At 36.5% G+C, this 72,089-nt stretch overlaps 1 long non-coding RNA gene and 2 pseudogenes across 1 annotated transcript; 2 read left to right on the top strand and 1 right to left on the bottom strand.

The window, feature by feature from the left end:
* Nucleotides 1–7,714: 7,714 nt before the first annotated feature.
* On the bottom strand, nucleotides 7,715–17,213 carry LOC119251387 (3-ketoacyl-CoA thiolase, mitochondrial-like; annotated as a pseudogene).
* Nucleotides 17,214–28,086: 10,873 nt separating this feature from the next.
* Nucleotides 28,087–32,236, top strand: LOC119251386 (receptor of activated protein C kinase 1-like; annotated as a pseudogene).
* Nucleotides 32,237–52,729: 20,493 nt separating this feature from the next.
* Nucleotides 52,730–68,416, top strand: LOC129146328 (uncharacterized). The gene is made up of 3 exons (XR_008552891.1): nucleotides 52,730–52,790; nucleotides 64,391–64,588; nucleotides 68,396–68,416. It is a non-coding gene; the product is annotated as an uncharacterized LOC129146328 (long non-coding RNA).
* The last annotated feature ends 3,673 nt before the right edge of the window (nucleotides 68,417–72,089 follow it).

The following is a 72,089-nucleotide window of genomic DNA, read 5'->3' as shown; positions in this document are numbered from 1 at the left end:
TTGTTGTAACATTAACTATTTCCAAGTGCACTATTTGTGCTGCCATGGTTATCAACTCAATCAGTCACAAAGTTGTTGACTTATTCTTGAATGCATACTCTAACAACTACTGTACCACTTGTCACATCCAGGGGAATCAGCCCTAAACAGGAAGAATTTAGCAGGAGCCAGTTATGGAGCCTCCTGGCTTATCAGAAATTTCCTCACACTTAGAGCATAGCTTGTGGCTGCCATCCAGCTACTATCTCTAACTTCAAAGCAAAATAATTTCCTTCTCCATTATGGCCCTTGCCTCAAAAGACCCAAAAACATATCAAAAGACTTGGCCAAGGGATGTTTATAGCCTTTTGTTCCAGGAAGTTTTTCACTTGCTAATGTAAGGCCAAATGTTGAATTACTGCTTTTTGGCAGAGAATTACTGATTTTTTTAGAAAATGTATTATTTGTATTATGCAGTGCCATTTGCCATCAAATTGGTTATTCAGTAATTGATCAAACAGCATTTGTAGTTTTACTTTTAAATGCATATTTTAACAATGGTAGAAACTAGCCATAAACAAATGAGAAGAATTTAGCAGGAGTCAGCTAATGAGATTCCTGACTTTTCAGAAATCTACCCCATGCCAGGACCTTTGTCAGATGACATGAGTAGCATGGCTTGTATCATTATATTTTATATATAATACTATAATATAATATTATATTATAATCGAAACCACAATATACATATATATATATATTTTGAAGATTTATTTATTCATGCATACAAGAACCGGCGTACAGGCCAGATGTGTGGGCGGGTGAGAGGATTCAACGGAGACAGAGTGGGAAACAGAACAGGCAGATTGACTGAAATACACTGCTGAGGGGAGCGGCGGGTAAGACAGGAGAGGTCTGTGGGTATCTCTGTTGCTGGCTGGGATCGAACTCGCATTGCAGAGGCTGCGCACAGCTTCACAGTACTGTGCTCAATTGCCTGCGCCACCAGGAAGGCCCTCTCAGATATTCTTACTTAACTGTCTAGGAAGGAGGGCTGGGTGTCACATGAGTTTTATGAGTGGGTCTGTTTGAGGCCAGTACTCCCAAACAAGGTTTCTAGAGCTTTATTATATAATAAATATGAATCTTCTAGGGATATTGTTAAAATGCAGATTCTGATTCTGGGGTGGGTCCTAAGATGTGATATTTTAATAAACTCCTATTTTATAGACTGTACTTTGAGGAACAAGACTTCAGAGCTGGGTTTCTCATCCTTTGCACTATCAACATTAGTGGCAAGATAATTTTTGCTTTTGGAGACTGTCCTTTTAGGCACTATAGGATGTTTGGTGGCATCCCTGGACTCTACCAATTAGATTCCAGTGAAAATAAAAATGTCCTAAGCATTGTGAAATGGCAGAGCTCCCCTTTCAGCAGCACAAAGTGAGTTTCCCAGGAGAGTTTCTCCATGAGACAGAGTCGTTAGTTATATCTGAAATGGCAGATTTATTATGAAAAGGTAGAGTAGGAAAAGGACACTTGCACAGACACAAGTGGGCAGAAAAGGCTGCCACGAAAGGGACAGATTTGCTTAAGGAGAGGCCTGCATGGTCACAGCCTTGAGGGGAGCTGCATTTGCTGAGGGAGGTCAATGAAGAGAAGTCACTGCATGGTATAGGTCACAGGCAGGCAGGAAGGCTGCTGCCCTGCAGAGGGAGAGAGTTGGCAGGGAGGAGCTCCTGCATAGGTACAAGAGGGCAGAAGGGCCATAGCTCCAGCTGTACTAAAGAAAAAGGTTGGTGAAAAAAAAAAAAAAAAACACGAGCATAGTCACAGGTGGGCAGAAGGACTGCTGCCCAGTGCCAGTGCAGAGATTGCACTGATATAATAGAGTCTTCTTCTTTGGGAGGGTCTGACTCCTTTGTGGTGTGGTTCCAATAAGGAACTGATATCAAAGGTCTACAAAGAACTCACACAACTCAATGAAAATGAAGTAAACAACCTAGTCAACAAATGGGCAGAAGAACTTAAAAAACACTGTTCCAAAGATGAAATGCAAATGGCCAACAGGCACATGAAAAAATGCTCAACATCACTTATAATCAGGAAAATGCAAATCAAAATCACAATGAGATGCCACTTCACACCAATGAGAATGGCCCACATTAAAAAATCTAACAACAAATTCTGGTGAGGATGTGGAGAAACGGAACGCTCCTATACTGCTGGTGTGAATGCAAATTGGTCCAACCACTATGGAAAGCTGTGTGGAGGTTCCTCAAACTACTAAAAATGCAGATACCAGATGACCCATAATTCCACTCCTAGGAGTCTACCCAAAGGACACAAAAACATTAATTCAGAAGGAAATCTGCACTCCTATGTTCATTGCAGCACTATTTACAATAGCTAAAATATGGAAACAAGCTAAATGCCCCCAAACAGGTGACTGGATTGAGTAGATGTGGTATATATGCACAATGGAATACTATTCAGCAATGAAGAAAGATAAACTCATGCCATTCACAGCAACATGGGTGGAGGTGGAAGGGATTATGCTCAGTGAAATAAGTCAGAAGGAAAAAAGAAAAATAACGGATGGTTTCACTTATAGGAGGAATATATGAGGATTCAATTAAGATTGAAAACTTTGTGGCCATGATCCCGGAGGGATCACGAATGCATGCAGGAAAGGGAGAAGGGGGAGAATTGACACAGCACTGGCCGGCAACTTCATAATCCCACACATGTCTCCATATACAGATGTTACATATACAAATTTCATTAAACTGAGATGCAAATGGAATTTCACTGCCTCCATCCCTGCCTGCCACCACCACTTGGGGTTTGTCTTCTTGATGATTTTGTCTGCCAGATACAAGTGATGCTGACTCCCCTCCTTCTCCTTATTAGCTGAAATTAAAGTTTTTGTTGATATATCATGGTTTCATGTACATGTGGTTTATGCAAAGATCTGTGAGTTCCTCCTTCCTGTTCAACCACGGCCGCAGTGTAACAACGATTTCCTCTTCCCAGACATCTCCCCCTTCCTGCATATATCAAATGGGTTATTTATTTCTCTGAGACTGTCCATATAAATTTGAAATAATAGTTTAGTCTCTGGTTAATCCTTTAACAATCTTCATACGAGATGTGGAGAACGAAAGAACAAACTATGGGGATACTGAGAGTGTAGTTAATTCTTTCAATTCTGAAGGCAATTTTCAATAAGATGTTTTACTTTATAAAACATTTTCTGGGTGTATGAATCCATCACATTAGTAAATACATCGTAGAGGTTTTAGAAAAAGAAAAAAATAGCATTTGGGAACCCCCCGCCAAATAAAAAGGGAAATTGTTTGGTGTGATAATAAAGATTGTGTTCAGCTCTGGGCCAGTTAAGGTTAGGGCCACTAGCTTAATATCTGAAAAAGACTGGACTTAAATAGTGAGGGAGGACCTTATTCACCAATGACCAGATCTGTAGAGCTCACAGGAGATTCAAACCATGCTGGCAGCCAGTTTAGGATTTAGGCAACAAAAGAGCCCCCTGCTGGAGGCTAGTTCTGGAGCCCTATGCATAGGGTGGGTCATCAATAAGGACACAAGTATATTTTCTGAAACAGTGAATCTTTAGGACCTGGGAAAAATTAGGTAGCACCCTCCTCTCCACCTCACATAATAAGTAAATCTGATAAATCAGTCCTAATTTTCTCTGTATGACAGAATTTTTGAAAAGTGATAGCTGATCATTTGAGCTAAATTAGTTTATACTGAACTGACTCAAGAGCAAATGTGTAGTGGTAACTGCAGTCTAGGTTAGGGTCATGCACGACACACGAAGTTACCAGTGACAGATAATGTGTCTCACCACCCATTCACATGCCTGTTCTTTTCTAGTGCTGAATAAAGATATATACAATGTCAAGGAGTTTATAACTAGATAATTGTTACCATGAAATGGTCCTTTTTAGCTTTTGTTGGATTTTCTCTTTTATACTTGTATTTTCTCACTGAGATATCATCTAGTAAACTTGTAAATTTAGGGCCTCCCCAGTGGCGCAGTGGTTGAGCACTGGGTTGTGAAGCTGCCCGCAGCCTCTGCAGCACTGGTTCCATCCCCGGTTGCTCCCTGGCCACCAGAGGAGGGTCCCATTTGGAGCGCAGACCTCTCCTGCTGCCATAAATAAATAAATCTTTAAAAAAAAAATCATTTCTTTAAAAAAAATATGTAGTAAAGTCAATCTGCCAATATTTTAAAATGTTCTTGCCATGGCATTCCTGTGAAGAAATGCCTTCTTACCTAAGCTCATAAAAATCATCTAAATTTTCTATTAAAATTTTCTTGATCACATTTAAGCATTTATTCTGCATGGAATTGATTTTTAGTGGATGTTATGTGGTATGAATCCAAGGTTGAGTTTTCCTTCTAGTTAACCAATTCTATACCATTTCTAAGTGAATTCCAAAGTCAACTCCAACATATGTGACATTTCCATGTAGTAATAGGTTGGTTCTGGCTCCCTTGGTTTTGTTCTTTTGTCTATAATGTTTTTCCCTGCACCAATACCACTCTTATTTATATGCATTTGATAATGTGTTGGTAACTAACTGGGATAAATCTTGTCAGCATTTTTGAAATGTATAACTTGACTAGTCTTTAAAAAATATACAGTTCTTGGGCCTCCCCGGTGGCGCAGCGGTTGAGCGCTGGGTTGCGAAGCTGCCCGCGGCCTCTGCGGCGCCGGTTCAATCCCCGGCTGCTCCCCGGCCTCCGGAGGAGGGTCCCACATGGTGCGCAGACCTCTCCTGCCGCCCGCTGCTCCCCTCAGCAGTGTACTTCGGTCCTTCTGCCTGCTCTGCTCCCCGCTCTGGCTCTGGTGAATTCTCTCACCCTCCCGCGCTTCTGACTGTACCCAGTGCATATATAAACCAAAACAAAACAAAATAATAAATAAATAAATAAGACATGCCTCTAGAAAATTAAAAAAAAATATATACAGTTCTTGAAGATGTAATAGAGATATTAAAATTGTATATACTTAAGGTGAACAGTGTGGTGTGTAGATATATGTATACACTATGAAATATTACAATCAAGGTAACTAGCGTCGTCATTTCATATAGCTTACCTTTTTGTGTGTGTGTACAATGAGCACACTTAAGAACATTTAAACTTTCAGCAAGTTTCAAGTGTACAATACAGTTTTATTAGCTGTAGACCTCATACAACACATTACATCTCCAGAATTTATTCATCCTGTGTAACTGAAACTTCGTATTCTTTGACCATAGTCTCCCTTTTTCCTTCATTCTTCTGTCTTCTGGTTCTATGTGTTCAAGTTATGTCATATATATATGTGTATATATATATATATACATATGTATATATGAAAAAAACATTGTTTTTGTTTCTTTAGAACTCTAACTTAACTTTTAATTAATTAAACACTTGCATCACTTTTCAGAGCAGTGCTGGCAAGAGTATATTACAACTTTTAAAGAGTCATCAAATAATAAACAATTCAAGACCATATAATGAAATGAAAACTTTGTAGCAAGATCATAAAACTACTCTGTATTCTCTGTGGCAAGATCCCACCACCTTGCTTCACCCTTGTACACACTCAGCATCTACTCACAACCTGATTGTTTATTGTAATTGTTTATTTATTGTTTTTGTGAGGGAGACAAACACTAGTATGTCCTAGCCCTCTAACTTGATAACATCATCCCTCTTTTTTTCAGTTTTAAGTTGCAAGGTTAAATTATTGATTTTTTAAAAATATTCTTTACTATTCTTTCATTATAAAATTATCCTCTTTGTCTTTGATATTTATACTCAAAAAATTTCTTTCTAAGCACTATTTTAGCTGTATCCCATAAGTTTCATTGCATTTTGTCTTCATTTTCATTTATTTTAAAGTATTTTTTATTTTCCTTTTTATTTCTTCTTTGAATCATTGGTTAGACTCATTGGATTTTTTGGGAATATATTATTTTAGTTCTACATACATTTTCACATTTTTTTCCTATTTGAATTCGAATTTCATTCCATTGGAGTGAGAAAACATATTTTGTAATATTTCTATCCTTTTAAACTCATTAAAGTTTATTTTATTGCCTACCACATGGTCTATTCCAGTGAATGATCCTTTTATACTTGAGAAGAATGTATATTTTGTTTTTGTTGGGCAGTGTTCTATAGATGTTTGTTAGGTCTGGTTGGTTAAATGTTAGACTTATCTTCTATTCATTCTATTCCTATCCATGTTATGTATGGTTGTTCTATCTAATTCTTTTTTTTTTTTAAAGATTTATTTATTTATTTATACAAGCACTGGGTACAGTCAGAGGCGTGGGAGGTTGAGAGAATTCACCAAAGCCAGAGCGGGGAACAGAACAGGCAGACTGACAAAATACACTGCTGAGGGGAGCAGCGGGTGCAGCAGGAGAGGTCTGTCATGCCATGTGGGACCCTCTCTGGGGGCTGGGGATCGAACCGGCACTGCAGAGGCTGCGGGCAGTTTTGCAGCCCAGAGCTCAACTGCTGCACCACCAGGGGAGGCCCTGTTCTATCTAATTCTATAAGTGGAGTGTTGAAGACTCCAACTATTACTTTTGGATTATCTGTTTCTTTCACTTCATACATTTTGGTGTTCTGCTGTTAGCTTGATATACATTTGTAATTGACATACCTTTTTAGCAGTGATGCTTTCATTATAAAATTATCCTCTTTGTCTTTGATAGATTTTTTTTTAAAGTCTATTTTGTCTATTAGTATAGTCATTCCACCTTTCATGTTTTTGCTACTTCTTGCAATCCCTTTTTCTACTCTTTTACTTTCAACTTACTTGTGACTTTGTAACATATGTATGTCACAGACAACATACAGTTGGATAATTTTTATGATGTACTAATCTTTGCCTTTTGCTTGAATATTTAATGCATTCACATTTAATTTTTTTTACATAGTTGGAATTACATTAGCCAACTTAAATTTGTTTTCAGTGTGTCATCTTTTTTGTTTCTCTATTACACCTTTACTATACTTTTACAATGAATGAATATTTTCTAATGTAGCATTTTAATTTAATTATATATTAATGGTTGTTCTAGGGTTTACCATATACATAAAAGAATCAGTTACAGTATTATGCTAAGTTATCCTAGTAATATTTAGAAATGTTCCTCTACAGAGTTCTATTCCCTTTTGCCCCTTTATGTAATGATATTGTTACATGCATTAAATCTAATGTTACAGACCCAACAATACATTTTTATAGTCATTACTTTATCATCTTTCATCACTTCCTCAACTCGTTACAACTTTGCTCCTTCTCATCTCCTTTGTGCTGTTATTGAAAAATACATTATAAATGTATTTCCAAATATTATAGGTCCCAAAGAACATTATATGTATATTATTTTATAGAATTGGGTTTTTTTGAAGTTAAGACAATATTTATTCAGTCATTGTAATTATTATCTAAGACATTATAAATGTCTGATACAAATTTGGTCCTCTGGCAAGGATAAAGTTCCTTTTTTAGGCTTTCTTTAGTTGGATTTTAGTTCAGAAATACATCATATTTGGTGCAAATGAGAGAACTTATTCTGGTATGTACTATTATTCCTGGTAAGTTCATCTTTGCCTCACCATCCCTTGCTCAAACTCACTCACTTGCAATGGCAAGACCTAACCACATGAAGCCAGAGTGGGCCACAGAGGCAGTCAGTGCACACCCTGGCCACTTCCAGAACAAGCTGATCCAACAGCATGTTTTCCACATCTATGCCTTAATCCATGAACCAAAGTGTGATCCTAATCCTCCCAATGGGTCACCTAAAGCAATGACTCCTCTATTCATATTATTTTTACTTGGGTCAAGATTCAAATGTTTCATGACTGTTAAGTACTACAGAACAAAAGCTTCATTTAATCCCACCAAACCAAGCCCTTAAGACTCAGCCCTGTTTTCTTCAGTGCCCGAGTGATAGCAATGACAGGGCCAATATCCACAATAGAGATATCACATGCAGACACAAAATGGCCTGCAATTCTTGGCAGTAGTGTGAAGTTATGTCTCTCAACAGCATCTTCACTAACTATGATTCTGCTCCAGCACCATCAGATACCCCCAATGCATTCCCTGCAGTAATGGTTCCATCCTACTTGAATATAAGAGGAATTTTATTTAACTGTTCCAGGGTGGCTTGGGACTGCACATGCTCATCTACTTGCATTGTCTATTTCCCTTTCCTAGTCTTCAACTCCATTATTCCTATCTCCCATATATTTTTAAAATAGCCAGAGTCATTGGCACTTTCTCATCTCTGCTGTGCTGCAGGGCATATTTATCACAATCTTCTCTGTTTATTTTATGTTTTGCAACATGATTCTCTTCAGTAATTCCCATGGGGAATTGTCTTACTGATCTGTTAATCTTGTCCACAAAGAATGCTTCAGCTTAAGATCCGATACAAACTTGGTCCCAAAACCTAGTTTCCGATTCAGTAGTAACTGTGCCTGACTCATATTTTCTGTTCCTCCACACAAGACTGCTTCAGTATCTTTAACATAGATTTCCTGACAGCTGTTCACAATAAACTGGAAGCCAGAGCAACAAAGCCTGTTAATAGGAAGTGCTGGGGTCTCTTGGAACTCCCACGCTTACACCAAGCCAAGGATGCCGCATCTGAAGAACTCTGGATGTCATTGCGCACAAAGACACTGTCAGTAGTTTCAAGTGAGACTTTCCCAGCAGACAAAAGAGACTTGGTAGCAAATTCAGAGAAGTCAGTAGCTGTGGAGTCATCCAGAAGGTCCAGAGGGTTCACTTAGCAGCCATGACGAATCCATCTCAAGCAGGGCCTTGGTGCCAGAGTAGGAGGGGTCTGGGATTCTTTTGGGCTACAGTACAACTGATTTTTACAAAAGCTAAGAGACAGTTGGAAAAAAATGCACACTTTAATAATGCTTTAAAATAATTGCCTAATTACTTTTAGCAGTGTTTTTTTTTTGTGTGGATTAAAATTACCTCCCCTAGTCCTTACTTTACCCTCAGGAACTTCTAGTATTTCTTGTTAAGGTACAAAGATTATGGCCTAATTGGGAGACATGTATTTTTCAGCCAAAGGGTAGAGATAATTCATATCATAATTCTACATTAAGAAACAAAGAATACTAGCAATGGCCTGGTTAACTCTTCAATTACAGGGATCACAGTTACCCCAAAGATAGTTTAAACAAGCATACCTCCAACGGATGCTTGAAAAGAATTTTAAATAGACTAATAGTTTTATTAGCTACTATTGTTTTACCTCCTGATGGATTATTTTACTCTGGGCTTATTAAAAATGTTATCGTTAATTTTTATTTTTTTAATTAAATTTAATTTTTTAAAAGATTTTATTTATTTTTGTGTAGAAGAATGGGGGTATAGACCAGAGGTGCGGGGGGTGAGAGAAATCACCAGGGACAGAGTGGGGAGCAGAACAGGCAGACTGACTGAAATACCCTGCTGAGGGGAGCAGTAGGCAAGACAGGAGAGGTCTGCTGTGCCATATGTGGGTCAGCTCCCTGGCTGGGGATAAAACTCTGGCAATTGCGGTAGTAGCACTGAGACTTAATCCCTAGCCACCAGGGAGTTCCTATTCTTATTTTTTAATTGAAATCAGTTTTTAGGTCATTCTCTCCTCCTTTCTGTAATTATTTCCAGTTACTGAAATGATCAATGCCAGTGGAATACAAAATTAAATGTCTATTAATATTTATTACATTCCAGAAGCCAGTTAGTATTAAATTGGGAAACCATATAACTTTACATAATTTTAGTGGTGAAGAGATAGGAGCTTTATAGGGTAAATCTCTGGACAAGAATCCTGATTTCATAACATAGTGTATTTTCCACTCTACTCTATGCATTTGCTAACTGGTTCCAGGGTAACTCTGGTTAAGTGGAATACTACTTTTTGTAAGAATGTTGGAAGTAGAACCATTAAATAAAGATACATGAAATTCACACAATGGTCATTGACCTTTTATTGCAAGTTCGCTTCTGATTGCCGATAAAATATTTACATATCTATTTTAAGATTTATTTATTTATGCAAGCACTGGGTATAGTCAGAAGCGCGGGAGGGTGAGAGAATTCACCAGAGCCAGAGAGGGGAACAAAACAGGCAGACCAACGAAATACACTGCTGAGGGGAGCAGCGGGCACGGCAGGAGAGGTCTGCTATACCATGTGGGGCCCTCGCTGGTAGCTGGGGATCGAACCAGTGCTGCAAGGCTGCAGGCAGCTTTGCAGCCCAGCGCTCAACCACTGTGCCACCAAGGGAGGCCCAATAAAATATTTTTAATTCCTGGATTTTGGACTTAGGCAGAATTGAGTTTGGATTCTAATTCTAAAATTATTGTATCTTTTGGGCCTCCCCGGTGGCGCAGCGGTTGAGCGCTGGGTTGCGAAGCTGCCCGCGGCCTCTGCGGCACTGGTTCGATCCCCGGCTGCTCCCCGGCCCCGGAGGAGGATCCCACATTGTGCGCAGACCTCTCCTGCCACCCCGCTGCTCCCTCAGCAGTGTACTTCGGTCCTTCTGCCTGCTCTGCTCCCACTCTGGCTCTGGTGAATTCTCTCACCCTCCCGCACTTCTGACTGTACCCAGTGCATGTATAAACAAAAACAAACAAACAAATATAATAAATAAAAACATGCCTCTATAAAAAAAAAAATAAAGATCTAGAAACATTTAAAAAAAATTTATTGTATCTTTTAAAGTCACTAATTTTGGGTATACTACTAATTTTTTTTTTTAAGATTTTTTTTTAAGTTTTTTTTTTTAAGATTATTTATTTTATTTGTACAAGCACTGGGTACAGTCAGAAGCACGGGAGGGTGAGAGAATTCACCAGAGCCAGAGCGGAGAGTAGAACAGGCAGAATGATGAAGTACACTGCTGAGGGGAGCAGCGGGTGGCAGGAGGGTCTGCACGCCATGTGGGACCCTTGCCCGGCAGCTGGGGATCGAACTGGCGCTGCAGAGGCTGTGGGCAGCTTCACAACCCAATGCTCAACCACTGCGCCACCGGGGAGGCCCCTATACTACTAATTTATTCATTAACTGATCAGATATTTATTGGTTGTTAAGAATTGTTCTGGGTGCTGAAGATTCAGTTAACAACATGCAAATCTGTCATGATGATTAATTGAGAAATAACATATCTGGAAGCACTGCTTTACTAGAGCAAAATGATCATTGCATAATAATGTGATGTATACTCATTTATGACCATCAGCAGGTGGGATCCTGGACTTTTGTACAATTTCCATGTTACCCACCACAGGTACCCTTGCATCCCTAGTAGGGCGAGTGCAGCATCATAGCCATTGCCTTCTCTTTTGAAACTGAGCAGGGACTTCCCACCAAGGTATTTTAATAAAAATATTAGCTTCTATTCCTCCCTTACCTACACTAAGTGAGGTAGATGCTTACTCTCTTCTTCACAACTATAAAATGTAGTTTTTGACTCTCCACGTGACACACATTTTTCCATGAAGTAGGTAGCCAGCCATTCCTTCTATCACATGTTGGTCAGTGTCCCTTCTCCATTGTCTCTTCAAGACACAATCAGAGCAGACCTCCTTAGCAGTTACATCTGCTGGAGAGGGGTGATGCTGCCTCACTTTCTATTCTTATTGGTTGAAGAGAAAGTTCAATGAAGGGATGGAGATTTCCATGGTTTTCTTTCTTAAAATCCCTTAGTGTAAAAAGCTGGAATGCTTTCCCAAAAAGAATGAACGAAAATAAGTTAACTAATGGGCAGATTTTGGATTTGAGGGCTGTGCCTGTCGGCCTCCAGTGCCCCCCCCATGATGCAATGGGTTGAGCACAGTGCTGTGAAGCTGTCCACAGCCTCTGCAATGTTGGTTTGATCCCAGTTGGCCAGGGAGATACCCACATGGCAGGGCAGACCTCTCATGTCTTATGCACTGCTCTCCTCAGCAGTGTTTTTGGTCATCTGCCTGTTCTGTTCCCCACTCTGTCTCTGGTGAATTATCTCACCCTCTTGTGCCTCTGGCCTGTATCCCTGTTCTTGTATAAATAAATAAATCTTTTTTAAAAAAGAGAGAGAGAAGATTCATTATTTTGAAAGGACTCATCCTTTTCATTACATGATATTTCTTAGCACAGCGGCAAGAATTTTAGCACTTAATAAATCCAAACCCTCCCTCCTGTTGCTTCCTAATCTTGTAACTACACTGGAGTCAACAAAATGATTTCCTAGTCCATTTCTCTTTCTTCTTGCAGCTATACAATTCTTTGTTTTGTTGGGATGATTTCACTCCATAGCTCTCCTCCCATTCAATAAGGGCTGATGCTCTCTCACATCAGCCTCCATCAAGACTCTTCTCCATGCCTGCCTCTGTTTTCCTTGTCCCTGTATGTACTTCCTTGATATTTTCTTCACCCCTTCTGCATCCTCATCAACCCGAAACTTACTTCCTTTCCCCTTTTAATGAGTTCTGCTCTCAACATTCAAAGATAACTTATATTTATTTTTAAGGTGCTTAAAGATTTATAAAGCATTTAAACAATTTTGTCTATTTTGAAAACTAATGGCTTCACGAAGTTATGCTCTTACTGTACATTTTAAACAAATCTATTGGAGCTCTAGTCAGAGTGTATTATAGATAGACTATGTAGGCCCTGCGTGCATAGGAAACAAGACCTACAGACACCAGTCAGCCTTACAATGTATATTTTATGTAAAAAGCAATGAAATAAAATCTTTATAAGATAATATTAGAGAATATCTTTATAACTTGGAAGTAGCAAATATATTCTTAAAATAGGACATAAAATTCATTAGTAATAAGAAATAAGGAGAAAGACAAAATCCAGATTATTTCATTCATATATGGAATATTGAGAAACAAAACAAAGGAACAGACAAAACTAAACCAAAACAAAACCTAGAAATCTGATCATAGAACTGAACCTACCAAAGTAGGAGGGGTAACTAGAAAAGGGGGAAAGGATTTTGTGTGCTTTGGTATGAGCCTGTATTTCTAAGTCATATACAGTGTTACAAAGTATATTTACCTCAGTAAAAACATGAATATATTTAAAAGAAGGAAAAATATTAACGGATAGTTATGAGTATAACATTTAAATGCTATAGTAGGAAATGACTGGGCACAGCTAGTGAGTGTCATGTGATGTCCTAGGAAAATTCCTTATAAGGACATTCAACAAGCAGATCACACTGATGCTAGAAGCCTGCCACAGCTGGGCTCCTTGTCTGTAGTTAGGGTAAACAGAAATAAGAAGGATGGAAGACCACAGTGTGTGTGGTCTGCTGAAGAAAAGTGACATTTAAATTTGAGAAACAAGGTGACCTTTGGGAAGGCGATGAACTGAAATGGGCAGAGGCAAAGGGCAGGGGAGAGCTCATGGCAGAGATTACATCCTAATCATCACCTCCAAAGTCAGAGAAGGGCACATTTCCTTAATCTCCACTTTAATTTCCTCTTGATACTACAATAACTATTAAATAGCACATTTTGTCTCATTGCTTGTGAGTGTCAAATATTATGTCAAGTATCATGTGACTACAGAAGTATGGAGTATGACTGATGAAATCCAAAGAGCAAAGAGTTACTGAACATATCCTATGTTGAAAAGCGTGTGGGGGACTAGGAAGCCAAGATGGAGATCTCAAGATCAATATCTATCAGGAAAGAAACAGACATCAAACATAAAACTCATCAGTCAGAGAAGTTATGTTCTTTGTACACCATTCTCTCCTCAGTTCCCAGAGAAACTCCTGGTTTGGAGTAGGTGTTAATAGTTGTTGAATTAATAAAATGATACATTAAGGATAAATATAGGTGCTTATAAATTACAACAAAAATATAGATGGCTATAAATTCAAAGTAACCAAATTTAAAAATGGTAGAAAAAGAGCATATTTATATAGGGTGCAGTATTTAGAAGAAACATGAAAATGTAGAAGTGTGGGGAGAGAGTAGAAATTAACTTAAGAAACCCAGATTGACCATGATGAATGTCCAGATTACAGAACAGCATGGGATAAGAGCAGATATTCAGAAAGAACCTGTTACATTAAGGCCTAGGAGACTGAACACAACAGTTATTTCTTTAGGAAAGTAATTTAAAAAAATGTACAAATGCAAAGCAGCAAAATCAACTGTTGGTAAGTCAGGTATCAGGTATAGAAAGAGCACCAAGGCTAAGGAGGTTACAATAAGACTAGCAGGTTTGTATTCCTGAATACCTGTGTCTTCACACACTTACTTGTAGGAGGCACTATTATTGGATGAGAGAAAGAAAAGATAGAGCTTCTTTCTTTTGAGAAAGACAAGATAGAGCTCTTCAGAACTGTCCTTTTTCTTCTTTTTTTTTTTAATGAGTAATAGCATTGAAGAAGTCAATCGTTGAACCCCAACTTGCTTCATTCTGGATCCTAGACTCTCTCTTTTTAAAAAGATTTATTTATTTATTTATACAAGCACTGGGTACAGTCAGAAACGCAGGAGGGTGAGAGAATTCACCAGAGCCAAAGCCAGAGCAGAACACACAGACTGACAAAATACACTGCTGAGGGGAGCAGCGGATGCGGCAGGAGAGGTCTATGTGCCATGTGGGATCCTCGCCAGCGGCCAGGGATCAAACTGGCGCTGCAGAGGCTGCGGGCAGCTTCGCAGCCCAGTGCTCAATAGCTGCGCCACCGGGGAGGCCCCCTAGATTCTCTTTTATGATGAAATAAATCAACCTGCTGAACAAAGGCACTTTATGACAATTCCCATTAGTTATCTTTTTTCTTCCTGTATAACCAGTAGGTAAAGTAGCATCACTTGTCTTTACCAAGCAATGTGACTTCTAGTGTTAGTCTGGTTTCAAGATCCTGTGAGAAAGTAGAGAAGAGGCAGGTGAGTTATGTGGTGAGAAGGTCTAATACCTGGAATTCATAGGAAGAAAGAGGACATGATTATGTGGATTGCTAAGAACTGTCCCTTTTTTGGCTGTCAAACATGATTAAAATGAGTCTAGAGTGTCATAATCAGGATACATGCTCCTTTTCAGACATCATTGGAAAGCCCCTAGCCAGGGCTAAGTGGAAAGGAAATTACTATGATGTTATCATCTCATTGCCAGTAGAAAATTAATCTGTGATGGGGGAAGACTGAATTAATAGAAAGAGTCCTCTCTCCATCTGCTGGTCATCATGAGAAAGTGCAGCTATGAGGTTAAAAATGAAATCATAGTTCTAAGCCCTAATTAGACACTTTTCATTATCTCATTTAATCATTATTAGAACTTCAAAAATAAAACTTTGCATCTCTTTTGGAAGTGATAGTGGGAATATGGGGATTATATCCTAACTTCAAAAAGAAAAAAATCTCTTTGGGGAATATAAGTAAAAACGCATATTTATGTTGCAATGTGTAAAGAATTCTTCAAGGTGCTGGAATTAATACAATTATGCTGGAATTCTTTTTGTATATAGTATGACTTAGGTATCAAATTTTATTAATTTTTAAAAATAAGGATATCCAACCAATCCAGCAGTTTTTATTGACAAGGCATCCTTTCCTGAGAGCTCAACTGAAAGCAATTAGATTACAAAAGATGGGCAAAAGGGAACACACTTATGAATAAACTTACATAATGTTACTTAGCATATTTATAGATAAATATCAAGTTGTGAAGGTACATTGAAGAGCAAGGAAATGATTGGTGTAGAAGTCTGAATTGTGACTTATTTGGGTGGGGCGGGAGAGGAGTGTGGGTGGGAAGAGGCACATTATGGGCTCACAGGGTGCTGGGCCAATGTTCTGTTTCTTGATCTGGATGATGGTTCCATTGCCATGTGCATAATTAACATTATGATAGTAGATTAAATTCTACATGTAAGCTTTATGTCTATTTCGACATGTATAACACTTTATATAAGGTGTTAAAATGTAAAGTATTTAATATTTTAGCCATATCCTTTTAATAAATTTTACTGAGTACCACTAGTGATCAGCAATTTTCAGTGTGCTGGGACATAGCTGCTAACTGAAAATAGAGTGTGATACTGTGCATCTGTGGAAGAGCGTCATTCAGTGTCTGGGGTAACAGATCTCTTTCACAGTCCTCATCTCCTTTTTGACAGGAATAGAAGGAGATGTCATCATTTTTATTTGTGCTTTTTAATCATAGCCAAGGACTTCACACCTAGACGTGAAAAATCAAGCTTTATGTCCCATTTTTCTAAATGCTTAGCTCCTCCAATCCTCACTCACTCCAGATTTTGTTTCACTCTGCAAACACTTTCTTCACTAACCACCTAATCAGTTCCTAACTCATTTCCCTGAAGGAAAATTTTTAGCCTTTCTTATCAACATCCTGTCTAAGCCCCGACTTCTACCCAAGACTACAAATAAGACCTTCTGGGCAGATGTATCTGCTAGATATTAGTGACGCTGCCTCATTCTTTATCCCCATTGGTTAAAAAAAAAGAAAACAAAACAAACAAACTACAACGACAGCACAAGACAGTTATCTGAGCACGGGGATTTCCAGTAAATCCCTTTTCTTTGCCTCCCTTCCTTCCCCTTCCCCTCCTCTTTACTCTTCCTCCCTCTTCTCTTTGCTCTCCTTCCTCCTTCTCCATCTTCCCCCTCCTTTATCTCCAGAGTGTTTCACCCACAAGGAAAGAACCAACACCCAGATCAATGTGAGACTGATCCTTTGGGTGTTACCTGCAAAAGGAAAGAAAATGCATTCCTTCTAAAAGACCCCATGTTTCTCTATTCATCAAATATCAGGTTTAATGCATGCCTGGTAATCTAAAATACGCATGGGGTTCCTATAGTCCATTCCTACAGTTCATTCTTATTGTCATAACACTAATCTCTATCCCAAATTCCTCATAACTAACCTTGGAATTCTAAAAGCTTTTCTCATTAATATTTTTGTGCAACTAGTCCCATCTCTATAAAAGATGTAACCTCTTTAATAGTTTTTCAATGTCTTTCTTAGCATATAAAAGTCTGCACATTCATTTTGATCTCCCAGCATTATTTAAGGAGAAATTTCAATTTCTGTCAAACAGGACTCCTCTCTACACCTACCACCTCTGGCCACTCCCTCCACTGCACATGTGTCACGATCATCCTTGTTCCCCAACCAGTCTCTAACCAACCTGAAATAGAACCCCATCCTCTATGTTCTAAGTCTCACTTTCTCTAGAATGCTCATCTGTACAAATGCTCCAATTTTTTTAATAAATTTTTTTATAGAGGCATGTTTTATTTATTTATTTGTTTGTTTGTTTGTTTTGTTTATACATGCACTGGGTACAGTAGGAAGCGTGGGAGGGTGAGAGAATTCACCAGAGCCAGAGCAGGGAGCAGAGCAGGCAGAAGGACCGAAGTACACTGCTGAGGGGAGCAGCGGGCGGCAGGAGAGGTCTGCGCGCCATGTGGGACCCTCCTCCGCTGGCCGGGGAGCAGCCGGGGATCGAACCGGCGCGGCAGAGTCCGCGGGCAGCTTTGCAACCCAGCGCTCAACCGCTGCGCTACCAGGGAGGCCCTACAAATGCTCCATTTTTGTTGAAAATCAGTTGGTGCTTTGATTGCTTTATCTATATCTATATTTATACTTCTATCTATGTATCTATGTCTATTTATAATTGTATCTATCTTTGTATCTCCAGCATCAGAAGAATTATGTGCACACAGGAAGATCTTAATAAACTTTTAGTGACTGAATATCCCCAACTAGATTGTAGATGTGTGTACGTGAGTTCTCAGTTAAAATTTGCTGAATGGTGAGTGGTTAATATTGTAGCAACATAAAGACATGAAAGATAGATATTGAGAATATTTTTCTGTGAGATTTGGAAATGTGTGAAGCAGGAACAATTCCTTTTGAAAAATTCTCTTTTCAGCAAATTGCTGTTAACTGCTAACACCCTCCCTGTGTGGCTTTAACAATTTCTCCTATGTGGAAACAGAAAACTATTTCTTTTTAGAAAATGTGAAGATGAACTGACTAGTGAGCGAGGATCCACCATTCCCCAGGTCATGCCCCAGATGGTGCCTGACATTCCTCATTTTGTTAGAAGGTAGGGAGAGGGCACCCCAGAACCCCTAGCCTGCCTGTTCTACATAGATTCTGCCATCTGTCACATCCAGACAAAACAGATTCTAGTGTGTAAGACCTTCAATGGAAAGGAACTTTAATATAATCAGTGTGCAATACAGAAAAGGGGAAGAATGGGGAATATAGTTTCCAAATCACCTGAAGTTACCCATCCCCTCTGGGATAAATGTCCAGCCAGGCAGGGTTGACCCAAAGCAAGTCCTGAAAGCCTGCCACAAGTCTAAGGCACCTCCTGGTGAGGACCCATTGGAAAGGGGCAGAAGGAGCCAGAAAGTTTAGAAGGAAAAGAGCAAAATCAAACTCAAAATCAAAGCTGCCATTGTTAACACACCCATGGGTCCCTTGCCCACATCTGTTTCAACCAGTCCAAGACCAAAAAGCAAGCACACTTTTTTCACATGTCTCTCTGCTCCATGTGCCTCCTCCAGGTCTCCTTCTTGTTCTCCATCCTGCTTCTTTTCTTCTCCATTCTCCTCTTCAGCTTCTTCGTCTCCCTGCTCAGCTCCACCCTCCTTTAGATGGGGCAGGGAACCTAAAACCTCCTCCTTTTCCTGGGCACCACTCTGTTACATGCCGACCTGGAGCATGCTACAGCCAGACTCTAGGTCAGGTTCCAACTCACGAAGACAGAAGATGCAACAGGAGATCCTCCCAGAGATGCCTGGATACTGCAGCACAGGACCAGATAAGCAACAATCAGGACAGCAACTGTAGCAGCTCAACCACCCGACAAATGGCCACACTCACACAGCTCGGTGAGGTACCCAGCTCTGGATCTTCGCCTTCCCTTCCAGGCAGTAACAGCAGCAAAACAGGGAACAGTTTCAGTAACTCAGCTACTTGCAAAGCCTCCAAAATTTTCTCTTTAAGGTTGGCTGCTGGAGGGCTCCACCTTCAGAGGCCCACAACAGCCTTCTGGAAGATTGGCACAGTGGGGAGTGGAATCCACTGATCTGAAGTGCTGAAGATCCAAAAACCTTGAATCCTAAAGACTGACTGCCTCCATTCCCCATCTGTGGTACCTTATATTACTTATCCATCGCCCCATCCCAAAATGCAATGCTTTTTAGCATTTTCCCTGGGGCTATCTATCCTCAGCAGCAACCCCCTTCAGGGGCCACCATCTGTAACAAGTCTTTTGGCTTCAGCCACTGGTACACAAGCATGCTGAAACAGCACTGTATTCCAGGCAGGCAGATAGACAGGCACGGTGAGACAGAAAGACTGAGAGGCAGAATAGCAACTGACATTCCTAGCTGTCTTTACTCTGTTAAGAGCCCATAGCCACACACTTGATAAACAAATATAAGGCCCATCTGTTGTTTGCTAGATGTTCTGAATGGTGGAAAACATAACATTTCAAGGTATAGGCTGTCTGTTGTGTGGAAGGTGAAAAATAGCCTCATTATTATCCTTACAAAGTCTTACTGATACCAAAGATAAACAACACATAAAACTCTACACAAAGAAAACAAATAACCCAATCAAAAAATGTGCAAAAGAACTAAACAGACACTTCTCCAAAGAAGTCATGCAAATGGCCAACAGGCAATGAGAAAATATTCACAATCACTTTATTAGAGAAATGCAAATCAAGATCACAATGAGGTTCTATTTCACATCTGTGAAAATGACCCATATCAAAAAGACCAGAGGGTCTCCCCAGTGGCGCAGCGGTTGAGAGCTGGGTTGCGAAGCTGCCAGCGGACTCTGCCGCGCCGTTTCGATCCCCAGCTGCTCCCCGGCCACCGGAGGAGGGTCCCACATGGTGCGCAGACCTCTCCTGCTGCCCGCTGCTCCCCTCAGCAGTGTGCTTCAGTCCTTCTGCCTGCTCTGCTCTCCGCTCTGGCTCTGGTGAATTCTCTCACCCTCCCGCGCTTCTGACTGTACCCAGTGCATGTATAAACAAACAAACAAACAAACAAATAAATACATGCCTCTTAAAAAAAAAAAAAAAAAAGAGAGACCAGAAACAACAAATGTTTGTAAGGATGTTGAGTAAAGAGAACCATCTCACACTCCTGGAGGTGTCTGAAAATATTGAAAATGGATCTATCATTTGACTCATTCCTAAGCATCTATCCATAAAAATTAAAAAAACCTAATTCAAAAGGAAACTTTCACTCCCAAGTTTACTGTAGGACTATTTACTATAGCTAAATTATGAAAACAAACTAGGTGTCTGAGACCAGATGAGTGGATCAAGATGTGGTACGTATACACTGTGGAATATTACTGAACAATGAAAAAAGATTAACTTATGACATTTGTGGCAACATAGATGGAACTGGAAGGAATAAGTGAAATAAGTCAGAAGGGAAAAGATAAATATTGGATGGTGTCACTAGTATGTGGAATATAAAATAATTAAACTGAGTCAGATAAAAACAAGTTTAAAAATTAACCTTTAATAGCTCTCTATAGAACTGAAGCATGGGGTGGGGAGAAGAAGACAGGTGAGGAGAAATAACAAATAAAGAATGCAGCACAATGGTTTATGGTGGTAGAATATGGTTGAGTTGGTGGTGGGTGCTCTATGGTGGTAGTATCTCACTGGGTTATCCCAATATTGCCTCAATTAAAAATAAATAAATGAAATATCAAAATCTATAAAAAGAATAAAATAAAAATACAAAAAAAAAAAAACCACTGTAAATGTGAATGATCTAAATGTACCAATCAAAAGTCAGAGATTATCAGGGTAGATGAAAAAACAATGCTTTAGTGTATACTAAAACATCAAGTTTAAACTATAAAAATGAAGATAATTAGAAGTAAAAATATGGAGGATGATTGTAGTGCCAGGAAGGCACAGAGATGATTCTCTCTGATCCAAGCAGATGGGTAAAGGAGAGTCCTGGAGCCCTTGGCTTTTTCAGGCTTTTGTTGAGCTTTTACATGTAGTGAGGTAACCAGGTATACAGCAGACAGGAGTTCCGGGGGTCTGGGAGCTTGGCAGACCTCCCCGGCCCCCTGCAAATCCTCACTCTTTACTGGGCTCTCTCCCCTTTTTCAAGTTTCCCTTGGCGAATATAAATACTGCAGCCATGGCCCACAATAGTAAATAGAATACAACTAAATATAACAATGTAACAAAATCCAGGTGTACACCATCAGGCATACATTCAGGACAGCAGGGATCCATCATCAATCCTAATGGCAGGAGGGCAGAAAAGCTGACAATCATTTACCCTACAGTTATGTACAATAGTAACACTAATCAAAAAATGGTGATTTTTATTAGTTTCAGATAAAGAACAATATATAGTGATAAATGAGTTAATTTCTTTCAAAGACACAACATATTCTAAACCTGTATGTATGTATGTATGTATGTATGTATCAATAATAGAATATCAGAATACCTGAGACAAAAACTGATATAACCACACTGAGAAATAGCCAAATCAATTATTTGTGTTGATATAAGTTGGAGACTTACACACTCCTTTCCATATTATATTTCCATATTATATTATATTCCATATTATAATGCTGTTGTAACAAACTATTGCAAACTTAGTGGCTTAAAAAACATGCAACTTAAGGCCTTCCCTAAGGTTGAGTGCTGTTCTGTGAAGCTGTCTGCAGCCTCTGCAGCACCTGTTCGATCCTGGCCAGCCTGTGAGGGTCCCTCATGGCCCTGCAGACCTCTTATGTCGTGCCTGCTGCTCCCCTCAGCAGTGTATTTCGTCAATCTGCCCGTTCTGTTCCCCACTCTGTCTTTGGTGGAAACTCTCACCCTGGCAAGAGGAAAGAAGCAGATAATGTACAGAAGACCTTAATCATGTTTATATCGGACTTCTCTGAAGAAACAATATAGATGAGAAGAGAATGGAATGATGTGATCAAAACACTAAATGATAAAAATTGCCAGCCAAAAACACTCTATCCTGAAAGGCCCTTCTTCAAATAATAGGGAGAAATAAAAACTTTTTCACACAAACAGAAACTGAAAGAATTTGCAAACACTAGACCCCCCCAAGAAATATTAAGTGACTCTAGTGCATAAATTATTCTAAAAGTGACTGTAGTGCACAAATTCCTGAAAAGGAAATGGAACAACAAATTAAGGACAAAATGGTAGTGACAAACTACAATATCTCAATAACCATTCTAAATGTAAATGGACTGAACGTGCCAAAAAAAGACAAGGGTATATCTGTACCTGTGACTATGCACTCTTTTTCTTTCTCCTTTTCCTAATAAACTTGCCTTTTAAAATGTAAAAATAAATAAGTAAGCAAATATGTAAATAAGTAAAAGACAACAATCATCTGGTTGAATTAAGAAACAGAATCCAACCTTATGCTCTCTTCATGATAGGTATCTGAACTCCAAAATAAATATAGACTCAGAGTAAAGGACAGAAAAACAATTCTACAAGCAAATTGGACCCAAAAGAAGGCAGGGACAGTCATATATAAGTCAGATAAAATAGATTTCCTGCTAAAAAAGGCAATTAAAAACAGAAATGAACACTAAATCAAAAGAGAAAAAATATATCAAGATGATAACACTTATCAATATTTATGCAAAAATGAAGAAATATCAAAATATATAGATAAGCATTAGCAAATCTGAAAATGGACATTGGAAAAAACTTTTTTTGGTGGGGACTTTAACACCCCATTCTCACCAATGGCCCAATCAATCAGACATGAAATTAATAAGGATACAATGGCCTTAAACAAAGAATTAGAACTCTTAGGTTTAGTATACAGGACACTATACCTCAAAAAAACTGATTGCACATTCTTTTCAAGAAGACGTGAAACAGTGTCCAGGATTGACCACATACTGGGTCAGAAGACAGGGTTAACAAACTCATGAAGATTGAATTCATACCATGTATCTTCTCTGGCCATAAAGGTATCAAATTAGAAATCAACCACACAAAGAAAGCAGGAAATGTATCTAATATGTGGGGAATGAAAACACACTATTGAATGACTATTGGGTTAAGGAGAAAATCAAGGAAGAGATTAAAAAATACCTCAAGGCCTAATCACAATGCAGACACAGTTGTCCAGAACCTAGGAGGCCCAGTAAAAGCAGTGCTAAGAGGAATGTATATAGCAACACAACACATCAAGAAGCAAGAAATAGCTCAAATAAATACTCACTTCCCATTTTATGGCTATAGAAAAAGAAGAACAAAAACCTCAAAACTGGAGCTGAAATAAACGAGATAGAGATTCTAAAAGTTTTATCAAACTAAAAACTGGTTCTTTGAAAAAAAATAAGCAAAATAGACAAACCACTGTTTAGACTTCTAAAAAAAAGGGAAAAAATAAATATGATCATAAATGAAAGAGAAGTTACAATAGACCTTTCAGAACCTAGAGGATTATTAGCGTTTTCTAAGAACATTTATAAACTAGTAAATTCAATAATCTAGAAGAGATTGACTAATTCTTAGAAATAAATATTCATCAAAGACTATATAGGGAAGAAATAGAAAATCTTAACAGACCTATTATGGGCAAGGAATTGAAAAGAGCACTATCAAAAGTCTCCATAAAATCAAAAGCCTAGGACCAGAAAGCTTTATGAGTGAGCTGGACCAAACCTTCAAAGATAAAATAATACCTATACTGCTCAAATTCCTTCAAAATATTGAGAAAGAGGGAATAGTCTCAATCTCATTTTATGAGGCCAACATCATCCTAATACCAAAACACAAATTCATCACAGATAAGAAAACTACAGCCCAATCTCCCCAACGATCATAGATGTACAAGTAATTAATAAAATCTTAAGGAACCAAATTCAACAATACATTAAAAGGGTCATCCGCCAGGGATCCAAAGATGGCTCAATATGCAAAAGTCAATGTAATTTACTACAAAAATAAAAGTAAAATAAGAACCATGATAATATAAATAGGAGCTGAACAAATCTGCAGTTATCATTCTCAATGGTGAAAGCGTAAAGCTTTTCTACTAAAATCTGGGAAGACAAGGATGCCCACTTTCACCACTACTATTCAGCATATTATTGCAAGTGCTAGCTAGAACAATTAGAAAAGACAAAGATATTAAAAGAGTCTAAACTGGGAAAGAAGAAATGAAGTTATCATTATTTACAGATGATATAATGATATGCATAGAGAATCCTAAAGACTCACCTGAAAAACCTAATTGAAACAAGTCACTTCAGCAAAGTGGCAGACTACAAAATAAATACACAAAAATCAGTTGTCTTCTTGGGCCTTCCTGGTGGCCTACGAGTTAAGTATCAACACTTTCACTCTTATGGCCTGAGTTCAATACTCGGCCAGGGAGCTAACTTACATAAGGTGCAGCAGACCTCTTCTGTCTTGCCACCTACCCCCCTTGGAAGTGTATTTCAGTGGATCCACCTGTTCTACTCCCCATTCTGTCTCTGGAGAATCTTCTCACCCTCCACACCTCTGCTCTACAGCCCAGTTCTTGTATGTATAAGTAAATAAAAAAAAAATTAGTTACCTTCCTATATGCAAACAATGAGTTAGAAGAGCATGAGAATAAGAACACAATCCCATTTTCGATAACACCAAAAAGAATTAAAATACCTAGTGTAAAGTTAACAAAGGAATGAAGAACCTATATTAAAAAAGCTATAAAAGATTGTTAAAAGAAATTGAAGACACAAAGAAATGGAAGGGTTTTCCTTGTTCATGGATTGGAGGAATCAACATTATTAAGATGACCATCCTACCCAAAGCAATATACAGATTCAGTGCATTCCCTATCAAAATTTCAATGGCATTCTTCAAATGAATAGAACAAACTTTACTGAAATTCATACGTAAACAAAAAAGACCATGAATAGACAAAGAAATCCTGACAAAATTAGGAAAAATAGTGGGACTACCTGACTGGACTTCAAACTATACTACAATACTATAATAATAATAATAATAATAATGATAATAATAATAATAATAATAAAAGAATGGTCTGGATCCAAAACAGATACACAAACCAATGACATAGAAATAAACCCATCTGTATATGGACAGTTAATCTAAGACAAAGGAGCAAACAATATACATACACTGCAGCAAGGAAAGTCTCTTCAATAAATGGTGGTGTAGCCACATCCAAAAGAGTGAAACTGGACCACAATCTCATATAATATACAAAAATCACTCAAGATGAATAAAGTACTTGGATGTAAGACCTGAAACCATAAAATATTTGGAAGAGAATAGGCAAAAAAATACAAAATATGGGCATCAAAGATCTTTGTGGTTGTGTCTACAGCAGCAAGTAAAACAAAAGAGAACATTACTGGCATTAAACTGAAAAGTATAGTGTATGATACTTTATAAAAACAAAAAGACATCCTACTGAATGGGAGCAAATGTTTGCTCACCATGCATGTGACAAGGGGCCAATATACAAGATCTACAAAGAACTTATGCAACAAATGAAAATAAGTAACCCAATCAAAAAATGGGAAGATAAGCTAAATAAACATGGCTCCAAAGAAGACATGAAGATAGCCAACAGGCACATGAAAAAATTTTCATCATCACTAATTATGAGGGAAAATGCAACTCAAAACCATAATGAGATACCACTTCACAGCTGTGAGAATGGTCCATATAAAAAAACACTACAAATGATAAATGCTGCTGAAAATGTAGTAAAAAATGAATCCTCTTACACTGTTGCTGGAAATATAGAGTGGTTTAGCTCCTATGGAAAACAGTGTGGAGTTTTCTCAAAATATTAAATGTGGATAATCCATGCAACCTGGCAATTCCTATTCTAGGCACTACTCAAAAAAATAATTTAAAAACTCTAGTTCAAAAGGAAATATGCTCTAATAGTCAAGTTATGGAAACAAACAAAGTGCCCAAATATTGATAAAGGGATTGGGAAGTTGTGGTATATACCACAATGGAATACTACTCAGCTATCAAAAAGATAAATGATTGCCACTTGTGGCAATATGGATGAAACTGGAGGGGATAATGCTAAGTGAAATAAGTCATAAGAAGAAAGACAAATACTGGATCTTTTTACTTATATGTCGAAAATAGAGATGTCAAAAGATGTGATAAAGCCAAGATTACTACAAATCCTGAAATGTTGAGTATGAAATTGGAACTGTCAGAGGGGAGGCAGGGAGGAGCAAGAACAAGGTATCAAAAGAGCATTGGGAACTATGGGGATGGACTAAGGCTGCTTTGGTCATGGATGTGGTGTAGTGATACTTCGAGGGGGTGAGATTTTATACCTCCAAATCATAAATAACAATGTGAACCAATTTAACTCAATAAAATTCTAAAATTTCCCCCTAAATCAGGAACTAATAAAGAAATTATTTCCAGTGTGCTTTAATCTGTTGAGAGATGCCAATAAAACACAAATAGAGTCATATAGGGAATATATTATATGGTAATTTAAAATAGATGCACTGTTGAAAACTTGCCAATAAAATATGTGCTACTATGATAGTGTGTAGAACTACATAGACAACTGAAAATTTTGAGACAAAAGGAATGTTTTGAACAAGTGCCAAAAATATTACCAATGAACTAAGATGTAATGAAAATATTTTTATATTCCATTTATTTTATAGATTTGTATAATTGTATTCTGTTATTTGGGAAAGAGTTAACTTTATTATGGGTATTCAGAGTTATTAGATAATAGTTATTAAATAAGCACTAGGATAGAGTCTAATTAGAGTATTAATTAACTAAGCATTTTTAATTGATGCATTTTTATGTTGCTCTTTTTATGTACTGTACTCAATTATTTACTAAAGCAATAATTGGTGTAGAAAAGATCTTCTATACATAGTAAAGTGTTATATATGCAAAAAAACATGCACAATAATAGTTTACTGAAATAATGGAAGAGAACTGATTCTAGAAAAGTTTGGCACTATTAATAGGAAATTAAATTTTTTTAAATTTTTGTTTCTAAATTTATTTATATATAATAAAATGTTATTGATTAATATTGATTTTTAAAACTATATAAATTTCAGGGGTACATCTTCACTTCTATATGTGTATAAGCCTCATCTCACTTATCATCAAATTCTAGTGCCCTTCTCTCTATCAGGTTGAAGCCTCTACCCCTAGTTCCAACTCCTTTTCTTCCCCGAGGTAACAAATCACAACAAAATAACTCTTAGCCTTTATGAAATATATAGAGTTTAAAGGAACTTTAAAATTAGGCATTTGAAAGGAAGTATTTCACTAATTGCTTTGGAAAAAGGAAATCACACTTTTCCCTGTTATCTAGTTTATGTTGTTGGGTATCTATAGCCATGTAATATATACTGATTTGAACAGAAATTTTGATAGTTCAAGAGGAATGAAAGCTTGAATATATATTATTTTCAGGAGAAAATGTCTCGTTCATCCAGTTAATCATTATTCATTTACTACATTTACTAATCCTTTACTAGAGAAAGGATTGCTCTAATGTTGACAATTACAGTAATACAAACAAAAGAAGGAGCAAAAAGGAACTGAAAATGAGAACAATATAATTTGTCCAAAATTAATCCCAGGTCTTTCTTGTTGGGCCAGAGTGTGAGATTTTGTATAAGTGGTATTGATATGCATTCTCTGTTGTTTGCAAATATATGGAAATAGTTTGTGATAGCTAAAAATCAATGGAAGAATATGCTGTTAAAATTATGAGGCACATTTGGAATATGGTTTAGGGGTGTGACCAGAAGACCATCTGTCAAATCTTCAGATAATGAAAGTATTGGTCTGGAAAGTCTGTTTAACATGCATTACAAATGCTTGGCAGAATCATTTTAGTCAAGCTAAGATTTTTACATGTCGGGGTTTTTCTCCTCTTCCTTATTTTGGGATTAATCAATGGGTTTCTTCATTTCAGGGAGTAGAGAGTAATTTTGACTGTTAGCCCAGTATCTGCAGAAATTATATAAATTGTTTCTTACAAGGATGGTTATAGGAACTAACGAGGTTCCAACCAAGACTAAAATCAAGACCAAAGGCAAGATTAGGCATACCCCTCAGCAGGGTTTCTCCAGCTTCAAAGTCACCTGCCTGGCTACCCAGGACAGAGCAGTTAAGACTGTGAGGTATAGTGCCTCCCCTAGTGGCACAGGCAGTTGAGCACAGCGCTCTGAAGCTGTCTGCAACTCCTGCAGTGCCGGTTCGATCCTGGCCATCTGGCGAGGGTCCCACATGGCACTGCAGACCTCTCCTTTCGTGCCTGCTGCTCCCCTCAGCAATGTATTTCGTCAGTCTGCCTGTTCTGTTCCCCACTCTGTCTCTGGTAAATCCTCTCACCATCCCACACATCTGGCCTGTATCCCGGTTCTTGTATAAATAAATAAATAAATAAACAAACACATAAATAAATAAAACTTTAAAGACTGTGAAGATATAAAGGGATAAAGAATATTCTAGGAAACATGAAGAGACAACTTTGCTGAGAATATGAATAATACAATTACTTCGTAAGTACCCTCTTGACAATTTATTGATCAAAATCAAAACCAACATTTATTGAGTGTTTATACAATGTTAAACTGACATACTGTTTCACATACAATATCTCATTAGATATTTACAATGTGTTGTGAATTTTGTATAATTTCCATTTTATAGATGAGAAAAATGAGACTTAAATGGATAAACTGAAAAACGATAAATCTAGACTGAAACCCTAAAAGTCACTATAAACTAGAGTGCAGAGAGGGTTGAGCACATAAAGTATGCTGCTGTCCTGACAGTAATAATTCCAAATACAAGCATGCAGTGCAGATAAATGAGCTTGTTCATTGCCATGCAAACCCCTTTGCACTGTTGTCCTCTTCACTGACTTTATGGTCATCTATTGTACCGGCCTCTCCCACAATCAAACAGAAAAAGCAAGTCATTCTTATTAAATGACTAGTGACTGGGGTTGCATTTGTGGTTTTAGAAAACCTGCGGAGAAAAGCAAGCCCTTTGTTTTGGAGATTTTAAAAAATGATACCAAATTCTGTACCTTAAAAGAATCAGCTTTAAGGGCCTTCCCTGGTGGCGCAGAAGTTGAGGGCTGGGCTGTGAGGCTGCGCCCAGCCTCTGCTGCGCCAATTCGTTCCTCGGCCACCAGCGAGGGTCCCACGAAAAAAAAAAAAAAAAAAAAAAAAAAAAAAAAAAGAATCAGTTTTAAGACATTATTAGTCTGATTGAAGGTCAGAAAATTTCTCCATTTTTTAAAACTTAAATGTCTCTGTAAGTTCTTAAACACACAAGGGATATTAAAACATTGAGACCTGTATTTCATAACCCACTTTATTAAAACTGATCCAAAGGGGGAGAGGGACTTTAAAATTTCACAGTTTTGACATGGAGATGAAATTTTAATGGTTATCAATAGAGCTGAAATCATGAGAAGTTTTCATAAACATTACAAATTGAGATGAAGATAAGATACCTCAAATATACTGAGCTTTATATAAAATTTCAAACCAGAAACAAAGAAGATGGTAGTAAAAAGTTATGAATAGCAGGTAAAAGAGGCTTCTGACCACAAGATTCTCCAGAATTGTTTCATAAGTTTACATACTGGAATGATAGGTAGAAGTCATAGTCTTCTAACTTTATGTAAAAACTTTATATAAAACACACACACAAAATTAAAATGACTAGCTAATATAACATACATAAGGAAGTCTGGACTGGCTTCTCTACATCTATAAGATGGCAATAAATTTTATTTGGTGTAATCACAGAGTAATGAGCTTTAATTTCTTCACAAGTAAGCTCTTAGTTTTTATAATGTAATTTCAAAGGTCATCTTGCTATATTCCTTGAAATAAGAGTATTTAGAAAAATAAGGAACAGGAAATAAGGTAAAATTAAAAGACTCTACATAACTTTACTCAAAGACCAAGAGTTACAGTTAACTACTTTATTGATTTTATTGGCATAAAAGAAATTAATTTTATCGGTATGGCAACACAACATCTTTACAATCACAAAAATAATATTGTGGATCAAGAACACTCAAATAATTGTGGTGAAGTGCTAAATAGCAATGTTACAGACAAAGGAGCAGTTGGGTAGCTCCTCAGAGGGATCCCAACCTCTCCCACAAAACAAAGTGAATAAGCTAACTTACCCAGTTACTGTCCAGTGTTCCCATAGCCAGGAGTCAGAGGGATGGACTGAGGGAAAGGGTTCTTAAGGTTTCCTGATCAAGATTGAAAACAGGGATCCACAAACACTGGTGAGAGCAGGTAAAGCATCAGGGTTTACTGATTAGCAAAAGAACAAGAAAAGAGTGCACCAAGGAGATGCCAAGATGGCACCTACTTGTGACCCTGAACTGGGATTATTCCCTAGTGCTTCTTGCCTCTGAGACCAATACTGTAAGGATGTTTTTTGGGATTCTTTCACCTATGGGTCAGGTGTTTTCCAGACCAAAAGAAAGATGTTAGCAGCTGACGGTCTAATGGGGACTTTAATGCCGCACTTAAATCAATAGGTGGATCTCCAGACAAAAAATCAACAAAAAACACAGACTTTAAATGATGCATTAGGACATATGGATCAATAGATATATTGATATTTGTATATATCAATATAGAAAATACTCCACCCACAAAAAAAGTATAGATGTGCACTATTTTCAAGTGAATATGGAAGATCCTCAAGGATAGACCATGTGTTGGGGCACAAAATGTATCAAATTAATGTTCACTGAAATCATATAAAGTATTTCCTTTCTGATCAAAATGATATGAGAATAGAATGTAAACACAAAAAGTAAGGGTGAAAACCTCAAACATGTGGAAACTAAGTAACATGTTAACAAGTAGTCATTGAATCAACCAGGAAAAGAAGGGACAAGTAGAAAATTACCTGGAGACAAATCAAAATGAAGATATTATCTACAAGAACCTAAAAGATAGAGTAGAAAGAGTACTAACAAGGAAGTTTATAGTAATACAGGCCTGCATCTAGAAAGAAGAAAAATTCCAAATATATAATCTAGCCTTACACATAATGTAAATATGAAGAAATAAGGTCAATATATGAGGAAATAAAAATATTAGAGTGGAAATTGAATAGAAATCAGAAAAACAATACAAAATATCAAGAAATCAAGAGTTGTTTCTTTAAAAAAATAAATAAAAATTGACACATCTTTACTTAGGCTCACTAAGAAAAAAAGAGACAAAACTAATAAATAGAATCAGAAACAAAAGATGATAAATTACAACAGATGCAAAATATCATAAGAAACTACCATAAATATTTACATGCCAATAAGTAGTCAATAAATTAAAAAATTCTAAGGATGATATGACCTCCCAAGACTATATCAGGAGGAAATAGACAATCTGAGTAAAGAAATTGAAGCAATGTGGTGCTTATCTCTTTGAACTATCCAGACTCATCCTTGTTGCTACAGAATCCCACAACCCCCAACTGCAATCACCATGACTAAGTTGACAACCTTTGTGGCACCTTTAAGGGGTAACTGATCACCCCCACTTCACAGTTCCTGGACATGATACCTTCTGCCTCTCAAAATAAAGCTATCATCATATGGAAAAATGACCAGGGATGAGAACAATTATGGCATCCCTTAGCATGCTCTTTGGAGTCAATTTCGTTTAGTTAGTGATGTAGTCACTTTTCAGATGGCCAGTTTTCCCTCTCAGAATGCTGGGATGTAACTCTGCAGCTCTATGATCTCACAATACCCACTATCAGGCACAGATTTGTAGGCCAAGAATAGTCTGAGTGTGGTGTTCTCCTCTGACAACCAGCAGATAATCTCTGGTTCTTGAGATAAGACCACTAAGTTATGGAATACTCTGGGTATTTGCAAACACACCATCCAGGATGAGAGCCACTTGGAGTGGGTGTCTTATGTCTGTTTCTCACCCAACAGTAGCAATTCTGACATTTTCTCCTGTGACCATGACAAGTTAATTAGATATGGAAGCTCTCAACCTGTAAGCTGAAGACCAGTCATTGGCCACACACAGTAGACCTAAACACTGTGTCTCTTAGATGTGCTTCTGGAGACAAGGAAGTTGAGGTCATGCTTTGGGACACCAACCAACCTTTATATGCTGCATCATGAGGACATATGTCCTGTAATTTAGCCCAAATGGTTATTTGCTCTGTGCCACTATAAGAGGAAGAGCAAAGAACACCCTTTAAGTCAGAGAGTCACACTCACAGCCAACTCAGTGGTAGAAAGTAGAGATTTCAAAGTTCAAACCCTGATCTCCTGTGCAGTTAATGGGAAATAGGGGTGGGGCGGGGTTGTCGGCAGTTTAAAAAAGTTGTTGGTACATTGGCAGTTAGAACACTGTTGAGGAGGGATGTGTATGGAGAAGCTGCCAGGTTGCCATGTATGGTTTTGTCTTGAACCTTGGTCTCTGCTCAGTGAATGCTATCTAGTGTTGGTCAGATAGCATGTGGTCACAGGCAAACCAATAAATTCTCTTTCTCTCTCCCTCTCTCTCTCCTCTCCCAAGTTTTGTCTCCTTGTAAACAAACCCCATTATTGCTTTTCCCAGTGTGTCTCGTTTTGAGTCATATCCTGAAGTAGTTATAGAAAGCAGTTAGGTGAGGACCCACAGCCTGAGTTATGCCCCTTGGGTTTACCCAGTTTCAGTTTGGTGCCCAGTGTGGGATCAGACACCTGTGCTTGGGAATTTTCCATGTCTTTTCCTTTAAATGGCCACTATATATGCATTGCAGTTGTTGGAGACATGGCAGAATTTTCTCTCTCTAATTTAGAGGAGTCCTTGGCTTTCAGTATGGTTCTCCATGCGTGTGTATGTGTGTGTGTGTGTGTGTGTGTGTGTGTGAGAGAGAGAGAGAGAGATCTATGGTTTTCTCTAGTTTGGGAGGAGGTGAGTTTTTATTTTGGCTAAGAGTTTGCATAAGAACAATTTTGGTTGCCTTCCATAAACCATACTTAGAAAAAGCAGAAGTCTATTTGACGGTACAAAGAAGAAGGGAATAATTTTCTCTTTACCTCAAAAGTTGTAATGGGGAGGAATGGGAAGAAGGACCACCACTTACTGGTAACTTTGAACCCCATCAGCAGAAACTCCCTTTCAAGATGCCAGTGCCCCTACTTAGGAGCTGCACAGCCTTCACAGGCCTCACTGACCCTCAAGATAAGACTAGAATGGCTTCTTCTTATCATATAAGATGGGGGCAAAGGAGCTACCCTGGGGTAGTATCACCAATTACCAATGGGTGGATTGAACCAAGCTGGGAAATCTTCCAGATACTATTGGTCACACAATCTCTTTTCCAATAGGGACCTCAAACTGGAGAAACTTGGGCCTCCCCGGTGGTGGCGCAGCGGTTGAGTGCTGGGTTGCGAAGCTGCCCGCAGCCTCTGCAGTCCAGATTCGATCCCCGGCCACCGGGTGAGGGTCCCACATGGCCCGCAGACCTCTCCTGCTGTGCCTGCTGCTCCCCTCAGCAGTGTACTTCGTCAGTCTGCCTGTTCTGTTCCCCGCTCTGGCTCTGGTGAATCCTCTCACCCTCCCGTGCTTCTGACTGTACTCAGGGCTTGTATAAATAAATAAATAACTCTTTTAAAAAAATGGAGAAACTTTGCTTCTCCATGCTGTGAAGATCCTTAAAGGATGACTAATTTGTTTGCCTCCCATCAGCCTACTTGGGCAGACACACAATTCATTATTAAATACATTATTAAATACATTATTAACATATGATGAGTGTTGAATGGTTTTAGGTAAGGTTAGTGAAGAGAATCATCATCTGCATCAGGTCTAGAAACCCCAGAAAAGAGGAAGCTGTCCGAATGGTAGATTCTAACCCAGGTTCTCCATTGCATTTTTGACTCTCAGTTGTTATGTTCTGTCTTTGTTAGCATTTGCCCTTATGAGAGAATGGCCCACACTTTGCCCTGCTTCGTGAGGTTTGTATCTAATTCTCACAACCCCCAAACTGAGCTCAGAATTGTGCTTCTATAGACCCAGCTAAATCCATAACCAATCTTAGATGTCTTTGTGTAGAAATAATCTTCCAATGCTTTGTTGGCTCCTTCCAGATATTTGCTCTTCAGACTTTCTAAAAATCCCCCTAGCCTCCTCCTCACTTTATCCATGCCCTCTCCCCCTCTATTAGCCTCTATCCTACAGTCATAATTCTAGAGTTTGTTTTGGTTTAGTTTTGTTGGTTCCTTTATTTTGCCTAGTATTTTATCTTTCTTTATAGGAATCCTAGAAAAATCTCTCAGTTTTAAACAATGAAACATAAAATAGTGTCTGTATCAAATTACTTTCCTATGAATAATAAATTTTCCCCTCCTTAGTTTCATGGATTAAATAATAAAAATGTCAGCTGATTCATAGCACAGGTATTTTTGCTAATCATTAGTTGTAGATGATTTATGGCTGCAGGCATTTTTTTTTTCTTGACATTGACAGTATTTGTATGATTTTTTAAAAAAGGTAATGAATAGGAAGAGAATGACAGACAGACTCTGTATTACACTTGATAGCAAACTCATGGCAAACAGTGATGGGATAACCTGCAAACTTTGGGAAACTGAGATGTATAGATTATTACTTTGAGAACAATCTGCCTGTTCTGCTCCCCACTCTGTCTCTGGTGAATCTTCTCACCCCTACACCTCTGGCCTGTACCTCAGTTCTTGTATGCATAAATAAATAAATCAATCTTAAAAAAAAAGAAGTGTCCCTGGTTCAACCAGCATTCTGGCACCAGCAGGTTGGAAGATGGTTTTCATACTTAAGTGAACACAGACACAAAACATAAAAAAGTGTCAGAAATTAAAATGCAAGGATGGTTGCACATAGGATTGTTATGTCAGAGGGAGACATGGGCTAATGTCAATTGGGGAAGCAGAGCCAATTTTCTTTATATGAGGTAAGGATTTAAAATAAAAAATATCTCAGTGATTCTCCAGTAATTCCTTTATCATTGTTGAACTTTTTTTCCTGTAATTCATAGTGGTCTCACAATAGCGGAACTACACCCCACTGCTTCAGTCAGAAATAAAGCAATTTTTCTCACTTGCTTTCCTATTTGACTTTCTTTCTTTCTTTTTTTTTAAGATTTATTTATTTATTTATACAAGAACCAGGGTACAAGGCCAGATTCGCGGGAGGGTGAGAGGATTCACCAGAGACAGAGCAGGGAACAGAACAGACGGACTGACGAAATACACTGCTGAGGGGAGCAGCGGGCGGCAGGAGAGGTCTGCCCATCATGTGGGACCCTCGCTGGCCAGCTGGGATCGAACGGGCGCTGCAGAGGCTGCAGGCAGCTTCACAGAGTGGTGCTCAACCGCCTGCGCCACCACGGGAGGCCCTTCCTTCCTTCCTTCCTGCCTTCCTGCCTTCCTGCCTTCCTGTCTTCCTGCCTTCCTTCCTTCCTTCCTCATGATTTATGCACCTCTAATTTATTCCTTTCCCTAGTTAGAAAAACCTTTAGAATTCTTATAGAAAAGATGTTCTCTCCAACATCGGATTCTAGGTGCTGGTCCTCAGAAACTGTCTGTATCCTATTGCTTCTAATCCCTTCCCTGGTCTCTATATTAACCTTCATACCTCTGGTTTTCTTCCATCATGGTTTGTACAACAAGGACTTTTATAGTCAGGTGAGAACATTCTAAGTATTGTTTCTTTCCTAACATTAATCACACATAAAGGAATAAAAGAAATGGGACCTCTTCCCTATCTATCTATCTATCTATCTATCTATCTATCTATCTATCTATCTATCTATCTATCTATCTATCACATGAAGTCTTTTTCTTTTGTATAGAAGAACTGGGGTACAGGCCAGAGGTACAGGGGGTGAGAGGATTCACCAGAGACAGAGTGGGGAGCAGAACAGGAGGATCTACTGAAATACACTGCTGAGGGGAGCAGGCAAGTCAGGAGAGGTCTGCTGCGCCAGGTGGGTTAGCTACCGGGCCTGGGATTGAACCCATTCCAGAAACTATTTTTAGGCCACTGGGGAGGCCTTCTTCCTTATATTCTTAATTAAGTACTTTTCTAATAATATTGTTTAAAGCAGGATAAAGACAATAATAATAATATTTATACTGTAAGTCAAAAGATTCCAGTAAGGTTTCAAAACATAATTCTCTTCCTTTCACACCAGTGTCCAAATAGAAGCTTTATTTTTCAAAAAACAAAGTAATTATGCCAATTACACTTTTCTTTTCTATTTCAAAACACTTTGTTATACCAGAGAATTTATATTGACAACATCTTTTTTATTCCTCCTTTGTGTGTCTTTTTTTTTAAATTCTATCTTTTTTTTAATGAGTAAGTTTGATTTACAACACTGTATATGATTTAGGAGGTTGGTCACAACTCTTTAGTTGTACGTTACCTTACCACACCCACCACCTAAGCAAATAATACTTCATCACAGCTCATTGGTGCTTTTTTTTTTTTTTTAACATTTTGAAAGAGAAGGTTATTTAGGAAAATGAAAGGAGAAGACTTGCACAGACACAAGAGGGCAGAAAGAGCTGCTGCTGCTGATTTGCAAAGGGAAAAATTTTGTGAAGAGAAACACCTGCATAGTCACAGGTAGTCAGGAGAGCAGCTTTAAAAAAATACTTGATCTAGTAAATGAGGATTTTATGAATTTGTTACTTTTTGCTAAGAACCATCGTTTGGCTTCCAGTATTTTCATAGTTATTTATCCCTTTTATTTTATAGATTTCTGTTGCTTTGTAGAAATTGGCAAATTGTTACCAAAGCACTCAAGCTAGTGTAAGTATTTCCTTTTTTTCTACTTTGTATTCACTTTTCTTCTGGAATATATGCTTCAGTATAGTAGTGCAATTATTAATGTCTTTTCTGTTATGTCTACCTTTTTAAATTGGGTTGTTTTTGTTGTTGTTGTTTGCTTTGTTTGTATTACTTCTACCATTTTAGAATTAGATCCTATTTTATCTAATTTATCATTTGACTTTTTAGCTTCAACTCTTTGTATTATTCTTGTATCATATTCCTTTAAAATACAATAACCTGGCAACCACATAGGTCCTTTGATGATTTATGATATAATTATCATCAAACAATGTTAAACACACCACATGACAATGTTCCAATGTTCCAGGTATCGTTAAACAGATATTATGTCTTTCATATGTAAAACACTTCTATAGCTTTACATTTTTTTTTGTATCTAGATATTTACCACCTCTGATGCTCTTCACTTATTTTTGAAGCTCTGGCTTTTTCTGGTATTCTTTCCCTTTAGCCTGAAAAATTTCCTTTATCATTTTTTGAGGTACAAGTCTGAGGGTGATAGTCTCATGGATTTCAAATGCCAGAAACTATTTTTATTATTCATCAATCTTAAAAAAAATCTTTTTGCTTAAATCATAGATCTGGATTAAGAGGTTTTCTTACATGTTTTGCTTTATTTTACTTCCTTCAATACTGTAAAGCTGTTTTTTTCACTGCCTTTGGTCTTCCAAAGTTTCCTTTTTAAAAAAATAAAATTTTATTCATGTGACATTGATTACAATACTATATAAATTTCAGAGTTACCTCTTTATCCTCATGTGTGATTAAGCCTCCCCTTACCCATCATGAAAGCACTAGTGCCGTTCCCACTAGCAGATTGACCATCTCTCCCTGTTATTTCTTCCATTCTCACTTCCCCCTTCAGGTAATTACCATATTTTTCAGTAGAAAAGTTATTTTTGTCGAGATGTTTTAGCTTCTTTGTTTTTATTGTTATAGTCCACATAAGAGCAAAACAACTAGTAATGGGGCAGCAGACCTCTCCTGTCTCACCCGCTTCTCCCCTCAGCAGTGTATTTCAGTCATTCTGCCTGTTCTGCTCCCCACTCTGTCTCTGGCTAATCCTCTCACTACGACCCCACTCCTGCACCTCTGGCCTGTACCCTAGTCTTGAATGCAAAAATAAATAAATCTTAAAAAAAACCCAATAATTATATTTCCATTCTTTTTTTTTCAAGATTTATATATTTATGCAAGAACTGGGGTACAGGCCAGAGGCGTGGGAGGGTGAGAGGATTCACCAGAGACAGAGCAGGGAGCAGAACAGGCAGATGGACCAAAGACACTGCTGAGGGGAGCAGTGGGCAAGGCGGGAGAGGTCTGCGTGCCATATGGGTTTCTTCCCGGCCGGGAATCAAACCCACGCTGCAGAGGCTGCGGACAGCTTCATAGCACTGCACTCAACCCGCTGCGACACTGGGGAGGTCCTATATTTCACTTCTCGACTTATTTTGCTTAGCAAAATTATCTCAAGTTAAATCCATGTTGTTACAAAAGGTAAGATTTAATTTTTATAAATATTAGTATTCCATTGAGTACACAACAGTGTTTTTACTCAGTCATTTCTTGAATATTTAGGTTGTTTCCATGTCTGGCTATTGTGAATAATACTTCTGTAATGACGGGTGCACTTATTTTTTCAAATAGTGCTTTCATATTCTTAAATTAAATACTTTTGAATTGTGTTGCTGGGTCATATAGTATTTTCATTTCTAAAGGAATCACCATATAATTTTCTATAGAGACAGTACCAATTTACATTTGACTGTGAATGAAAGTTCCTTTTCATTAGGTCTTCGCCAACACATGCTGTTCCTTTCTTTTTTTTGGATATAGGTTATTCTCACAGGTGTGAGGTAATATCTCCTTGTAGTTTAGATTTGTGTTTATCTAATAATAATTGAGGTTGATCATTTTATATGTGTGTAATGGACTTTCTGAATCTCTTCTTTAGAGAAATGTTTGTTTATTCAAATCTTCTGCCCAATTTTTGATTTTTTTTAAATTAGATGAGTTCTTTATAGATTTTGAGTATCAGTTCCTTGTTAGATCTATGATGAGCAAATTTCTTCCCCTAGTTAGTAAAATATCTTCTCCTTTTTGTGGTGATTTCTTTCATTGTATAAAACCTTTTCATTAATAGTTTGTAATAAAGTCCTATTTATTTATTTGCTTTTGTTTCCTTTGCTGTTGGGGTTGAGTCTCCAGTGACAGCTCTGTGAACAGTGTCCAGAAGGACATCACCTAAATTTTCTTCCATATATTTTATGGTTTCAGGTCTTATATCCATGTCATTAATCTATTTTGAGTTAAAGTTTTGCATCATGTTAAATAATGATCTAGTTTCACTTTCCCATACAAAGCTTGTTTGATTATTATCCTTCATAACATAAAGTAATAAGTGAGATACTCATTTTTCTTTTCTTCCCTATATTGCACCACCAGGATTGCTTTGACTATTTAATGCCTTTTATGGTACCAGAGATATTTTAGAATTGTTTTATTTCCTTGAAAAATTCCACTGGGATTTTGACAGGGAGTTCTTTGAATTTGTAAATTGCCTTATGTAAGAAGGACATTTTAATAATATTTATTCTTCTAATCCATGAACTTAAAATATCTTTTCATTATTTTATCTCTTTGTCTTACCATTTTCAGCTTGCAAATCTTTTACCTCTTTTTTTTCAGTTTATCCCAAGTTGTTTATCCTCTATGATATGATTGTAAATTGGATTGTTGCCTTAATTTCTCTTTTTTCTATTTCATTGCTTATAAAAATGCAGCTGATTATTTTGTAAATAGATATTTTTATTCTGCTATTTTACAGTATGTATTTATTATTTCAAGTAGTTTTATGATGCAGTTTTTATAATATCTGTGTATGTTATCATGTCATCTACACATAGCAGCAGTTTTACTTCTTTTCCAGTTTTGATTCTTTTTCTTTTCTTTTTTCTTTCTTATCTAATTAAGCTCAACTATGTTGAACAGTAATGATGAGAATCACAATCCTTTTTATATTTCATTAAAGTTTATAGTTACTTTCTGTAAAGAAGATGAGATTGTTTGTAATCTAATTAATCCTCTATATTTGGTTATAAATGGTACTGCTTACTATAAATGTCTATAAAATTCACATGGATATCTTGCTTAAACTAAAAAATTATGAAATCTAACATGACAGATGCTGATAAAGTAACTGTGGAAAAAGTTCCCCAATTCTAAATTTAAGAACTAAATCTTATATTGTTTTTTAAGAAATAAAATTAAAAATAATTGTGTGTTACACTTCCTAGAAAACTCATTCAAAAGTTATGTGATACCTGAATAAATAAGTACATTTATTTTACTCTTTGTTTTACAGAGACATTATCTAAAGAAAAAAAGTGAGTAGCATTTATCCCCCTACCTTTATATTATTTTGTATTTTGTGAAGAAGCAGGTTTTGAATATGATTTTTTATATCCTACACTTCAGTCAACTTTTTCCTGGTGTCTGTAATAATCAAATCAAAATTTTATGTTCAAATTTTAGAGGATTATATTGTCTTACAAACTTTTATAAAGGAGAAAAGGGCTTATCCTATTTATTTTCATGCAATTGAAGATGAATGGTTCAGGTGTCATTTTCTGTCAAACAAATTTTGACAGCTTTAAGAAAGATTAAAAAAAAAAGAGGTAAATGTATAACCAGAATAGGTTAGTACTATGTAATCCATGATAGGGAAGATTTATAAGGACAAGATTTTTTTTAAATGTGTATTCAATTTCTGAAGAAAGTTAAAAGGAGGATATATATATATATATATATATATATAACAAAATGATTACTACAATACAGTTAACAGTTCTATCACATAATTATAATATTGTGTATATTATAAGAAATTATAAGATCTCACTTAACAATAGTTTTGCTAACTATAAACTTAACAATATAATTTTCTTTTTAACTATAGTCACCATGTAATATTTTATATTCCCTGGACATATTCCTCTTATAACTGGAAGTCTATACCTTTTGACCAACTTTCACCCATTTTCCAGATATCCCCATCGCAGGTAACCAAGAATCTATCATCTATTTCTATGAATTCACTTTTTTTTAGATTCCACATATAGGTGAGATCATATTTGCCTTTCTGTGGCTAAATTAGTTCACTTACCACAATGCCCTCAAAGGTGATCCACATTGTTGCAAATAGCATGATTTTATTTCTTTTTTGATGTCTGCATAATATCCCATTACACATATAAACCACATTTTCATTAGCCATTTGAACATCAATATACATATACATTGGACAGATGTATACCTAGAACTTAGACTACTAGATCATAAGATGATATTGTTTTTAAGTGTTTGAGAAACCTCCATACATAATGGCTGTTTCAATTTACATTTCCACCAACAGTCTCTATGTATTCATTTTCACCACATCCTAATCTGAACTTCCTATCGATTTTCTTACTTATAGTCATTCTATAGGTGTTGGATGATATCTCATTGTGATTTTCATTTGTTATTTCCTTGTGATTAGTGATGTTGAGCACCTTTTCATGTACCTACTGGATACTTATTTATCTTTTTATTAAAAAAAATATTATTCAGGTCTTGGGCCCATTTTTTAATTGAGTTATTGGGTTTGTTTGTTTTGCTATTGAGTAGTATGCATTCCTTATGTATTTTAGATATTAACTCCTTGTCAGATACATGATCTATATATTTTTCTCATTCTGTAAATTGCCTTTTTCTTTGTATTTTTTCATTTATCCTACTGTGCAGAAGTTTTGTAGGTTGTTGTTCTTTTGCTTGTAGATTTTTATTTTTGATTTTGTTGTTTGTGGTTTTGGTGTCATATTGAAAAAATCATTGCCAAGACTAATGTCCAGTATTTTTCCCTGGGTTTTAATTTAAGAGTTCTGTAGTTTCAGGTCTTATATTTCAATATTTAATCCACTTCAATTTACTTTTTATAATTAGTGTATAATGTTCCATATTCATTCCTTTGTATGTGAGCACCATTTATATAGAAATTTATCATTTCTTCCCATTGAGTATTCTTGGATATTTTGTCAAATATTAGTCAATGTGAATGTATTTCTGGGATCTTAATTCTGTTCCTTTGTGTGTATGCCATTGTTGCTGTTTTCTTTGCCAATGCCATATTGTTTTAATTACTATAACTTCATCATACAGTTTGAAATCATGGGATATAATGTTTCTAACTTTGTACATTTTTCTCAAAGTTGCTTTGACTAATCATGTTCTTTGTGATTCAATACCAATCTTAGCATCATGCCTTAAGATATTTTATCTATATCCCCACCCAAAGTATAAGATTTTTCCTTTCTTGATACATCTTCTGTATCATTTTTTGTTTGTTTGTTTCTGGTCATTTTGTTATGGGCCCTCCTCACAGGTATGAAGTGATGTGTTGTCACAGTTTGATTTACATTTCTTTGGCAAGTCAGGATGAAATTTTGTTTCAAGTGCTTTTTGTCTATCTTTATGTCATCTTTGGAGAAATGTCTATTTAGTTTCTCTGCCCATTTCTTATTGGGTTATTTGTTTTTGTTTTTTGGGTTTTTTTTGGTTAGTATGAGCTCATTGTAGAACTTTGGTACCTTCCCCTGTAAAATGTATGGTATGCAAATATTTTCTCCAATTCCATAGGATGTCCCTCTGTTTTAGTCATGGTCTCTTTCAGTGAACAGATTTTTAGTTTGAAATAGCCTCACTTGTTTATATTCAGTTTTGTTTTACTTGTTGCTGGGGACATATTCAAAATGATATCTCTGAAGTTTATATCATGGACTGTTTTGCCTGTTTCCTTGTATGTATTTTATCATTTCAGGCCTTACATTCAAGGTTTTTAAATATTTTGAGTTGATATTTGTATATTGTGAGAGAGTTTAGTTTCATTCTTTTGCATGTGGCAGTCCAGTTTTCCCAACATCATACCTTTCCTGTCCCATTATATATTATTTGCTCCTAGTTCATAGGTTAAATTTCCATATAGATCTGGGTTGATTTCTGGGTTCTCAATTTTATTCCATTGGTCTGTGTTTCTATTTTTGTTCAATTACCATGCTGTTTTAATTATTATGGCTTTATGGTGTAGTCTGAGGTCTAAAAATATAATACTTCCATTTTCCCCCTTTTTTATCAGGAGAGCTTTGGCTATTTGAAGACTTTTGTGGTTACATATGAGTTTCAGTAATGGTCATTCCATTTCTTAGAAGAATGCGATTGAAATTTTTATTTGGATTACATTGAATCTATTGATTGTTTTGGGTAAGATGGCCATTTTGACAATATTGATTATTCCAATGCATGAGCAAGCAATAGCATTCCATTTCTTCATTTCTGCTACTATTTACTTAGGTAATGTCTTATACTTTTCCTTGTACAGGTCCTTCACCTCCTTTGTTTTTATTTCTCCTAGGTATTTTATTTACTCCAAATACATACATGTAGGAAGAAAAATTTAATTAATTTATTTCCTTACATTGTTGTTAATTTCTCCCCATAGGTGTAATCCCCATATTTCTCCCACCACCATAGTACCCGTGATCTACCTCCACCATCCCCCCCTGAATTCTTCCTTCCCTGTTTTGACTCCTCTCCCTTGCTCTCATCTGCTGTGTGCTTCATATCTATGGTTAGTTTAAAGTTTTGTCTTATGCCTGACCCTTTGTTTCAGTTCCACATGTAACTGAAACCATATGATATTTGTCTTCTTTTCGACATTTCACTTAGCATAATCCCTTTCATCTCCATCCATGTTGCTGTAAATATCATGGGTTGATCATTTTTGATCATTTAGTTGTATCCCATTGTGTATATATACCACATCTGCTTGGTTCATTCACCTGTTTTGGAGCATTTAGGATGTTTCCATAGCTTGGCTATTGTAAATAGTGTTGCAATAAATATAGGAGTGCCATTTACCTTTAGCATTAGTGTTTTTCTATTCTTTGGGTAGATTCTTAGGAGTGGAATAGCTGGATCATATGGTAGATCCATTTTTAGTAATTTGAGGAACCTCCACACTGCTTTCTATGGGCCATTCTCACAGATGTGAGGTAATATCTTATTATGGTTTTGATTTCCATTTTCCTGATAATAAGTGATGTTAAATATTGTTTGATATTTCTGTTGGCCATTTGCATTTCTTCTGCCCATTTATTGATTGGGTTGTTTGCTTTGTTTTTGTTGAGCTGTATAAACCCTTTGTAAATCTTTGATATCAGTCCCTTATCAGTTGTATAGTGTGCAAATATTTTCTCCCATTCAGTTTGGTGTTTCTTCATTTTGGCTGGTGTCTCTTTTGCTGTAGAGACATTTTTTAGTTTGATGTGGTGGCAGCTGATTATCTTCTTTTTCGTTTTCCTGACTTCTGGAGATGTGTCCAGAAAGATGTTTCTGCAGATTATGTATTGGGATGTTTTGCCCCTGTTTTCTTCAATGCATTTTATGATTTCAGGTCTTTCATTCAAGTCTTTTATTAATTTTTAAGTTGATTTTGTGTATGGTGTGAGATTGTAGTCTACTTTCATGCTTTTGTATGTGGCAGTCCTGTTTTCCTGGGCCATTTGTTTAAGAGGCTCTCCTTTTTCCAGTGTATATTCTTTTCTCCTTTGTCAGAGATTAATTGACTATATATATGTGGTTTTATTTCTGGGCTTTCAGTTTGAGTCCATTGGTCTGTGTGTCCATTTTTGTTCCAACGCCATTCTGTTTTTCTTATTATGATTTTGTGGAATAGTTTGAAGTTTGAGAGTGTAATACCTTCATTCTTCCCCATTTTAGTCAGGAGAGTTTTGACTATTTGTGGGTTTTTTTTGTGATTCCATATGAATTTCAACAATATTTGTTCATTACCTCAAAGAATGCCATTGAGATTTTATTTGGAATTGTTTCAAATCTGTATATATAGCTTTTGGGAGGATGGCCATTTTGATAATATTAATTTCCTGATCCATTGAGCAGGGAATGTCTTTCCAATTCTTTGTCTTCTGTTTCTTTTAACAGTGTTTTGTAATGTTCTTTGTATAAGTCTTTTACCTCATTTTTTAGGTTTATTTCCAGGAATTTAAATTTTTGGTATAATTGTAAATGGGATAGTTTTCTTAATTTATTCCTCTTTAGATTGATATTTGCCTATAGGAAGGCTACTTATTTTTGTGCATTGATTTTGTAAACTGCTATTTTACTAAACTGGTTTATTTTTTTCAATGAGATTAGGTTGTTTCTTTGAGTTCTTTCTTGTTTCTTGATGTGAGCCTCTATTGCTATGTATTTTCCTCTTATTACTGCTTTTGCTGCATCCCACACATTTAGGAAATTGGTGTCCTCCTTGTCATTCAATTCAAAGAATTTTTTAATTTCTTCTTTGATCTCCTCATTAGTCCTGTGGTCTTCCAGTAGTGTGGTTTTCAATCTCCATGAGGTAGGAGAGTTCCTTGCCTTCTTTTTATGGTTTATTTCTAGTTTGATGCCTTCAAGATCAGAAAAGATGGTTGGTATTGTTAGGGGAAAAGGATGTCCTAAAGCTAATTCCATACAGGCTTTGTGGACTCCACCCCCACCCCAGGCCAGAGCCAAAGACACTGGGAACTCCAAATCCCATCACCACCAAAGGGAAGGTGGCTGGGACCTGAGGGTGGGGTTAAGCAGCCAGGTTGGTATAAAGACAGACACATGGACTTTGGAGGGGTCACCCATTTTGGCTCTTCGCCAGCTCACAGCATCCGGCCAGCTCAGAGAGTGCTTTTGGGTTTCCAGGTTGGCGGATCAGGTAGGATGCATTAAAGACTTTATTTCCCTATTTTCTCTCCTGAGTTGTTTTTCCTTTGAATGTTATCTGTTTCTTCCCTATTGTCAGCTTCATTATTTTTCCTTGCCCTGGATTCTTGGGAGCTTTACTATTATGTGTCTTGCTGTATTTTTCCTTTCATCATGGAAGTTTGGTGTTCTTGCTTCTTGTATATCAATTTTCAGCTCCTTCTTCACATTTGGGAAGTTCTCTTCAATTATCTCCTTGAATATTTTCTCTGTTCCTACATCTCTCTCCTCTCCTTCTGGGATTCCTATAACTCTTATATTTCCTTTCCTCATGGAGTCAGATAGTTCCCGAAGTTTTTCTTCGGTCTTTTTCCTTCGTACTTCTCTTACCTTTTCTGTTTTGGTTCTTTTTATTTCTGTGTCTTCAAGAGTACTTATTCGTTCTTCCATTTCATCTATTCTGCTTTCATTGCTTTTCCCAGCATTCTTTAGTGCCTCCATTAATTCTTTGATCTCCTGCATTTCTTTTACTTCCCTCTTTAGGGACTCAATTTCATTCTTCCGATTGTTGATTATTTTTCCCTTATCATTGTTTTCCTTTATGGCTTCTGTCAGTTTTTTAATCATGGGAATTTTAAATTCTCTTTCTGGAAGGCTCAGAAGTTCTTCCAAGTTACTGTCATTGCAATCTGGGGGTGGTTTTCTTTTTGTGGTGTGCTTTTTTCCTGAGGAGTTGCTAGGTTGTGTGAGGTACTTCTACTCCCTCCTGTTTGTTTTCTAATTTACCATATGCATTGGGACACTGTGTTGCTGGGACTGGCCGGCATCTTGAGTGAACTTCTCTGCTCCCCTCTGGCTTCTCCAGGAGCCATCTGTCAGTTTCAAGCAGTCTTTACTGAAGAAAGGTCCCTGTTCTAAAATGCCAATGTGGGGACATGCTCCCCTGCGTGCCAGGTCTGCCCTGGCGGTGGGTTCCCGTTCCCCCTCTGGGCTTGGACTGCAGGCCAGGAAGGGCCTGGCATGGGCGAACTTCTCAGCTCACCTCTGGCTCCCCAGGGAGCCTTCTGCTGGTTTCAGGCAGTCTTTATTGAAGAAATGTCCCTATTCTAAAATGGCGATACTGGACGTACTCCCTGCATGCCCGGTCTGCCCCGGCGGTGGGTTCCTGCTCCCCCTCTGGGCTTGGACTGCAGGCCAGAATGGGCCTGGCATGGGTGAACTTCCCAGCTCACCTCTGGCTCCTCCGAGAGCCTTCTGCTGTTTTCAGGTAGTCTTTACTGGAGAAACGTCCCTGTTCTAAAATCCATATATGGCATTTAGTGTGTTGAGATATGTTTCATTTATACTCATTTTTTTGAAGGTTTTCATCATAAATAGATATTGGATCTTATCAAGTGCTTTCTTAGCATGTATTCATATGATGAATTTTTATCTTTCCTGTGTTGATGTGGTGAATTAAACTGATTGACTTTCAGATATTGAATCATCCTGTGTCCATGGTATGAATTCTACTTGGTCTAGATGTATGATCCTTTTAATGCACTGTTTGATTTGGTTTTCTAAGTGTTTATTGAGGATTTGCACATGTTTTCAAGAGGGAAATTGGTCTGTAGTTTTCTTATTTTGTTTTGCCAACAGCCAGGTGAGGGCTCCCTTCCTATAAATTTTATTTCAGGTGCATACCACAGTCCTCTGTCTTTCCTTAGAGCATCTCCACTCCTTTCTGCAGCACTGGAGGTAAGGATAGATACACAGAGGAGGAAAATCTTCATCTTCACTCAGTGGCCAGAGTGAATCTCTTGCTGAATCTCTTCCATTTCTTTTATTATCTACATATCTTTGGTGCTTCAGAAACATACTATACTTTCATGTTTAGGTTACTGAGAGGAGAAAAATTAGATCAACATATCCACTGTTGAAATGTACCATCATTTTCTGGATAACATATTTGAAATTAATTCCTTGTGATCTGTATGCTTCCAAGTTGGTATGTACCTTATGAATAATGTATATTTTCAACTATTCAAGGCAAGGAGTAAACATTTTCTATCTGAAGTTCATTCATTTTCCCATATCATTCCCAAGAAATATATTGATACTTGCCATTATTGATGCTTGCCAGACTTATCCTCCAAGTTCTTTGCCCTGATGGTCTAGGTGTGAGTAAAATCATATTTATGGTACTTTAGAGAATATGGCATTAAAGTTCAATGACAAAGACTGAATGAATTGATTTTTCGACCTATCTCTTTCTTTGTTTTTCAGGTATGGATATAATAGAAAATGGTAAGAGTCATTAGACATTTTCACACTTGTGCACATAGATTTTCTGTAATTTTTTTGTTTGTTTTGAATATGTATGTATTGGATATGTTTGAAAGCATCATATTAAATTGATTATCATAAAGAAAGCAATGTCTTAAATATTTCTTGTATTTTTATTAATTTTTTTCATTTAAAAATTTTTTATTAATTAAATTTTCTTCTTACATCATTGTAATCACAATAGTTCTCCCACCACCTTATCACCAGTGAACCATCACCATATTCCCTTGTGTTCTTATCGTCCCTGTTTTGCCTTCCCTCCCACACCCTCCTGTGTTGTATGCCTCAGTTCTATGGACAGTTTGCTAATTTTGACATTTTCTTGACTTTTTGCTTGGTTTCTCTATATTTCACATATGAGTGAGACTGTTTGGTATCTGTCTTTTGCCTTCTGACTAATTTTGGCTAGCACAACCCCTTCCAATTCCATCCATGTTGCCACAAATGGCATGGGTTCGTCAGCAAAATAAGCCAGAAAGAAAAAGAAAAATACCGGATGGTTTCACTCATAGCAGGAGTTTAGAAAACCTAAATAAGAGACCAGGAAAAAGAATAACTATAATAAAGAAAAAAATCAAAATCAACAAGCAATTATAAATCAGAGATACATTACGGGGTGGGGGGAGTGGGGAGAGGAGGGTGTGGGGTCAAAATAAGAAGGGTGCAATTGTATGGGGAATATTTTTATTAATTTTTAATTGAGGTAATTTTGGTTTTAAATAGTGTACATTATTCAGAGTGTACATTCAAATCATTTCAAATGAATGTTACCACAGTATACCCACCACCAAATCACCTGTATACCTCTACCATAGATCATAGACAATTCCCCACTTTGTTCCCCAACCCACCCTACCCCTCTGGTAGGCTCAGTTCTACAGTTGGGTATATATCTATTTTTTGTGGTGACTGTAGCTCTTCCTCCACCAAGGCACCCATAATCCTCCACCATGTCCATTGTGCTCTACTCCTTCATTATCGCCTTTCCCCCACCCCCACCCTCTCTGAATGCCTTAGACCTATTGTCAGATTTCAGGGATTGGTTTTAATGTTTATCTCTGATCTTTTGTTTGCTTTCTCTATATACTATATATAAGCAACCCCATTCAGTATTTATCTTTCTCTTTCTGGCTTATTCACTTAGTATAATCCCTTCTAGCACCATCCAAGTTGCCACAAATAGCTTAAGTTCATCTTTTTTGATCACTAAGTGTTATTCCACACCTTTTTTTATCTATTCATCTATTTTTGGACACTTAGGTTATGTCTGTGTGTGTATATATATATAAAATAACCTATTTATATAATGTACATATATATAGGTTATTATAAATAGTGCTACAATAAGCATAAGAGTGTAGTTTTCCTTTTGAATTAATGTGTTGTGTTATTTGGATAGATATCTAGGAGTGAAATTGCTGAGTTTTGGTGGCAGATCTATTTTTAATCTTTTTTTCAAAGATTTATTTATTTACACATACAAGAACTAGAGTATGGGCCAGAGGTGTGGGAGTGAGAAGACTCACCAGAGACAGAGTGGGGAGCAGAACAAGTGGATCTACTGAAATACATTGCTGAAGAGAGTAGCAGGAGAGACAGGAGAGGCCTGCTGAGCCATGTGGATCACCTCCCTGGCCTGTCGGGGATCTAACTCATGCTGTAGTGGCAGTGGATATCTTCATAGTGCTGTCTTTAACCCCTATGCTACCAGGGAAGCCCCTATTTTTAATCTTTTGAGGAATCTCCACACTTCTTTCTGCAGGGACTGGGCCAGTCTACATTCCCACCAACAGTGGAAGAGGGTTCCTTTTTCTCCATACCCTTACCAGCACTTGTTTCTGGTCTTTTTAATAAAGGTCATTTTCACAGGTGTGAGGTGTTATCTCACTGAAATTTTGATTTGCATTTCCCTCATGATAACTTATGATGAATATGTTTGAAATGTGCCTCTTGGCTATGAAACTGTAAAATCCTATAAAAGTTGATAATGGACATTATATCTTAAGGAAAAGTTATTGATTACATATCTCCCAATTTTGAAGACAGCTAACATGCTGAGTAAAGTTTATTTATCCAGTGTCCTTTCAAAACCCTCTGTAAATTCTTATATCATTTGGTGGTCAAATATGATCTTGAGGTTTATTTTTCCACACCGTTGAGCATATTAACCAAGTTTTTTCAGGTGCATGAATATTTCCATGAGTATTCTGGAATTTTTATTTATTTATTTTTATTTATTTATTTATTTTAAAGATTTATTTATTTATTTTTGCAAGCACTGGGTACAGTCAGAAGCGTGGGAGGGTGAGAGAATTCACTGAGCCAGAGCGGGGAGCAGAGCAGGCAGAAGGACCAAAGTACACTGCTGAGGGGAGCAGCAGGCGGCAGAAGAGGTCTGCGCGCCATGTGGGACCCTCCTCCGGTGGCCGGGGAGCGGCCGGGGATAGAACCGGCGCTTCAGAGGCTGCGGGCAGCATCACAACACAGCGCTCAACTGCTGCGCCACCGGGGAGGCCCTGGAATTTTTATTTTTTTATATATATATTTTTTTAAATAGAGGCATGTTTTATTTATTTGTTTGTTTTGTCTATACATGCACTGGGTACAGTCAGAAGCGCGGGAGGGTGAGAGAATTCACCAGAGCCAGAGCGGGGAGCAGAGTAGGCAGAAGGACTGAGGTACACTGCTGAGGGGAGCAGCAGGCGGCAGAAGAGGTCTATGTGCCATGTGGGACCCTCCTCTGGTAGGCGGGGAGCAGCCGGGGATAGAACCGGCGCTTCAGAGGCTGCAGGCAGCTTCGCAACCCAGCACCCAACCGCTGCGCCACCGGGGAGGCCCTGGAATTTTTATTTTTATACACACAGCCTTTCTGACTATTCTTACATGTTTGCATCTTGAATGACTCAATTTTAATTTTACAAAATAAAATTATTGATACATATTTGAAGAATGATTTTACATCACATAATTTTTAAAAAATATTTATTTATTAATACATACAAGAGCTGGGGTACCGACCAGAGCTGTGGGGGGTGAGAGGATTCACCAGAAACAGAGTGGGGAACAGAACAGGCAGATTGACTGAAATACATTGCTGAGGAGAGCAGCGGGTGAGTCAGGAGAGGTCTGTTGTGCCTTATGGGTCGCTTGCTCCCTGGGCTGCCGCGGGATTGAACTTGTGCTGCAGTAGCTGTGGAGAGCTTCATAGGTTGCGTCTTAACCCCTTGCACCACCAGGGAGGCCCATATCACATAAAATTTTCAATTACTGTATGTTTCTGTCTCAATTTATCTAATGAAAATTATGGCAAATAATTAACTTGGGATGTTTCGTTTTCTGTGGAACAAATATAGTGTTTGATCTTGACCATCTTTCCTGTATTTTTTTCTAGCAATTAATTTACTTCAAATAATTCAGTTCACCAATATATTGATTAAATTTTTATAGCAAGATTAATGACACTAGTAGTACAAGCAGAATTTTGGACAGAGAGTGAATCATATTCCAGCTCTTTGTGTGGTGCTTTTTTTTCCAATCTTATTCCCATTGGTAAAAAGTGATGTATGAAAGTTAAACCACATTTCTTCAGATTGATGAGATAGTCTTTCAAACTTACAGTTCTAGTTCTTAGAAATGTGTTAGTTAAGACCCCAGAGAAAACTATGAAAATGTTTGAAAATTGTTAACATCTTTCCTTTCTGATATTGTGAACTCATTTTGAATTAATTATTGCTTTCTTTCTTTTATGTCATCAATGAATGTGAAGAAGAAAATGGTAAGTTCTATTAATATATTTTCTTTTTGTACAGAGCCATAAGTATATTTTAACTGTAATTTTCTGCTCAGCTCCCAATGATCTCTTCATAACTACAACAGAAATATTTTACATGATTTTCTCTCAAACCCTTTATTTCCAGTTGAAGGATGCATCAGCATTTGATTTTTATTATTCTGAATTATTGATTCTTTTTATTTTTGTGGCTGTTATAATCCATGCAGATAAAATTTTTGAGTCAAGTAAATTTTATTTAGCATGCATCCTTAGGTTCTGATATTTTCAAAGTGGTAGATGTGAACATTTATCCAAGATAGCTCAGATATTTCATTTATACTATATTTGCATATAATTCTCATCTCTCTTACTTTATTGGGCTTTAATTAAAAATAATTTTAAACATTAGTAAAATCATAAAATCACATAGGCTATGCATTTATCATTTGACAAAAATGTAGTGAATACAGGGATCCAAAAAAGCAAAAAGAAAGGAAAGTTCCTGTAAAGAAACATTACAATACCTCTAAAATTACAAATGTGGCTATTTTAACATTGTTTGTTGTTAAAAAATTAATATTGACTCTATAATTCAATTTAAATCCAAATAACTTCATAAAGCTTACACATTGATGAATAAAAATTTAAGTAATACAAAAAGATGAAGAAGATATCTGCTATTCCTAATGTGTTCCCTCAGTTCAGTAAATTCTCCCCTATGTGCATTTTATTTTTGGGAAAAATATCTTATGCACATAACTGGGCTCTCACCGTCTGTATTTTTGTATGTTTCTAAATGTGGGTTTATATTAATTATGTAAATGTGAATTAAAATGAATTTTTCTCTGAGCTTTTTCCATGATATTTACTTTTATCTCTTTAATTTATTTCAGAAAACCCTCAGAAAAATAATAGTGAATTCCAGAAATTTGTTACTCTCAGCCCCAATAAAATGACCGGTATGTTGCCTTTGCATTCCTCCCCTTTTAATCTGTATGCAATCCATTGACTTTCCTTGATGTCTACCCATCTTTCCCAACTGATTGGTTATGACCTGCTGCCAGATTATGTTTCTCAATATCAATTTCCTGTCTTCAATATTTTTCTTACTTTTCTGTTTCCATTCCATACCATTCTTTCCCTATTAAAATATCTTTTTCTTTTTTCTAGAAACTTATTATTTAAAAAAGACATCAGTGAGATAGAGGACATTAGATTGGTGGGAATATGATTTTTAGTGTATATCTTTCCATAACACATTAAAAGTTAGGACCACTGTCACTAATTCCATGTATGGGACCCCATTAATAGCCTATTAATATCCTCATAAGGTAATACCCTCATTACCTTAAAAAATAAGTCCAGACTCCTTATATTCTGAGTAAAATTTGTTCCTCCACTGTTCTGAAGACCTGTGTAAATTCTGTTATCATTCAAGGGTTGTGTGAGTTTTAGGATCAATCTTCCCCTGCCCTTGAACACATTCTAATTTTCAGGATTGCAAATATTTCCCGTGAATTTCATGAAAATATTTTTATATACCATCGTAGTAGCTGTTTTTTTCTCTTTTGCAATTTTTAAAATTTATTTGTTTTATTAAGACAGATTGATTTCCAACATTGTTTATAACTTAAAGGTACGAGATCTCACCCTTTAAGTGTATTTTACCACACACACCCACCACCAAGGCAATGAAAGTCTTTCAACAGAGTCCATTGTGTTCCTTTCCCACTTTCCTCACCCCTCTTTCCCTCCTTTTGTGGCAGCCTCAATTCTACAGCCATATTTACAACATTTGTTTGGTTTAATTTGGTCTGTTCATTTATTTTGCTTCATTTCCACACATGAATGAACATATCCAGTATTTGTATTTCTCCTCATTTGTTTCACTTAGCATATTCCTTCCAGTTCCATCAATGTTGTCACAATGCCAAGATTTCATTTTTTTTTATAGCTGAGTTGTATTCCATGGTGTATATATGCCACATCTTCTTAATCTACTCATTTATCATAGGCACTTAGCTTGTAATCATACAAATTAATTTTTATTTTATTAATCAATGCAAAGAAGAAAAAGGTAAGTCCTACTAATTTATTGCCCTGTGCAGCTAGTAAATGGTTCTATCTGTTATTTGTATTTTCCTCTTTTACTTCAATGATCATTTCCTTCAAATACAACATGCACACATTTTACATCATTTTTCTCAGATCTTACCATTCCTAATGAAAGTTTCCAGCTGCATTTATTATTCAGTTTTCCAACATTATTACTTCTTTGATTTGTCAGGTTGCAGCAATTTTCACAAACATTACTTTTAAGTGAAGTAATTTTTTTAAATCATATACCCTGAAGTATTAGCATTTTCAAATGACTGATGAGAAAATTTGTCCAATGTGCCATGTTGTTTGATTTAAACTCCACTCATTGTCAGCTAATAATTCATTCCTCTTGATTTCATGAGATTTCATACAATAAGAACTTCACTAGACATTAGTAGAAATAGAAATTTACATACAATACATATACTCATAATTTTATGATAATGTGAATAGAGGTGCCGAGGAAAATTATCCTGTATTATCTCTAGAAGTATTGGTTCAGTATTGTCTAATTTAATGTGATTACTATATAACAAAAAATAGCTACAAAAAGTAGGACTGCTTATATGTATTTATTAAAAATGTAAGAAAAAAATCTTACATACTAAAAGAAAAACCTAATTAATGTAAAAAGGGATAAAGAACATTTTAAGAGGTAACCATAAGAACTACTATATGTAATATTACCCTTCATTCTTAAATATACTCTTTAGTTTTAGGGAAAAAAATGCTTTCTGAACAAAACTAAGCACTCAACAACTTTGTATTTGAGTGTGTGTGTGTGTTTATATACATCCTGATGGTTTTAATTTAAAATACAAATTTTGTATTAAATTTTAATTTTCTTTGTATTTCCTTCATTGGTATTTTCATTGTTCACCCTTTTTATTTTTCTTAAAGACCATAGGGGGGATAATAAATATTCTGAAAACATATTACACTGAACACCATTAAAATAACTGGTTTCTTGTTTCCTTATCTTTTAATATATATGCCATTCAATGGCTAGCTCATCTCTTTGTTTCTACTTTTCCTTCCCCAATTAATTGGTTATGAAAATTTTTCCTATATTAAGCTCTCACTATTTCAATTCCAAACTTCCATATTTTCCCATTCTTTTGCTTTCCATTCCATAACATAATATTTCTATTAACACTGGCTTTTTCTATTTTACCAAAGCTCACTATTGTCTCTCTTAGAAATTGGGGAGATGAAGTGCAATAGGTCCCTATTCTTTCTCTATTATTTCCTCTCTCTCAGTGAGGCGTTCCTTTTTGTTCATCAAAAATTTTTATTAATGATACAGTTCTAAAGTATCAGCATTATCAAACTGCCTGAAATGTGAGATTTTTCTTGAAGATATTATTAGTCATTTGACTTGCAACCATTATCACAAGGCACTTACACCATTTCCACCCCAAGGAATATTATTAAGAAGTGCCTCATTTAGGCTACCATAGAAATCCACATAACATAAATTTATATATTCATCAGTTGAAAAATTGTTCTGAATAGAAGCATCCAGAAACTGAACACTGCATTTCCCCTACAGCACTGTTCAGGTTATCTAATTTAGTATAGTTTTTTAATATAACAGCTTATTACAATAATGATGGTTGGCTATATTGTCTAGAAATAGTAAATAATTTATTAAAGCTAACAAACAACTGATAGTATCCCAAGTGATGTAAAAAATAGACCAAGAATATTTTAAAAGGTAAAAATAAGACCAAATTTTCTAATGGTTCTTCTTAAATTGTAAAATTGCCTCATTAATTTATGCCCTTATTAATTAATAAACATTAATTTTTAAAAGAATATCCTCTGGACAAAAGTAGTTTCACCCACCTTATTTGTGTGTATGAGAATGTTGTATGTATATATAATGCCATTTGTGTATTCTATTTCTATACAGATATGTCTAACTTCAAATATGAATTTTGCATTAAATTTGAATTTTCATGGTAGTTTTCTGTGATATATACCATTATATATATGGTATATATATATAAGTATCTTCCTGAATAAGAAACACTGGTATCTTGCTTTTTTCCCTGCCTTTCACACTATATGCCATCCACTGACTAACTCTTCAACTACATGTATACCATTCCCTCTCTAATTAATTGTAAAGGACTTCTTTAAAATTAAGACCCTCTATTTTAATTTCCCAACCTTGCATACTTCTCCATGTTTTTATTTATTTATTTATTTTATGCCACACTATTCTCTCACTAGCAACTTTTTTTTTTAATGTTTTCTGGAGACTTGCTATAATTTGACTAAGAAGTTGGTGAGATGAAAGAATGTTAGGTTGAATGGCACATGGTGTCCACTGTGTATATCTTTCTGGAATACATTTGAAGATAGAATTCCTGTAACACATTCCAGATTCAGAAGTCTGTTATAATACCACAGATATTTTCCTAAACTTAAGAGATGGGTAAAAGCTCCTAAAATGTGTAGTGAAATTTAACCATCCATTGCATTTAAAAGCCTGTATAAATTCTGTTACTATTTATTGGTTAATTTTAACTTGAAGCTCATTCTGTCACTGCTATGAAGACTTACCCAAGGGTGCTATATGTATCATTACTCATGATTTCCTGAACATTTTGTTAACTACCACCATTCATACTGGTTTCTCTTTTTCACATCCAATGACACGATTTTGATTTTTGCAAACTAGGATTCTTTTGAAATATTTATAAAAGAATTTTACATGGCAGGGAAAGTTTAATTATGATAAATTGTTCAATACTCAATTTTCATGAGAAAGACATGGGAAACAAGTGCCTTAGAAGTTCCAAAAGTGTTTTTCTTACATTACAAATATAATTTTTAGAACTGTAACATCCTCCTTCTAGTGAAATTATATCAATTGTAATTCTTATTTCAAATGGATTTCAGTTTAATAACATATCTACTGAATATTTATAACAAGATTTATATAACTAACACTACACAAAAAAGTTGACAATTGGGTTCCTTTATAGTCTTTTCTTCATCTCTTTTTAATATGAACATATTGATATAAACATATTGTTTTCACTTTATTTTGAGGAGTTGGAAGGACAGTGATTGATACATCATTTATGCATTTCAGAATGCATAGTGTGATCTCATTTCTACATGTTGACAACATGAGATATATGAAAATTAAATAACATTTACTCTGATTGGTGAGAGGACATTTGGACTATATGGCTGCATCTGAGAAATGCATGCTATTTATGACCCGAGAGACAACCAAGGAAGTGTTTCAAATATTTTTCCTTCCACCTTTCCTGGCAATGCAGCTTTGTTTTTAATGAATTTCTGTATTCTTTCTTTCATTTCATTAATAAATGTGAAGAAACAAAGGCAATTCTCATCAATATTTTTCCTTCTGTACCTAATCATGGTTCCATAGTTACTTGAACCCATCCTTCAACACCCCAATGATCATCTTCTTGATGCCAACATAAACATATTTTTATATGACTTTTTTTCCTATTGTATCTCTTAAAGTGAATGTGGCCATCTATACACAATGCAATGGCTATCAATTCTTGGTTTTTCTACCTATTTGAATCTATGCAGACAATCCCTTGAGTCAAGAAAATCTTATTAATATTGCATCTCCAGAGGCATTTTCAATATTAGTGATGTAAAAAATTTCCCAGAGATATTAAGTTCATTTGATTTAGACCCATTACATTGCATTTTAAGAATTAATTTCACTTCCTCTCATGGAAATTAATTAGGAGGAACTTAATGAAAGCTTCATGAAAATAGAATTTTATGTAACACAAGATTATATATTCATTAGTTAATGAAAATGTCCGGAATAAAGGGACCCTGGAAATTACTCTGTGGTAGCTCTAGAGGCATTGGTTCAAGATCCTGTAATAAAGAATTTGTGGCAACTTTATGCCACAGATCTGTTGTTAAAGCTGCAATAGAATGACTACACACATCAGTTAAAAGTGAAGGGACTTAATATATCTTATATTCTGAACAATGAAAGTCTAATTATATCAAATAGGGTAACAAACATTTCATTTTATTTTCGTTAAAGTACCATTGATTTACATCTTTATTTTTTGAGTTTTCACTACTATTTTATTTATTTAATTTTATTTTATATATTTTTATATCATTTTTCATTTTTGCACAATGTATATAGGGAAAGTTTTCATCTTGGTTATAGTCCCCATACAATTCCCACCACCCCTTTTTTTGATCCTACTCCCTCCTTCCCCCCTGATGGAAGGGATCATGCTCAGCAAAATAAGCCAGAAAGAAAAAGAAAAATACCAGATGGTCTCACTCAGCAGGAATTTAGAAAACATAAATAAGGGATCAGGAAAAAGACTAATTATAATAATGTAAAAATCAAAATTAACAAGCAACTATAAACCAGAGACACATCAAACATTTTAATAGGCTACTATGATAACTATTATTTTATAAATTTTCTTTCAATTTAGTAACTCCACTCATTGTATGATGATTTTCATTTTAGAGAAGAAATATCATCTGCACAAAATTGAGCTCTCAACCACTGTGTTTGTGGATAGATGTATGTATGAATGAATTTGTGTGTTTGGATGTGTCAGTGTGTGTTCATCTATACCCTGATAGATTTAACTTAAATATGAATCTTGCATTAAATTTTTTTGTATATCTTTCCATGATATTTGCATTGATTTTTCTTCTCTTTTTCTGCAAATAATCAGAAATAAATCATAAATTTTCTGAAGGCATTTTACTTCCAATACCATTAAAATAGTGTATGCCATATTGGCTTACTCTTCTTTTTGGTGTTTACCCATTCCTCCATAAGGTATTGGTTTCTATTATTTCCATTTCAGTTTCCCATATTTTCCCATAACACTTTTATCCATTCCATACAATACTTTTCCTATTCATATTGGCTTTTTGTGTTTCTAAGATTTGCTAAAATTCCTTAAGATGTGGGTGAGATAAAGGGCATTGACTGCATGACTTCATTCTGTAAATCATACTGGAACACGTACAGTGTTAGAGTTGTTGAGTTAAAAAAATTGAGGCAATTAAAAATGAGTTTATTAAAGTATCAAGATTGAGGACTCAGGGCTTCCCCTGGTGGTGCAGCAGTTGAGCACTGGGCTGCAAAGCTGCATGCAGCCTCTGCAGCGTCGGTTCAATCCCCGGCCTCTGGCCAGGGTCCCACATGGCACATGGCAAGACAGACCTCTCTTGCCACACCCGCTGCTCCCCTCAACAGTGTATTTCATCACTCTGCCTGTTCTGTTCCCTGCTCTGGCTCTAGTGAGTTCTCTCACTCTCTTGTGCTTCTGACTGTACCCAGTGCTTGTATAAATAAAAATAAATAAATAAATAAATAAATAAATAAATAAATCTTTTAAAAAATTAAATAAAAAAAAAGATTGAGGACTCAAGACTAGGTGAAACCTTGAAATTGTTTGGGGAAAGCTGGAAATGTTTTTGATATTCTCAATGAAATCTTTTAGGGATTTTTACAAAGAAAATCCAGGGAAGAGTCCAGATAATATATTGTATGCTGTCCATCCATTGAGGAAAACAAAAGTGTGGTAAAATTTATCCTATTTAGAGTTTTGTCTTCTGGGAACTGAGAATTTTAGCAATGTCACATCTCTTAGAGTTAACATTTTTTGAAATTACTGATTTGTTTGGAGTCAGCAAATTTCAAAATGCCTTTTCACAAGGACAATGTTTTTCCTCTGCAGTGTCTTTTTTTTTTAAGATTTACTTATTTTTATACAAAAGCTGGGGTACAGGCCAGAGGCACTGGAGGGTGAGAGGATTCACCAAAAATGGAGCAGGGAGCAGAGGGGAACAGAACAGGCAGACAACCAAAATACACTGCTAAGGGGAGCAGCGGGAGTGACAGGAGAGGTCTGCCATGCCATGGGAGTATCTCCCTGGCTGGCCGGATATCGAATCCACACTGCAGAAGCTGCAGACAGCTTCACAGCACTGCATTCAACCCTCTGCACCACCCGGGAAGTCCCCACTACAGTTTCTTTACAAGACAAAACCAGACACATGCTTTTACTTCATTTTATTTTATTGATAAGTGTGAGGAGTTAAAAAAAAAAAAAAACAACAGTAAAAAAACCCACCAAGTCCCATGTGTTTTCTGTGTACCTAGACATGGTTAGATCTGTGACATGTATTCTAACTTTTAGCCCTCAATGATCATCTTCCTCAACTCCAACTTACACATATTTTTACATGTTTTTTGCTTGAATTTATCTTCTAATAGAAGTTTTTCATCTTCACTTGTTACCCAATTTTCAGTATTTTCAATTCTTTGATCTCTCCCCTTCATTCTACATGGATACTTATTATGTTTCAAGGAACTTTTATTAAGCACATATCTAAATTATTGGACTCTTCAAAATTTCTGAAATGTGGGTTCTCTACAACATACTGGAGATGTCATATCATTTGATTCATAACAACTTCAAAGAAATTTATACTTCATTTCCTTTTCTTTTATGTGACTTGATTAAGAATAGCTCCACTTTGGCATTAGTTAAAATATAAATTTGAATAACACAGGTTATTTCTCTCATGAATTGCTGAATATGTTGTGAGAAGAGTATCCCAAGAAATGTGCTCCTTAAGTCCTCTGGAGCTGTAGACCAAGATCATCTAATTCAGTATTTTGGCAAAGTTATCACATTTCCTACCACAATCATGAAGAATAACTATATACATTTACTAACAGTCAAAATTAATCTAAGAAACTGAATTATAAAGTCCTAAATAATTTCTAAGAAATCTAGGACACTTGTATTATTATCAAAACTTATATTAATTTTTTTTATTCCATGAATTTATTTCATGGATCTTATGTAGCTGGGAGTATAATCTCTAGACAAGTGTGTTCTCAGCCACTGTACATAAAATGGATGTGAATGTATGAATGTCTATGTGTGCATGCAGTGTTTGTGTGTTTCTTTTCTTTTTCTTTTTTTTAAAGATTGATTTATTTATGCATATGAGAGAACAGAGGTATGGGAGGTGAGAGGATTCACCAGAGACAGAGTGGGGAACAGAACAAGCAGACTGAAATACACTGCTGAGGGGAGCAGTGGGTGAGACAGGAGAAGTCAGCTGCGCCATGTGGGTAGCGCCCCAGCAAGGGATCGAACTTTTGTGCAGAGGCTGCCGATTGCTTTATAGTGCTGTGCTTAACTCCTTGCACCACCAGAGAGGCCCTGTGTGTTTATTTTCATTATGGTAGGATTAATTTTAAATATGAATTTTTCTATAAATTGGATTTTTTGTATATTTCTTTCTTTTTGATATTTACATTGATTTTTCCATTGTATTTTTTTAAAGATTTATTTATTTATTTATTTGTTTGTTTGTTTATTTATACAAGCACTGGGTACAGTCAGAAGCGCTGGAAGGGGAGAGGATTCACCAGAGCCAGAGCGGGGAGCAGAGCAGGCAGAAAGACCAAACTACACTGCTGAGGGGAGCAGCGGGCGGCAGGAGAGGTCTGCGTGCCATGTGGGACCCTCCTCCGGTGGCTGGGGAGCAGCCGGGGATCGAACCGGCACTACAGAGGCTGCGTGCAGCTTCTCAAACCAGCGCTCAACCGCTGCGCCACCTGGGAGGCCCTCCATTGTATTTTCCTGGGAATATTTTCTCTTCCTCCCCACTGTTCTGATTTTAGACTTCTTCCATATTAAGCTTTGTAAGTTTCAATGCCCGTACTTATCATCTTTTCCAGTCCATACCATACCTTCCCTATCAATTTTGTTCCCCCTTTTTCCCTGAAACACCCTATAGTTGTACTGTCAATTTTGGTGAGATGATAGGCAGTAGGCTGAAAGATACATGGTTTACATTTTGTGTATCTTTCTGGAATACACATAAATTTAGGACCTCTGTCACATATTATGAGTTGAATGATTCATTTCTATGTCAATAACAACCCTAAGCCTTTAAAGATGGGTGACAGTATTCAATATGCTCAGCTAAATTTTTCTATATTGCCCTTTCAAAGACTGTATAAATTCTGATATCATTCATTGTGATATCATTCATTGATCTAGTGTGAAAATGAGACTCATTCTTTACTTGTTATTGAAAGGGAAAAATAGACATTACTCAAGTGTTTCAAGATGTATAAATATTCTCAATGACTTTTCCTCAAAAACATAATATTATTCTTTATTCTTTGCATTTTTAATGACAAAACTAGCATTTTTTGAATATTGAAATTCCTGTTTAATGTTTGCGAAAGGTAGTCATGTATTAGGTAAAGTTATTTATATCTATCTCAATGTCTAGTGAAAAACAAGGGAAATAATTATTAGAATCTTGGCAAAAGTTTTCCCATAAAAATTGAATATAATACTTAACTGCTCACACTTTTTTTTTTAATAATCAAATTCTCTTTATGTTTTGAAAGGAAATGGAATTTAGGAATATATATATATATATATATATATACACACACACACATACACACACACTTTATATGTATACTTTAATATATACATATACATTATGTGTATATATACTTTCCTATATACATAGCAGTTTTTATTTTTTAGTATAAAATATTATTTTCTTTTTATATTTTATATATTTATATTATATATAAACATACATTTGTAAATACATCTTGTTTTTCTTGTGTTGTTGCTGTTTTAGGGCTCATCACTGGTTTACTATACTATGTAAGCTTTAGAAGTACAGTTGCATGATACTTCAAATGTATGATGATATCACAACACACCCACCACCAAATTTCTAATTACTGCTACTGTCATCCAATTTACTCCATTTACTCATACTTATTACCCCCTCACCCTCTCATCCCTTCTCCTCTGATAATCAAAATTCTGTATCACACTCACAGATTTTTGTTTTATTTTATCTGTTCATTTACTTTGTTTCTTTATATTCCACATATTATCCATATCATATAGAACCTTTCTATTTCTCACTTATTTTTTTAGCATAATTCCCTTAAGATCAATCCAGGATGTTACAAATGGCAAGATTTCATCTTCTGTTAAAGCTGAGCTGAGTAGTATTCCATTTTGAAATATATTGAAATATATCACCTCTTTACTTTTTTAATATTTATTTATTTAGTTTTATTTATTAATTTTTTTATAGAGGCATGTTTTATTTATTTATTTATTTATACATTCACTGGGTACAGTCAGAAGCGCGGGAGGGTGAGAGAACCCACCAGAGCCAGAGCGGGGAGCAGAGCAGGCAGAAGGACCGAAGTACACTGCTGAGGGGAGCAGTGGGTGGCAGGAGAGGTCCACGCGCCATGTGGGACCCTCCTCCAGTGGCCGGGGAGCAGCTGGGGATGGAACCGGTGCCGCAGAGGCTGCGGGCAGCTTCGCAACCCAGCGCTCAACCGCTGCACCACCTGGGAGGCCCTATTTATTTAGTTTTAATATTTATTTATTTATACAAGAACTGGGGTACAGGTCAGAGGCATGGGAGGATGAGAGGATTCACCAAAGACAGAGAGGGGAACAGAACAGGCAGATGGACTGAAAATATTGCTTAGGGAAGTAGCGGGAGAGACAGGAGAGGTAGGCAGTATCATGTGGGTATCTCCCTGGCCAGCTGGGAATCGAACTGGTGCTGCAGAGGCTGTGGATAGCTTCACAGTGCTGCGCCCAACCCTCTGTACCACAGGGGAGGCCCATATCTCATCTTTATAAATTCATCAGTCAATGGGTACTTAGATTATTTGTACTCTTGTTTATTGTGAATAATGTTGCAATGAACAACAATAATGATGCATACATCTTTTGAATCAGTGTTTTTGTAAGATAAATTGAAAAAGGTCCTGATGTATTGAGCTTGTGCTAAAATTGAAGTATGCTGTCAGCCAAGGGTGTTGGCCTAGTATGTTGTACTGTCTGCTATAGATAAACTAACATTTCTGTATCAGTTGGGGTGAGTGATATATAGGAGTGGGTATAGGGTGACCATATCCAGCCTACAATGTGGGAGTATAGCAGAAGGAACCATGGGAGCTTGTTGCTGGAGATTGCCAAAGAATGGGGCTCCCCATGGGTTACTGTCCCCAAGCATAATAAACTCAGGGAGGGATTTTTTTTAAAGATTTATTTATTTATGTACATAAGAACTGGGGTACAGGCCAGAGGTGTGGGGAGAGTGAGACAAATAAAAGACCAGTCTTTGTTACTGTTTATCCAAGGGAAATCTTATTTCATAAACTGGCATGATGTCATTTCTACTTCACTTCCCTTTGAACCAAGAAATGGGAATGGCAAATTTGTGATAAATTATTTGTTACCTCAAGTGTCCAAATTTCTGTCTTTAGTATCACAATTTCATTTTTGAAATGGCATCAAATTTTTGTTTCTCAAATTTCTTGTTTTATGGTGTCTTCATCTGAAATTAATTTCTGTTTTGTCCATTTTCATTTTAGGTGAAGAAGATCAGGGAAGAACAGAAAAACTCAGCCACCATTTGAGAAGCTCCCCTGACCCTGAGCACACCCACCAGCATCTTGGGAAACGACGTTCATCCTCATTGATGCCACCCAAGGACACTGATAATAATGAACTTCAGCAGCCCTTTGTTAAGCACCTCCGACTCACGGATGCCCCAGACTTGTCTAAATATGGTGAGACCTGCCTGAAAACAGTAACACTCAGTCATACCCTGGGAATGACCCCCAATTATGGGCCCATTCACCAGTCCCTATTGAGCAGGTGCATCCCCCTTTTTTCTGTATAGGATACTACCTGACATCAGCCATCCCTATACATCCTCTGGTGAGTGTTAGGGCCATCTTTAGGGGAAATTCTGACATGCCTATAAGATACCAAACCCACAGCAGTGAGGTCCTGAAAGCACTAGGTTGATGGGACAACAAAATGGATAAATGCAGGAGTCCTAGGGGGAATACTGCAACAATGGAAGAGAACAAATTTCTAGAATCCAGTCACAAAGATATGGAAGGTATATTCCTCCTATAAGACACTAAATTCAAGTTTGGCAACATGTAGAAATTAAAAGAACTCAGAGAGAACACAAAAAATCTCATCAAGTTTATACAAGGAAATTCATAAAAATAAATGAATTTCCTGGAAATATCAATGAACAGTTCAAAAATTATACTTTAAAGAAGAAAATTAATGAGTTGCAGTATAAAATACATTAAAAGAGGCAATGAAGAATACTATAGAAAGCAATAGAAGATTTTTAGAATAAACCAAATGGAAGAGTGAATCAGTGAACTGGAATGTAATTTGCAAAGACACAAAATGGAAGAAGATAAAGAGATGATGCTAAAAACTGAAGATATACTTCATGAGCCATCTAACACCATCAAGAAAGGCCATAAAAAGAATGTGTATCCCAGAAGGAGAAAGAGAAAAAAGGAGCAAATAATATATTTAAAGAAATCATAGAGCAAATCTTCCCAAACTTGATAAAGGAAATACACAAAACTAAGAAACTATAATAACAGAGACATGCCTAAACAAAGTTAACTAATACCAAGACATAGTGGTGAATCTTCCAAGAGTTCAAGGCAAGTAAAGAATTGCCGGGAACCAGCCTCTGTCAAAATGTCGTGTCAGGGGTTCCTGAAAGGATGAGATGGCCTAAGCAACACGTTAAGGGCTGAAGGGAAGGGAATGAGGCAGACATGCACTCTTCTTTTTGGTGCAAGTATCTCCTGCTGAGGGGCTCAGCAGGTTCTTTATTTATACATTTTTAGCAAGCAGTGAGATTACATTATCATGTGTATAGAAACAAAGCAGAAACCATCAGTGCATCCCTTAGACTTTTTGTTCCTATGTGCCTTCCGCAAGAAAGCAGCCTTCAAGGTAAATGGATAAAAAAATAGGCCCTACACTAAAACTCATTGTTTTAGTTAGATATAAAACTCATTATTTCAGTTAGACATTTACCTAAAACAGATGATAGCTGCCGGTACACCCCTATCAACTAAAGCCTGAGCATCAAAAGACTCTTCTTATTCACATGATCTTCAGCCGGGGACCAGCTACTACTCAGCTATCAGAACTTTTTCTACCTAGAAACTTCTTAACATAGTTAACTTCATTTAAAAACTTTCCTAGGAAACTTCTAAAAAAGCAAAAGAAAGACTTACTATAATTGTTGTGCAGGAGTGCTTGTCAAGCATGTTCAATAAATTGTCTCCCATTGTCAAGTGGGTCAAATTGTTTAATAACTAATTTCTAAACAGATAATTTTCCGTGCCATTTACTCACAGTATGCTGATACATATACTATATTGCCTAATGTACTTTCTGAGAAATTTTTCTCTTTTTATGACCAAGAACAAAAAACAAAGGGATATTAAATCTTCAGCCCCACGGTGTGAGGCCCTTTAGCTTAGCTGCTTGCCAGTGTCTTTCCTGGCTGGGGCAGCAAGGCCCCCTGCAACAAAGAATACTGAAAAAAGTAAGAGGGAAGAAACAGATAATTTGCAAAGCAGTCCAGATCAGGCAAATATCTGACTTTTCAGAAGAAACACTGCAAGTAAGGAGAGAACAGAACAAAGTGATCCAAAGGCTTAAAGATAAAAACTGTCACCAATAATACTATCTTGCAAGCCTTTACTTCAGATATGAGAGAGAAAAAAAGACCTCAAATAAAATAAAACTGAAGAAGTTTGACAAAAGTAGCCTCCATATTCAAGAAATTGAGAAAGTAACTGCTAAGCTGAATTGAGAAACACACAAAAGAACTGAAAAGGGAAATAAGTTGAAACATAAAACTAAAGACAAAATGACAACAAAAGAATTTCATATAACAATAATCACACTAAATGTTAATGAACTAAACTCACCAATTAAAAGACACAGAATGTCCAGTTGGATTAAGTTACAAAATCCAACCTCATTTTGTTCCTAAGAGACACACTGGAAATTCAGAGATAAACATAAACTCGAGGTAAACAGTTAGAAAACAAAATTATAAGCAAATATGACCCAAAGAAAGTCAGGGACACCATACTAATATCAAACAAAATAAATATCTAATTAAAAAAGCTAGCAAGAGATAGGGACGTACATTACATATCATTAAGGGGACAATCAATATATCAAGAATACATAACATTCATCAACATACACACCAAACAAAGGATCATTGAAATATAATAGTCAACTGCTATCAACTCGGAAAACAAATATTAAAAGAAACACATTTGTGATAGAAGACTTCAATATTCTACTCTCCCAATAGACAAAACAATGAGACAAAAAATTAATAAGGACCTAATAACTTTAAACAAAGATTAAGACTATATGGATTATAATGGACTTCTCTAGGACCTTGCATGCAAAAAACTAGAATATACATTTTTAAGTGCACATGGGCTAGTCTCAGGATTTGCCACATGTAGGGTCACAAGAAAAATATTAACAAATTATGTTGATTAAATATTTATCAAGTGTTGTCTCAGGTCATAAAGAGATCAAAGTCAAAATAAAATACAAAGAGGAATCAGGGAAAACCTAATAAGTGGAGGTTGAACAACACAATACTGAAAGACTATTGAAACATAGAGAAGAGCAAATAAATAAATAAATAAATAAAATACCTCAAGAAAAATGACATTGAATACACAACCTTGCAGAACTTATGGGACACAGCAAAAGCAGTACTAGATGGAAGTATATAGACATATAAGCCCACATCAAGAAAAAAAAAAAAAAAACATAGAACACAATATAACACCCTTACATAGCATGGAAATAGAAAAAGAACAAAAGCAAAAATACAAAAGCTAGTAGAAGGAAGACATGCTTCCAACTTACATTTCATATTCTTCTGGTTTACATATTTTCTTCATATTCCCATGACTTAATTCCAGGTTTTCCCTTTATTGTACATAATATGTACATCTCATACATATTGTTCCTGGAATTTGAGTTTACGAAGCATTGGTCAGATAAACTCTTTAAGATTATCTGAAGTGTCCTTCCCAGTTTCTTCAGTTGGAATCTTTATGTGAATTTTCTGTGTTGTGAAAGCTGTAGCTTCCAAATTCAAAAGCTCATTTTATGTTGAAATTGTAGCAGAAGACACAATTCATTTTTGTTGTTGCCTCACATATATAGAAAGTGTTGAGAATCACACAGCATTCATTTATATTACACATGTACCAGCAACACCTGAGTAAGTTATGGGCAAGCAGGGATATATTAAAATCTCATAGCACAAGTAACCTTGGAAGGACTATTTTGTAATTAATTTATGGAATCAGTAAATTCATCTCCTGCACGAGGCACATTTCTTTGTCTAGAGGACATAGTTAAAAGTCTATATAAATTCTTCTGAATCTTGTGTGCATTGGTCGTCTGCTGCCTGATCACCTAAACATTTGTCATGAATTCAAAATTTCATTTTATGTGAATATTTAAACAGTGTTTTTTTCCTTATTTTTTTTCAGCTCAACTCCAGAAACAATTAGGTAAATATTCTGATATTTTTGCTCCCACTTCCTTTTAATGTCTGCTCTTTTATCTCTTTACTACCCCCTGCTCATTTGTATGAGTATCAGGCATTAGTCTATACCAAGCATTGGCTCTCAATTCTGCTGGGATGCCTACTTTTTCCACCTTTACTTTATATTCAATACTGTCTTTCCCATTAAGTACTTCTCCATGAGGTATTCCAACATTCCATGACTTGATTTTCATTTCCATTCAATGTTACTTTCCTATGTAAAAAATCTGATTGTTACTCACAGAGCTTTACCCAAGATTTGTAGAAAAGTTGATGAATTAGAGGGCTTGAAGCACAGGCACAAGTTTTCCATGCCCTGCATAGTCGTACAAATATGAAGGATCTAAGAAACGCTGTCATATATGCATTGTTGGTGGGCTTCTTGCCAAGCACTTATTACTTGTCTATGATCTTGACATTGCAAAGATGATCCAAAACTTAATAAGCTATATTTCATGTCATAATGACCTTTCATGACAAATGTAGATTGTGATATGTTTTCAACACCCATGAACTTGACGGTAAGTTTTCAACTGAGTGAGCAGAATTTACCCCAGTTTTCACGGGTCTCTAACTACTTTACTTAATTTGACTGTTTTATTTTTAATATTTCCAATGGTTTTATTCCCTAGTATTGTTCTTGCATTTTTTTGATTCACATATTAAAAGGTAAACTGAATTTCTACTCAGCATCTCAGAGTTTATATCCATGAGTATTAAAATCTCAGAAGACTTTGAATGCTTTTCCATTTTTGCCAGCTGAGTGCCTTACTTTAGAGCTTCCTCATCATTATTTCCCAAGCTGTATGTGTATACACGTGTGTTTACCAGTCTTTCAGGTAAGTGGGACAGTCCAATGAAATATAGTGACCTAATATTGACCACCCGCAATTTGATTACATGTAAACATGAGAACATTTCAAAATTTAGCACACTGAACCACAGAGAGAGCTCTAGAATGGATTCCATTTTCTGCTTACTATACTATTTGGAATAAATTATTTGTTTCTTCTTATTTTTCAGAAAACTCTGAATGCGAAAAAAGTAAGTAAAACCGAGATATTTGTTCCTCTTTTTCTTTTTTTTTTTAATTTTTATATTCCCCATACAATTGCATCCCCTTTATTTTGGCCCCAATACCTCCTTTCCCCACCCCCCCCAATAGTGTCTCTGGTTTATAGTTGTTTGTTGATTTTGATTTTTTCTTTCTTATAGTTATTCTTTTCCCTGGTCCCTTATTTAGGTTTTCTAGATTCCTGCTATGAGTGAGACCATCCAGTATTTTTCTTTTTCTTTCTGGCTTATTTCACTGAGCATGATCCCTTCCAGTTCCATCCATGTTGCCACAAATTGCATGAGTTTATCTTTTTTGATTGCTGAGTAATATTCCTTTGTGTATATGTACCACATCTTCTTGATCCAGTCATCTATTTTTGGGCATTTGGGTTTTTTCCAAAGCTTCGCTATTATAAATAGTGCTGCTATAAACATAGGGGTGAAGGTGCCCTTTTGAATTACTGTTTCTGTGTCCTTTGGGTAAATACCTAGGAGTGGAATTGCTGGATCATATGGAAGCTCTATGTTTAGTAGGTTGAGGAATATCCACACAGCTTTCCATAGTGGTTGGACCAGTTTGCACTCCCACCAGCAGTACTGGAGAGTTCCTTTTTCTCCATATCACCAGAAAAAAATCACCAACACCCAATAGTTGGAAACCAGGGACCCCAAAAACACCCTCAGCCTCTGAGAGAGGGTTGGCCATGCAAATGGGTAAGGAGGGAAATAAGGTGTGGAGCAAGACCCCATCATGGAACTGAGAGCCAGGCACAGGATCTGGGGTGTGGGATGTACCATAGCAGCGGGCACTGCACAGGGTGACAGCCAGTGTTTTGGATCTGATAGCCCTGGAACTGAGACGTACAGTGCAGAATTCAGAGTGTGGCATCCATACAACAGCGGGCACAGCACCGAGTGAACATGGGGCAGACACAGCACCCAATTTGAATAAGAGCCCCTGTGTTGAGGTGCTCCTCTCCGCCCCACCTCCGCTACTCAGCGAACCACTGGGAAAAAGAACAGGTCAGCATATACAGATCTCTGACGCCACCTTGTGACCAGAACAAAATCACCAACTAGCTGATTCCCTGTTAGAACTGAGTAAATACAGAGGGAGGGAACTGTAAGGGACAGTGCCCAGCAAAACAGCATCAACACACAACTCCACCCTGGTGGAGTTTTGGCCTACCAGTTCCTATACCTCTTGACACACATCTGTTATCTACACCCTTGTCCACAATTCTCAAGGAACAACTCAAATCAGAGACATATTATGTGCCATCATCTGGTTATCTCATTCTACCTACTAGTTATCCCTTCTTCCTTGGCCATTTCATGTCCTCCATTGTGACCCCTTTTACTGTCCAGCTTCTCTTGGGGACACAGACCCTCACGTAAAAAGAATTTCATTGATCAGTGCCCTGTGAACTTTTTCAGTTTTTATGTATTTTGACATAGTATTTTACTCCAGCAGAGTCTCATGTCATTTGACCCTCCTGAGCCTTCAGGTACACTTTGTACTACATGCACCTCTTCTCATGTGACAGGTTAAAATGAGCTCATATAGATCTGAAGTAAAATAAGACACAGAAAAAGAATTCAATTATCTGTATTCTTTGAAATATTACATATCTATAGCTATTCATTATATGCACACATACATCCAGTTTGTATAGGTATCTGACATTTCTATATTCAAATTTTGTTTTCCTATATCTATACATTTATAAATTATATATCTATATACACTGTATATGCTCATTTTCTTTTTCTTTTTTTTAAGATTTATTTATTTATTTATACAAGCACTGGGTACAGTCAGAAGCGCGGGAGGGTGAGAGAATTCACCAGAGCCAGATTGGGAGCAGAACAGGTAGACTGATGAAGAAGTACAAGGCTGAGGGGAGCAGCGGATGCCACAGGAGAGGTCTGCGCACCATGCGGGACCTTTACCCAGTGGCCAGGGATCGAACCAGCGCTGCAGAGGCTGCGGGCAGCTTTACAGCCCAGTGCTCAACCGCTGCACCACCGGGGAGGCCTGGCATATTCTCATTTTCTAATTGTAATGAGAATTATTAGATTACAATTTACAATTGTATAAATGAGTAGTAATTATGTAAATGAGTAAAGGTTTTACAATTATGTAAATGAGTAGTACTTCTTATATTTTGGCATGTACTCCATTTGCAGCAGTGACATTTTATTCTTCATTAGCACCATTCTATCCTATTTTTGATTATGGATATTAATAATGCAGAATATTTTGAGCTTTTTGTCAGTAGGAAACAATTGTATTCATCCAGATGCTATGTCATGATTTAGGGGAATTAAGCCTTTTAACTTGAATTTTTAAAAAATATTTTTTCTTCACTAACCTAATACTCTTTTTTTTTTATAATAAATTTTATTGTTATATTCCCCATTACAATTGCAGCCCCCCCCCATTCTGACACCAATCCCTCCCCTCCCGCCCCCGCCCCCTAAAAGTGTCTCTGTTCATAGTTTTTTGTTGATTTTGATTTTCACTTCTTATAGTTATTCATTTTCCTGGTCCCTTATTTAAGTTTTCTAGATTCCTGCTA

Source organism: Talpa occidentalis, unplaced genomic scaffold (assembly GCF_014898055.3).
Source record: "Talpa occidentalis isolate TD23 unplaced genomic scaffold, MPIMG_talOcc4v2.1 talOcc4.2, whole genome shotgun sequence".
Lineage (NCBI taxonomy): Eukaryota > Metazoa > Chordata > Mammalia > Eulipotyphla > Talpidae > Talpa > Talpa occidentalis.
This window is presented reverse-complemented; position numbering and strand designations above follow the sequence as displayed.